This window comes from Mesocricetus auratus, unplaced genomic scaffold, assembly GCF_017639785.1.
Source record: "Mesocricetus auratus isolate SY011 unplaced genomic scaffold, BCM_Maur_2.0 Super-Scaffold_100057, whole genome shotgun sequence".
NCBI lineage: Eukaryota > Metazoa > Chordata > Mammalia > Rodentia > Cricetidae > Mesocricetus > Mesocricetus auratus.
The window spans coordinates 1666047-1733364 of NW_024429233.1; the positions used below are offsets into that span (position 1 = coordinate 1666047).

The 67318-nt window shown below is 40.4% G+C and overlaps 2 pseudogenes; one reads left to right on the forward strand and one right to left on the reverse strand.

Moving 5' to 3' along the window:
• Window positions 1–11561: 11561 nt before the first annotated feature.
• On the reverse strand, window positions 11562–23736 carry LOC121136286 (annotated as a pseudogene).
• An 851-nt stretch (window positions 23737–24587) lies between these two features.
• On the forward strand, window positions 24588–30669 carry LOC121136287 (annotated as a pseudogene).
• The last annotated feature ends 36649 nt before the right edge of the window (window positions 30670–67318 follow it).

Consider the following 67318-nt stretch of genomic DNA (forward strand, 5'->3'; position numbering starts at 1 on the left):
TAACTGATATATTAAAAATGATCAGAATATAATGTCCAAAGACATCTGTTCTACTATTGCAAAACATAAGTATCTGGAACCTTCCAGACATGGAATGGATGTTCTGATGCTTCCCTTCAAAGTAATGCTTGTTATGCTATTATGATACCCTGTATTTGCTGTGGAAGACTTTATGATTTTATTGAATAATTATATTCTATACAGAAAAAAATAATTTGCTTTTATAGTTTGTGCAATTAGTTTCTTTAACCTCTTCAATTCTGACCAAACAATTTTTGCTTTGTACAACCTTCTTTTCATAAGCAGTACGGATTCTAAAACATTTAATTTTTCTCCACATGGCATAGTCTGTATATACTTAACAATTCACATGTCTTATTCTCATACTAAATTGATTTTCCCAAGATTTATTATTTATTTATTTATTTATTTATTTATTTATTTATTTTGGTTTTACAAGACAGATTTTCTCTGTATAGTTTTGGAGGCTGTCGGTCCAGCCTGGCCTCGAACTCACAGAGATCGACCTGCCTCTGACTTTCGAATGCTGTGATTAAAGGTGTGTGCCACCACCGCCTGGCCCAAGATTTATTTTTAGTATAAAAACTTTTGTATTGGAAGGACAATCCAATATTCTGATATTTAAATCTTCTATTCTGATAAGTTTAGTTGAATTCAAACTAGGTAATTAAACTATGTTCTCAAAATGCATTTCATTATTGTTATAAATTTCAGCAAGATATTCCTCAGGATATTCTGGAAAATGGAGCAGGTGACTTCCACAGTATATGAAAATATGGAAGAACCAGATGGTAATGCACAGCCTTAACTTGTAAGATCACTGGGCAGAGGTTTGCTTAAAACATGACAACAGATACCTTATTCAAATAAAATCATCTACTGAATTTATACTAAAACAGAATAAAAATATGATGCTAGGCAAAAACAACTTTTATGAAAATCATGATAAAATGTCACAAAGAGTTCACTTTGATTTTATTTCCTTAAGTTTTTCATAAATTAATGCTTATCTAGTAAATTTACAACATTTTTACCTTCCAGCTATTTCTCCAAAAATTTCTATACCAGAATCCTTAGCAATTTTTGTGTGACTTCAATGCTATACTATCGGTAAAGACATTCCATATTGTGTGTTTGTGTGTGTGTGTGTGTGTGCGTGTGTGCGTGTGTGGGTGTGTGCGTGTCTGTGTATATTTGTTAAGGGTTGCTTATATGTCTATGTGTTTAGGACTGCCCCCTGCAATTATATAGCCTATTATAGCATTTATAGGGTTCATTGCTGGAAAGACATATAATTTGTCTTTAGAAACAACTGACGTCTACAGATATCCATCTAGGAGTTGAGCATTATGAGGTCTCCTTTATCCATAGTTGCATTTCATCTGCTGATTATATCATGCATGATTTTTTTCAGAAATAACATGTTTCAAATATCATGTTTTCCTCAGCCAAGTCATGCATAGAATCTGCTGTGTAGCTTTAAGAACCCTGGTACACTCATTTTAAAATCTATCAGCCCAACTTTTGCTTTTTTTTTTAATGAGCCTTAGCTTTAGTGTTGTGCACGAGTGCCATGGGCACATTATGGTCACTCTCTCCATCTTGAACACTTGTAGATATGTCCAGTAAGTCTATGTGCTGCATAAACAATCTTCTTTAAAGAAAAATGAAACATACTTGTTGTTGTAGATGTAGTCATGACTATAAGAATCCTATTTAGAATCCAGTAACTACATTGTATTAAGAAAGTACTTGTAGTAGATGAACCCTAGGGTCTGTAAGTTCTCTGTCCATGGGAATTTGACTAGGATTCCTGTACCAGAAAGGAAGTGTTCTTTGAGTGAACCTAAAGGCTAATGAGACAGCTGTTGGCTTCTCCAAAACAAAAATGCCACTCTCACACCATGAAGGGAAATCTTACCAGGGTCATCGGATCTTCTTGTGTATCACGTACTGCTGGAGGGATTAATGATGCTTATCTCCCTTCGTAATTATACAATGTGTTCTCGTAGTATGAGAGCAGATTGCCATGTCAGTTTTGGCTGAATTCCTCCAAATTATGGGTCACAAATATGTGTTGTAGCAATAGAGTTTTTAAGTAAAAATTTGGGTCATTTCAATGAAAGAGGTTCAAATATTTCCCATTTCTTGTTGAATGTCTTTCATTTATATTTCTGAATGTGTATAAGTATGTGTTTGTGTTTGTGTGTGTGTGTGTGTGTGTGTGTGTGTGTGTATCAGTGTGAGCACCTGATTAATGTTTTCTATTCTATGACATCTGAAAATGTAGATTATATGTATCTTGTACATTTGTGTGAGGTATATTCATTTCTGCTTGAACTAGTCAAATATTTGGTTACCTTGAATCTTATGACATGTAGTATCTATAAAAGTAATATAGTGGTATTTATAAACCTATGTCATTTTCTAAAGAAGTAAGTGTTCATTTTCTAAATATATTTAATTGAAATCTTTAATAATAGTAATTTTCTAAATTCTAATTATGAATGTATTTCAATTACTGGCACAGAATATTGTGTATCTAATTGCTATTTTTATTTTTAAATAAAATAAGAATTTGTCAGAAGAAGTACAATTAGAACCAATACCAGATTTAAAACTGGAAAATGAAAATGTCTCTGATAAGAATGTAGGATATGAAAACTTGGTTTGTATTTGCTTAAATTCCCATTTCTTACTTAATACTGTTTGGTTTAATGATCTTACCATAGGACATAGGCTACTATATGCAGTCAATAGATGAGGAATTTAACATTAAAATGAAACACTTTTACCTACATGTATTCTTAGAGTCCAGTCACACAGCTAAAACTTTTATTTTGGTGTTCAGTAAATAATTATGTGATTATGACTATGGTCTGTATTAAGTTCTTTGCATGGTTGGAGAGCCTCCTGAAATAGAAGATATACAATTGAGGATTTCAAAATGGATTCATTTCATAGAGTTGATTCATCCTACAGACACAAAATCTGTGATCTGATGATTATACTCACTTCTGCCAAGGAGCAATATTTTCCTCATGGTCATTTCAAAATCCTCATTTGAGGAGATAATATGGTCCTGTAATTACCTTAACTGCCAAAAATGAAAGACATTTTCCTTGTAGTAAGCAGGCTTAATTATGAAGGAACAACTCAAATATTTTCAAAATTCAATGGATAAAATCAACTATTTCCACATTTTTGTCCAAAGTTCTTAATTCCTTTTTAGGAATTGTGTCAATGTAGAGAATTCAAATAGATTTATAATACTTTGGATTTTCCTTTTCCACAGTCTGTTCAGAGACACACCACAAAGTTATTTGCTCCATGAAGTGTACGGGCTTTCTGAACACAATTTTAATGTTGGAAACCTACACAAATCTCCATAGTGAATATTTACACTATGTACAGAAATTAAGCAAGGAGTATTCCAGAAGGACACCTATGCTATAGTGACAGAACACGAAAGAAGCAAAAAAAAATCAAACATTTTAGTTTTAATTGATTTTTTAGAAAAGAAAATATATGGTAGTTGGGGGTGTTTATGGAAGATTGTCATTATTCCAGGGCAAGAGTGAGAAAGGTAATTTGTCCCCAGATATCTAAGTATGAAGGGTAACTTGATTTAAAAGATGAGTGTGTGTCCATTCACTGACTTTCAAATAGGATGGCATTACTAGGCAAATGGAACTGTGGACAGCATCTTCTCATGACTAGTAAAATTCATAAATGATCAGAAAGGGATAATTGGTCATTCTAGTAAAAATGTAGAAGAAATGGTTAAAATGTGTTTGGGGAAGATTTCTATTCCCTAAGTTTTAGTTGCATATTAAAACTATTAATATTGTAAAGTAACTATTTAAAGATTTTATAGCAAAAATCTTTGTCTTTATGGTTTTGTTCCAGTATTTACCTCTTCTTAAGGAATTTAAAAATGTGTCAGCTCTTTTCGTTCATTTTTACTGAAATTGAACACCTTCAGCCTTTTACCTTTCATAATCAAAATGATATGATACAAATACTTTTCATATGATACAAATTTCATAGAGTCTAATCAACATATAGCTATTACATAACACTTCTTAATTTTAATATTGTACAAGAGGAATGAGCCTACTAAAGAATTATAAACATTCTCATAATTAACATCCTTCAACTTTACTAAGAAGTACACATTAGTTTTATGTGTTGTAATATAAAATCATTACATATATTGAAATATGCATATCAGGTATCATTCTGTCTGTGGATAATGATGTTCTGTACTATATTTTGTGGGGATATTTAGGTTGGATGCACCAAAACCTGCCTGAAGATGCAAGTGCAGAGCTAAGCCACTAGATGTCCATACAGGACAGACAGTGGGGGCACACACCTTTAATCCTAGCACTTGAGAGACAGAGGCAAAGGAATTTCTATGAGTTAAAGGACATTTTGTGCTAGAAGATATTGAATCAGTCTAAAAGAGAGACATATGACACGGCTTTATTCCTAGAACTATGGATTTAGTGACAAGATATGACTGGCCAGAGAGTGAAACAGAAATCATGAAGAGACAAGAACTCAGAGGATTCAGACTGAGGTATGCTAAGTGACAGCATTCAGTCTGATGATTTGTAGAGACAGGATATTGACCTAGTCAGTCATAGGATTTCCTAGAGTTAAGAACTAGTAGCAAACAGCTCTGCTTCTCTGATATTCCAACATTTTCCCTTATATCTGACTCCAGGTTTTTATTATTAAAACCAGTTAGAATTCCCACTACAATGTTACTCATTCCTCATTAGATGTCATGAGAAATTACAGATAGACCTAAATCCAACTGTGTCTGTAAGATTCCCCATTCAAATTTCATACTGCCTATATTTTATGAACAATTTTCTTAAAATCAGATATCATATTAAATTCAGAGATAGAAAATGAGACCCTTATGACATACATTATTTATATTATTTGACAGAGTACCTTTTATCCTAATCCACAGCAGGAATCTTCCAGAAAGGCTCCGAATTCTTCCACCACAGAAAGTGATTCAGAATTAAACCAGATGAGTCAAGGTAAGTGTCACCATGAAGTCATTTTATGTAAGAGAAAAAGATGATATGTTATAATAGCCAAAGAAATCAGGGAATGAATTCATACTTACAGCAATGATAGTGGTAATAATACCCATATATTTATAAATGGAAGCAATGTGTAAAATTGAAGTAGTCACAGAATGATCTATGAGTTTTCTTCTATATAACACACATAGGGTATTAATGGGTCCACTTTTCCATTGTCTCAACTAGGCATAACTGAAGGGTTCACACAGTACAATATCATATTTGGAGACTTTCTGTATTTATTTTATACACATAATTATTTAGGAAGCTTCTACAGTAGTATGTTCCATATGCTTTTTCAAGTTGAAATTAGTAAATTGCCCTTCACATTTAATCCTCCTAGTGTCTATTTATTGGTGTGTATTCTATTTCCATTTACTGGAATGATCCTTTCCTTCAGTCCCTTCTTGAAGCAGAATCTCTCTTGTCTGATGTATTTTGGCATACTTGTTGAAGGCTTAAATGCTAACACTCACACATAAGGGAATATATCCCATGTTTGGGTTTGGATCTGGGTCTCCTCACTCTCAATGATTATTTTTACTTCATATATTAATACGTAATCTTCAAAATTTCTATTTTTGATAGAGGCAAAATGATGGAAATCCATCATATTTTCATTACATATTCGTTAGTTAAAGGACATCTAGGTTCTTTGCAGAATCTGACTTTCATAAAAAGATCAATAATGAACATTCATGAGCAGGTATTTATTTAGTAGCACATAGAGTCTTTTTGTAAATGATGAAGAGATGTATAGGTGGACATCAGGCTTCCATAGAAAAATCCCCAAGTGTTTTCCATAATGGATGTACATGTTTGCATTCTCACTTGTAATGAATAAGTATTTGTTTTTCACCACATCCACACATGAATGAATAGTCATTTGTTTAATTGATCTTAGCCCTTTAGAAAGGAGCAAAATGAAGTCTCCAAGTAGTTTTGGCTTCCATTCTCCTGATTCTTGTCCATATGTGCCTCATGTTTTAAAAATTCTCTTTGTATTGATCTGTACCATTCATATTGGGTTATTGGTTTTCTGGGAGTCCAATTTTTTCTTCTTTATATATTTCAGATACTAACTGCATGTTAGATGTTTACTAGCTAACACTATTTTCTCATTCTGTGGCCTGGTATCCTTTGCCATGAAGAATGTTTCAGTTTTGTGGTCTTACGTATTAAATGTGTGACTTAGTGCTGTGCTATAGGTGCACTCTTCAGAAAGTATTTCCCTGTACCAGTGGTTTCAAGCCTATTCATATATATACCTATGTGCATTCTGATTTGAGTCTTCAAACAAGGTCACCACCATGTTTGGGAGATATTTTCCTGTTTGTTTTTCTGGATTCCTTATCAAAAATTATGTGGCTATTAGGGTATGGATTTCTATCTGGACATTATCTTGTCTATATTGATGATAAACCACGATGTTTGTATTTCTCTAGCTCTGTAATAAAATGTGCCATCTGAGACACTGGTTTCTGAATCCTCTTTTAGTATTGACCATCATTGTATTCTGTGTTTGGTTTGTTGTGTGTTTATTTATACTTGTATTTCTGTGTGAAGCTGAAAGGCTTTTTGATGCTGTTGTGGTTGTGTTTACCATTTGTTTTATAAGTTATGTTGGAATTTGGATGTGGATTACATTGACTTTGTACATTGGTTTTGGTATGTTTCAGTATATTTCTGCCAGCTGCTGTCCTACTTCATAAAATAATAGGTGTTTATTTTCTGAGATGGGAAGGAGACCTCATGGCCATCCAAAGCCTTCATAGATACAGGTTTGGAGTTGACATTTTACTTAAGATTGATGATATATTCTTTCTTTTTCAGTTTGGGTCATAAAATGTCCATTCCCAGAGGTAAATAACTTTTAATATTAACATGGAATAATTACATGTTGCTTGAGGTCCAAATACTGAATAAATATCTCATTTTGAAATCTATTCAGCTGAGGGATAATTCCCATCCAATCTGCAAACCCGAGTCTGTAGCATAGCAATCTCAAGCAGGTAAATTTCGAAAGTTACATATATATTATCATATATTACATACACACAAACTTCTCAGTACCAATTGTGTCTGGATAGTATTGACAGTAGGCTTTGTAATAAGCAATAATATTGTACCAGTATCAAGCATGCTTCAAAACATTCACAGTGACAATAAAATATTTCGAAAGTTAAACTCATCGTTAATGTTTAATATTCATGTATGAACTTCTTAAATTTCCTTTCGGCAATCATTCTGCTTCTTAGTGTCTTATAGAAGTCATGAGACTTCCCCAATATCTGAATGTCATTTCTTAATATCTAGCTCTCTGAAAGCACACTTATGTTTAATGCCAGAAAGGACAAGGCAGAAACACACTGAGATGAGAAATTATTTTCTGGCTTGGACACACAATATTATACCACATCTTCAGAAAAGAAAATCATTTTTTGTCTTGTTGTTGTGCTCAAAGTACACTGCTTACATTTGTCTGCAGTGCACTGTAATTTATTTACAAGGAATAGGAATGTAATTTATAATAAAATCTATAGTCTATTTGAATGACATAGCACACTATCAAATATAGGTGCCCTCATTGAAAATCCCATAACACATACATATATTGCTCTGAAGAAGCTTTCAGCGTCATGTGGTCCTATTTATTAAATGTACACTTTAGTGCCTGAGTTGCATTTGTCCTCTTCAGAGACTTGTTTCCTGAACCAGTTCTATTCCACACTGTCTCTTCTTTTATGTTAAGGCTCTATGATCTTGTTTTGAGGTCCGTGATCCATTTGGAATTGAGTATTTTAAGGGTGAGAAATACTGAACTGTTTGTATTCTTCTTCACGCAGCAATCAAGTTTTGTCAGCACCATGTATGGAAGCAGCTTTTTTCTTCCAGTGTGTCCTATCCAGTAGAATCATAGGTATTAACTTTGAGACAAGAAAATGAGAACTCATTGCCATGCAAAGCCTTCCTAGACATAACTTTGGAGTTGTCATTATACATGAGATTGATTATTTATTCTTTCTCTTTCAGTTTGGGGTGTAAAATATCCACACCCATAGGTAATGCTTCTTAATATTTACATTGAAAAATTACATGATTGTTAAACCACACACATTGACTAAATATCAGATTTCAATGTCCCTACAGCTGAGGGATTATTCTCATCCAATCTGCAAACCCAATTCTGAACCACAGCAATCTCAAGCAGGTAAATTTCTTTAATTACCTTCTGCTGATCAATGAATGTCAATACATTTCAAATGAAAACACTTTTCCAGACACTGCTGGCTGACCAGCAACACACAGAAACCCCCACCTCGTGGCACCTGTGCCCCCGAACAAGTCTAATATATTGTGCCAATACCTAGAGATTGAAATGAAAGACACAATATATGGTCTTTTGTGCTAAGAGGTCTCTTCATCCTTGTAGAGAGGGAGCAGTCTTATATACAGACTTGCAGCACAGTGGAAATTCCACAGGTGGAAGAGATCATGTTTTCATAATGCTAGATGTTGATATCAGTGTGGCAAGTCCGGGGGAGTAAGTCAAGACTAGAAAACAGGATGCACTTGGATTGGAAAACAGGATGCACCTGTTGGCTGACCAGAGACTCACAGAGACCCCATGGGGAGCTGGGACCCAACAAGATACCCATTATTAACTTGATAATAGAGCTTGTCCCTAGTGAGGACCTCTCATTTGTGGCATACGTGCTTCAAAAAATTTCATGTTGGCAACATAAATAATTTAAAAATTGTTCTTGGCTTCGATTTTAATATCATGTGCAATAACTTTAACCTTTCCGTTGAGCAATCCCTCTGTTAAGTAGTGACTTAGAGAAGTCCATCCTGTGACTAAATGAGACTTCCTCAAAGTTGGAATTTGCTTTCTTGACCCTGTATGTGTTCCCTGGTATTCTTTTTCCACATTTTCATATGAAGCTAAATGACATTTTGATGCCTAATGGTTGTCTTTTCAATTTCTCTTACACCTATAGTAAAACTAGCTGACAGGTAAGATAGACATTAGTTTTATACTGAGATTCTATTCTGACCTGGACAATCAGCATTACATCATATTATCACAAGAGAAAATCAATTTTTGTTTTATATTTAACTTATAGTACACTGCCTCTCATCATCTTTAGCACACTGTACTTTTATTAGAAAGAATAGGAATAGCATTTTTAAATAATATCTATAATCTATTTCAATAATTTAGGACACACTACCATATGGCAGAGCAGTCCCTAAAAAATTGTTTTACAATTTTTCATTCCCTGTACACTATTGCCTGAAAATCTATTTGCAGCAGAACAGGCCTTATATCAGTGAAGAAACCATGTGTGGCATGTCTTCCTTTCAAACCTAAAGTAAAAACTTATCAGGAGCACACAAAATAGTGAAAGGAAAACAAAAATTTCCAAATGATATCTGCTGAACTAAGGATGACCCTAAATATAGTTCCTGCACGTCACTGAGAAAAATGGACACAGCTGTAACAAAGTGGGTTCCAGCTAAGGGGCAAAGAAGAGTTTAAGGATTATGTTGACCTAGGAGAGCTAAAAAGACACCAACACCAATCTTTCCTTGGAAGAAATAAGATGTTAATTACAGAAAGTCTCCATATACTAGAATGAGTCATAAAAGAACATTTTGTCAGTGTAGATCTTAAGTATGTTATCCTGTTTACACATAAATGTTTGGTAAACCAAGTGTAATTCTGATGAAGTGATTAGTATGTTATTTAAAGATACTCTTGCAAGGCAAGGAGGGTTCAGGATTGATGTGTCATCTTCCCACATTATCTTGTGGATGCAAGCCTACATATCATTTATAAATTTCCCAACACATCATATAAAGCATGTATGTGTCAAAATAAGCCCATAACTTGGCACAGACTTAGGACTTTTCCAAGGGGAAACCTTACATCTCCTTGGAGCAGATGTGAATTGTGGGCAGAAGCAGAAGTTTTAGGAGAGGAGAGAGGGGTAATGGGGGATGGAATGTAAATAATAAATTAATAAAAAATCCAGCCAATAGCTAGTATATATTAGTGTTGATATTCTACAACTATAAGTTATTGTGTTTAATTGAAATAATATGTAAAAATAAAATCCCCAATAAAAATTATTTCCAGTATTAGTGAGTAACATTTTGCCCAATAGAATTATATTTTCCTAATTGTTTGCATTTTTGCTTTTCATGGAAAACAAAGATTTTTCTGAAGAACTAGGGAAAGAAATGCCAGAATCAAACCTTCAAGAGGAGAAAACTTTCAATAAGATTGAAGAAAATCAAGAAGTTGTATGTAAAATTTAAATTTCTCATTTACTATTGTTTGCTTCAATAATATGGTTATACACCTATATGCTACAGTTTAAACCACCTCATACATTTTTGAACAATTGTTTATGCAAATACAATGAAAGTAAAACTGCATCAGAGAAGGTCTAAGATATACCACCACAACGACAACGACACTTATGGATGCAGAACATGTCAACTAGAAAATAGCCTGGTTTCCAACTGCAGTGAAAACTGTACACTTCGAAGGAAAGGAAGTCTTCGGTACATTTATTCTACTTGATTCATGGTATAAATTAGATCTATGCAGATAGAATTATGTAAGAGCTCATGGCAAAACTTCCTGGGTGTAAAAGCTGACATCTGAATTGTAATATTTTGAGGATGAGGTGAACTCTCTATTGAAACCTGACAATGTGTTTTACCTGGACTATACTTTATACTTAATCACAGCATGCTTGTGTAACTTCTTTACATACAAAGTAGGCTCTCAACATCCAGTTAAACATGATTTTAAGTGGAAGGTCACAGAGCCTGTCACACCTGGGCACATCTGCTGATGGACTCTTTATGCTGATAAAATACAGTTTATGTTTTCCATGCCTGCAGGAAAGTTGGCAATCAAATAATAAAACACTGGTATGCATTAAAATCTTCCATAAATAATTTTTAATAATTTATACAAAAATAGTTATGTATAATGTAAGATGTAACAAAACCAACTACAAAATGTGTCAAGCCGGCTGCAGATGGTGTGTGTGGTCCTCTCTAAGGTAACACCAAAAGCCTTGGCATTGCAAGGAACAGGGTGTCTCTAACAAAACTACCAAAAAACCCACTAAGCTCAGGCTTCTAAAATAATTTCTCCAAAGCTCATCTTCCTTTCCAACAGGCCACTTTAGAAATGGCACGGAAAGAGTGCACTTATGATGCAGAAAGAGCAGAGGAAAATATCTGAATCACTCATCCCCAAATGGGTACTTGAAAGGATTCACCCTTGGCAAGACTTGGGAATCAGAACTGTGTCCTGAGATCTCTTGTTCCAAATTTCAAAAGAAATATAAGCCCACTTGCTCTTGAAGTCTTTTCCTCTCCCAGGCTGTACCCCCAACCCTTCTGGAACTAACTTAGTTTTTGCAGGAGTTCCTCTTCCACTTGCCCAAATTGAACACTCACAGACCTTTCAGCTATGAACTGCTCACAGCCTTCCTTTGTGACTTGCTTGCAGTACCTCTGATCAATATTACAGTGACCTTATTGCAGTCTGATAGGACAATCTCTGTCAGAGACTCCAGTGGTAGTGACGATTGAACTAAGCAGGGTGATAGAGTGATCAGTGACATGGTTATATGAACTGAGGTGGAGCTTGGAGAGTGGGGGCATATGGTGGATAATGAGCTGCACGGAAGCGTCTGTGATGTCCACACCAGCTAGGTGCAGTACTACAATGTGCCAGTGCTTGCTCCAATTGTCCATCTGAACTTGCCTGTTGTCTATGGGTGGGCACAGTAGATCCGGCATCTGGGCATCATTTAGTCCTTCTACCCACTGAACATCCAGGGATCCGAGTAATGGACAACTGGAACCACAGAGAGCTGAGACAGCAATGCATGAGCAACCCGACAAAGTCTCAGAGCCCAGGAAACCGCTGGATGAGCAAATTCAGCTATTCCCTAGAGATATTGGTCCAGCTGACGTCAAGGGAGACAGGCTATCACTGGACGATGCCACTCAGCATCAGAGGATTGATGGACTTGCAGTGGTTCAGGTCAATGCGGGTCCACAACTGCTTAACGCAGCACCAGTGGTTCCAGGTTCTGCAGACCTGTATGCAGAACCACAGGACTTGGTGTACGAGGTAGCTGTAATCTGCCATCCACACCTCCTTGACCATAACAGGGGCTCCTCCATCATCAAGGGGTGGCGAGTCAGTTGGCGGCTGAGGGTGGCAGTGAGATCGCATGACTCTCCATCTGGATGCACATAGCTGGGGATGAAGAGGGAGGGGATTGGAAGAGAACCCGAGGTGGGCTGCACAGGCCAGGTCCTAGTGGGTGCTGAAACTCTCTAGAGATACCATTAAGCCTCCTGCTGAAGTGGTGGGAGGCGCTTGCAGTGGCTTAGGGGCCTCTTTGACTCCTCATTCTCACTCTCGGGCTTAAACTTGATGGGCCGATGGTTCTCATGTGCCAAGGTACTCTCTGTCTTTTGGATCTCGTAATTGAGATCCTTGCTTCTTTGCTCAGCTCCTTTTTGGGAAACTGCCGTTTCCAGAGCATCGTCACCTTATTTATCCTTCTGGGCCTTCAGCCCCTACAGTTCAGGGCCCAGCAGTAAGTGAGCTGGAACGCGACTGGTCACTCTCCCGGGTCTTAGGAGGTGCCTCAGGCTGGTCACCTTCTGGTTCCAGCTTGAAGAACCAAAGTGGTTTGTTGGCCAGTCCCAAGTGATCGTCAGCGTTCATCCAGGATCGCCTATTTTTCCTGAAAATCTTCTTTTCTTTGCCAGGTGTTAGCTGTTCCTGGAAGTAAGGCAGACTGGATCTCCTAAAGGGGCTGAGACTGCTGCCTAGAGGAGAGGCAGGAGTTAGAACGGGGACATTTTTGAAGATTCGAGGTTGGCTTGCATCCACTCAGCTCTTGGAGCTTCTCATATTTCTTCTTCCTCCTTGGATGCTCATCATCAGATATCTGCAGGCACCTTCTAGGGATGCTCATCTGACCTGCTTCGGGAGCCTCTTCACAATCACTCCTCCACTTGGCAAGCTCTTGTGCTTCCTTGTTATCCCAGTTCATTTTCTGCTCCTTGAGCAAGGAGCCAGGCAGGTTGGAGGCAAACTTTAAGTCAGGGCCTTGCTTTTGCTTTCTGGTCTTGCCAGCATGGTAACACTTCAGACACTCCCAGCAGTTGGGAAGTTCTTTGTTGACCACACCTTCTGGTTCCTTAATCTTAAGGCATCCAGGGTGGATAATCTCATTGCAGATGGAGCAATCCATGAGCATGAAGTTAAACTTGCCTTCCTCCTCTTCTGCTGTATCCTCCTTCCCTCCCTCGCCACACACAAGGCACATGGCGGTGTGGGGCAGCATTGGTGGGATTCACTGCAGGATGATGCCACTCTGCTTCATGTACCTGGGGCCTCCAAAGTTCTTTATATCCTTGCAAAATCCACACTCTAGGTAGTCCATCTGCAGGCAGGCCTTGTGCTTGTGGCATTGGATCCTGTGCCTGCGACCTCCTGCTGTGGTTCTATTTGCACCGAATATCACCACTGAGACTGGAACCAACTTGCCCTGTGGCCAACCCACCACCAGGTTGTGGATGGCCTCTGATTCACAGTCATCATCCTTGGCGCTGGAATGACATGTCCATGGCTCATGGTAGACCACGACTTGCTAAAACTGGCATGGCTGGAGAGCCACCATGGCTTGCAGAGCTAGGGTTAGGGTTAAGATTAGCCATTCTTCCATGTTGCCTTGTGGTTTACAAGATTTTTAGTTTCATGTGGTTCCTTTTATTATTCTTGGAAATTACTTGGTAGTGTTTGTACAACCAGTGTCCTGTTGAGAAAGTCTTTTGTTGTGCTAATGCATTGATCAATAATCTGTAAATTTCAGGCTTTTTGGTCAGATACCTGGTTCATTGGAAGTTTAGATTTGTGCAGAGTAAGATATAAGAATCAAATTTTATTCATCTACCTACAACTGTCCAATTTGACCAGGACCATTTGTTTTCCATAATATGAACTGTTGGCCTCTTTTCCAAAAAATCAAGGGAATGTAAGGCTATGGAATTATAGCTGTATCCAATATTATCTGACACTGATGAATAGGATTGTTTACACTTTATATGGTTATAACTGTGTTGTGTAACCTGAAATCTGGAATGGTGATGCTTCCAGCAGTTTTGGCTTTGTTCTATTGTTTTGCTTCATTTTTCATTTCATGGTTTGGTATTGTTTCAGCTATTATTGGTCATTGGTGTTTCCATCTGAAATGTATAAATCATTTTCCCATTTTTATATTAACTTTGTTGTTTTAAATTTCATTTCACATTTCAAGCATCCTTCTCCCTCCCATCTTTCTCCTGACATGCTTTGTGTCCTGCAGCCAAGCAGCTCCCCTTCCCATACCCTCCTCCCAAAGTGTAGGGAATCCCATATAATTGCAGCAATACCTGGACCATAAGTTGAGACGGGGCAAGCCCCTCTTCCTGCAGTAAATCTAAGCATACCATTTCACCATAGTGAATATGCTCCAACAATATATCTCATGCACCATGATCAGATTTGGATCCTTGTTCAGGGGCTCCTCAGATAGACCCAGCTACAAATTTGCCTCCCAAAACCAGAGGGCCATGGCCCCATGTTTCTCCCACTTGCAGATGGCAGAGGTGGCATGGCTTTCGGCCTATCATTTATCAGTCTCTTAGAGTTTCATTAAGTTGTCACTGTAGATTTTCCCGTCATGGTCTTGACCCACCTTGCTCATGTATTTCCTCCTCTCTCTCTTCCACTGAATTCTCAGAACTCTTGGTTGTGGATCTCAGAATCTGTTTCCATCCATTACTGGATGTAGTCTCTATAATCTCATTTGGGAAATTAGCCAGTCTGATTACAGGTGAAAGCCATTCCCTGCACCCTATCCACTATTATTAGGAGTTTTAGCTGGGTTCATCCTTATGGATTCCTGGGAGTATCCCTAGCAACACATTTCTCCCTAACTTCATAAAGGCTCCATTTATCAAAATATATCTTTCATTTTCCCTTAATCTGTTCCTCTCCCAACTTGTCCATCTGTTTTCCACATGTTGTCATCCCCCTCCCCCTCCCCTTTACCATTGCCTATCCCTAGGTTTACTTGGGAGAGCTAATCTAATTTCCTTTCCAAGGACACTCCATAAACCCCTCTTAGGACCCTCATTTTACCTAGCTGTGAATTTTAGTCTGGTTATTCTCCACTTTCTATCTGGTAATCACTTATGAGTTACTACATACTGTTTTTGTATTTCTCAGACTGGGTTTCTTCACTCAGGATGTTTTCCTCAAGTTCCATCCACTTGCCTGCAAATTTCATAGTGTAATTGTTTTTTTCACAGCTAAGCAATACCCCAATTTGAAAATGTATTCCATTTTCTTTGTTCATGATATGGTTGAGGGGCATCTGGGTTCTTTCCAGATTCTGGCTAGTAGAGATAAGCTGCTATGAACATTGTTGAGCAAGTGTCCTTGGGGTATGATTAAGCATCCTTTGGGTATATGCCCAAGAGTGGTATCACTTGGTCTTGAGGTATAGTGATTCCTAATTTTACGTGAAAATACCATACTGAATTTTTAAGTAGATGCTGAACTTTGCACTCCTATGTTCTCCTTACTCCACATCCTCTCCAATATAGGTTGTCCTCAATATGTTTGATCTTCACAATTTGCACAGGTGTGAGATGATATATCAGAGTAGTTTTAATTTGCATATCACTGCTGACAAAACATGTTGTGTGATGCTGTAAATGTCTTTTAGTCATTTTTCACAGTCTCCCATATTTCACTTAAAAGTCTTCCACTTTTGGTGAGATTTATTCCAGCTTATTATATTTGAGGCAACCTTGGATGGCATTGTTTTCTTGGCTATTTCAGTATATGTGGTATTTCTTTGTAGATAGGCTACTGATTTGGGGGCTCAAGTTAAAATCTGTTGCTTTGCCAGCAGTTTGTCAGCTATTAGAGTTTTCTGGTGGGGTATGTAAGGTAAAACTTTTAGGGAAGTGTATTACCTACAAATGAAGTATACTTTGACCACTTCTTCCATTCTGGAGTCACCTACATTTTCTCAGGAGGTTATTTATATTTACTTGCATAAAATCAGTCTTGCTTTGTGGTTGATGATGTGGTCAATATGGAAAGCATCCCATGAGATTCTGAGAAGGAATCACCATCTTTTCTGTTTGAATGAAGTGTTCTCAAGATATTGTTAGGTCAATTTGAAACATAAAGTATGTGAACTGCAGTAATTCTCAATGGAATGGAAAAAGAGACTCAGAATTAAATCCACACACCTATGGACATTGATCTTTGACAAAGAAGCCAAAATAATACAGTGAAAAAAAGAAAACACCAGGAACAAATGGTGTCACTATATCTTAATATTGGCATGTAGAAGAATGTGAAGAGATCTGTGTCTATCACCCAACAAAACACAAGTCCATGTGTACCAAGACTTTGAAGTAAAACTACATACACTGAACCTGATGGAAGAGAAAGTGGGAAATAGCCTTGAATGCATTGGCCCAAGAGGCAACTTGCTGTATAGAAGACTAATAGAAAGACACCAAGATTAATGATTAACAAATGAAAGCTTGAGCTATCAGAATTACACCGGACTTATCTATGGTAACTCTTAAAGCCAGAAGGTCCTGGATAGATATTCTACCAACATTAAGAGACCCTGGATGCCAGCCCAGACTACTATCCCCGGAAAAAACTATCAATCATTATCAATGAAGAAAACAAAATATTCCATGAGAAAGCTAGATTCAAGCAATATGTATCCACTAGCCCAGGCCAACAAAAAATTTTGGAAGGAAAACTCCAAGCAGAAAACATAGGCATTAGAGAATCCCTCTCTACCAATAGCCAAGAGAACAAAGGAGTGAAATTCCACACAAAATTCCACCAATAACAACCATTCCAAATCAAAGAAGAATGAGAAATCAATGGTCATTAACATCCTTCAACATTAATTGCCTTAACTCATACATAAAAAGACACAGGCTAGCATAATGGATTCGAAGACAGAACCCATCCTTCTGCTGCATACAAGAAACACACCTCAACTGCAAAGACAGACATTACCTGAGACTTAAAGGTTGGGAAAAATTTTTCAATCAAATGGACCCAAGAACAAGTAGGAGTAGCAATCCTAATATCTAATAAATTAGACTTTAAAATGAAATCAATCCAAAGAAATGAAGTAGGTCATTACATACCCATCACAGGCAAAATCCACCAAGATGAAGTGTCTATCCTGAGCATCTATGCCCCAAGTAGAAAAGCATCCACATTCGTAAAAGAAACATTACTAAATTAAATCACATATAAAGCCCCACACACTTATAGTGGGAGATTTCAACACACCACTCTGACCACTAGACAGGGATACCAGAAATGAAACTCAACAAAGAAGCTAAGGGTATAATAGAAGTAATGACCCAAATGTGATAAACACACATCTATAGTACATTTCATCCCCATAAAAAAGAATATACCTTCTTCACACCACCACATGGAACGTTCTCAAAAATTGACCACATACCTGGCAACATATCCAACCTCAGCAGCTTCAAAACAATTGGAATAACTCCATGCATCTTATCAGACCACCATACTTTAAAATTAGAATTCAACAACAACACAAATTGCAGAAAACCTACAAACTCTTGGAAATTGAATAATGCACAACTGCACCATTCCTGGGTCAAAAAAGAAATAAAAAAAGAAATTAAAGACTTCTTGGAATTCAATGAGAATGAAGACACAAAATACCAAAACCTATGGGACACTTTGGAAAAGCAGTGCTACAGGGGAAGTTCATAGCAATAAGTGCCCACATGAAGAAACTGAAGAATAGCTACACTAGAGAATTCACAGCACAGCTGGAAACTCTAGAACACAAAGAATCAAACTCCCCCAGGAGGAGTAGATGCCAGTAAATAATCAAATTGAGGGCTGAAATCAATAAGGTAGAAACTAGGAAAACAATAAAAAGAATCAATGCAACCAAGAATTGGTTCATTGAGAAAATGAACAAGATAAACAAACCTTTGTCCAAACTTAACAAACAGCAGAGTGTGAACATGAAAATTAACAAAATCATAAATGAAAAGGGGAACATAACCATGGACTCTGAGGAAATTCAGAGAATCATCAGGTCATACTTTGAAAACCTGTACTCCAGAAAATTCAAAAATTTAAAGGAAATGGACGACTTCCTTGATAGCTATCACTTGCCAAAATTAAATCTAGAACAGATAAGCAATTTAAATAGACCTATAACCCCTATGTAAATAGAAGCAGTCATCAAAAGTCTCCCAACTAAAAGAAGCCCAGGTCCAGATGGCCTCAGAGCAGAATTCTACCAGAAATTCAAAGATACCAATTCTTCTCAAAGTATTCCACACAGTAGAAACAGAAGGGTCTTTGCCAAACTCTTTCTACCAGGCTTCAATAACCTTGATCCCCAAGCCACACAAAGACACAATTAAGAAAGGGAACTTCAGACCAATATCCCTCATGATCATGATGCAAAAATAGTCAATGAAATGCTGGGAAATCAGGTCTAAGAAGATATCAAAACAATCATACACCACGATCAAGTAGGATTCTTCCCAGGGATGCAGGGCTGTTTCAACATACAAAAATCCATCAATGTAATCCACCATATAAATAAGCTGAAAAACAAAAATCACATGATCATCTCACTAGATGCTGAAAAAGCCTTTGAAAAATTCCAACTCCTTCCATGATAAAGGTCTTGCAGAGTTCTACGATAATAGAAACATACCTAAACTTATTGAAAGGTATATACAGCAAACCAAAAGCCAACATCAAACTAAATGGACAGAAACTCAATAAGATTCCACTTAATTCAGGAACAAGACAAGGCTGCCCACTCTCTCCATATCTTTTCAATATTGTACTTGAATTTCTAGACAGAACCATACAACAATGAAAGCAGTTCAAGGGGATACAAATTGGAAAGGAAGAGGTCAAACTTTCATTATTTGCAGATGATATGATAGTTTACATGAATGACTCAAACAACTCTACCAGGAAACACTTACAGTTGATTAACACCTTCAGCATAGTGGCAGGCTACAAGATCAACTCAAGAAAATGAGTAGTCCTACTATATATAGTTGATAAAAGGGCTGAGAAAGAAATCAGAGAAACATCACCCTTTTCGATTGCCACAAACAACATAAAATACCTTGGGGTAATCCTAACCATACAAGTGAAAGACCTATATCACAAGAACTTTGAGTCTTTAAGGAAAGAAATTAAAGAAGAACTCAATAAATGGAAAGATCTCCCATGCTCTTGGATAGGTAGGATCAATGTAGTAAAAATGTCAATCCTGCCAAAAGCAATCTACAGATTCAAAGCAATCCTCATTAAAATACCAGCACAATTCTTTACAGATCTTGAAAGAATAATAATCAATTTTGAAGGGGAAAACAAAAGACCAAGGATAGAGCAACAATATTAAATGGGACCTCCTGAAACTGAGAAGCTTCTGTAAGGCAAAGGACACAGTCAGCAAGACAAAAAGGCAGCCCACAGAATGGGAAATTATATTCACTAACCCCACATCTGACAGAGGGCTGATCTCCAAAACTTACAAAGAACTCAAGAAGCAAGTCTCCAAAATACAAAAGGATTCAAGTAAAAAGTGTGGTATTGAACTAAATAGAGAATTCTCAATAGAGGACACTAAAATGGCCCAGAGACACTTAAGAAAGTGCTCAACATCCTTAGCCATCAGGGAAATGTAAATCAAAGCAACTTTGAGATAACGTCCTTTGTGTTTAGACATGGGCTGGATCCATGAGAGCACTTGTGAAATTTTCTGTGTACCATGTGAGTGCATGAGCTTGCAGAGGCCAGAGGAGGTGAATAATGCCCTGGAGCTCCAGTTAGAAGAGGTTTCTGAAAACCATGCAAGTGTTATATGGGTGCTTTGTCATGAACCCTGATTTTTCTGAAAATTCATCAGTGATCTTAAAATGCTGTTTGACATCTCCAGTTCTGAAATGAAACTTAGAAAATAAAAGGAGACATATGCACTATAAGAAATGATGATGTTTCACAAGAGGTAGGACTGAATAACATTGTATGACAAAATTATTCGGATATTTAATTACTATTTAATAGAGTACAATGAAGTAAATAATCCTTGATGAGTAATAATTTAAAGAGCTACATTAGGCATGAGTCATTGAAAATTTTATCTAGTGTTTAATATGGTAGTATTTCACCCATACAATTAAGAGGATTAGGGAAAATATTTCAAATAATGTAACAGGATTGGACTGGAGTAATAGATAAGTGGGTGACACACCTGCCAGAGTAGCATGATATAAGTTTGATATCCAAGACAATGGGAAAAAGCCATGTGCAATTACACAATGAAGACATGGTGACAGCGGGAGTCCCATGGCTCCCTGGGAAACAGCCACATCTAATAAATGAGTTCCAGTCCACTGAGAGACTCTGCCTCATAGGGCCTGTGTGGTGTTCCAGCATGTGACAGCTGAACTTGTCCTCTGACCTCCACCTGCATGTGCACCTACACACACACACACACACACACACACACACACACACACACACTTACTCACACAGACAACAAAAGAAAGATATCCCACTATGGCAGGCATCTGCAACACGGTGAATTTCTGATACAAATCGATCAACTTGGGATAAATCTATGGCGATCTATAACCCTGGGCTTCTAACACTTTTGTTTGAAAAGGTTTCCATCGTGTGTGTGTGGGGGTGTAGTCACACACATATGGAGGATAATGGAGGATAGAAGACAGATAATGGGGTTGGTTTTTTCCTTCCACCGTGTGGGATTGAACTCGGATCCTCAGACTTGGTGACAAGGGCCTTTGTCTATGGGGCAGCACATTTCCCTGTTTTCCTGAAACTGGAAATTCAGTATGGGAAGAACATGCCAGTCTTTGCAGAGACATGTAATGTTGTGAAAATAAGTGAGCTGCTGATGTGGAATGCCCTTTGCAGGTTGTCATTGCTGTCTCACCTTCATTGCCTGTGGCCATCTCTATGAAGACGTTTTGTGCAACAAGTTCCTCTCTGCTTGACCTGGTCTCAAATTTCTTGGAAGTTACTGGAGTTAACATTCTGTGTGAAGCTTTGAAAGGCACAATTTGCCACCTGTAGGAGTTATGGTGGGGATGTCTTCTCATCTCTTGCGGGGAATGGAGTTTCTGATGTTGGCCTTCAGAAGAAAGTGGAAGGGCAGACTTGGGTGAATGTGAGTGTCTCCTCAGACTCTGTGGTGAAGCCTACCAGCCATGAAGGCTGTCTTAAGACATGGAGCTCCTGAAGATTAGGTCATGAAGGTGAATCCCCAGGAGTGGGATTACTGCACTGATGAAAGAAGCCCCAGAGGCTACAGGAGTGCCCTGGAGTGTAAAATTCATCCCTGCTTCACAAGCATTAATGCACACATGCATTAGACCTGCATAAATCATGTTTATATACCTCCATCAATCATGAATCTATGAATATGTGTTTATGTATCCATTTACATTATCTGCCTATCATATATCTGCCCACCTATTATTTGTTATCTATGAATTTGACATTTCCCCTTATTCCCATATAAAAACTAATTCTTTTTATTTACATATAATACATATCTTCCTATAATAATCTGCATATCAGCTATCCATTATCAATCTAAACATCATATGCTAATTATTATATGTCCCCTATATATCTAACATACCTGCCTGATGTCTATATTTATCAATTATGAATTCATTATCTTCACATTCTCTGTCTTCACCTATCTTATACCCATTATCTTCCTCCTATTCCCCCAACCTCTTAGCCATTATTATAAGTGTCAAAGGGAACCATGAGATTGAGGATTAAGGAGGGCTTGAGGATGTATTATCTTAAATACTGGCAGAAGTTTACCATCTGATGACAGCTGGAAGTCAGGGGTAAGGTAGCCCCACTTATTTTCAGAGCATCTAGAATTTCACCAGGGGAAATGGGAGTAGGAACAGCAGATACACCGTTCAAGGCAAAAAAGTTACAGTGAGGTAGCATGGAACAGAGTAACCCAGATGGAGACTCATCTTCAGTATTTCAGAACAGCTTGGGCATTTCTGATTCACACAAATAAATGAAAATATGCCAAGCTGTTGAGATGGAAACTTGTGGCCTATGGATGTAGCTCAGTTGGTAGAATGACTACTTATTATACAGGGTCCTGGGTATGATTCTACAGCAGCTCTTTTTAAAAAGGTGTGAGAGCTACAAACCTATGATCTTAGTGCTAGGAGGTAGAGGGTTCGAAGTTGAAGGTCATCCTCAGCTATGTAATGAGTCTGAAGCCAGAGTAGGATAAGACACTGTTTCAAAAAGAGAAGATAGTTAAGGAATGGCTGCAGAGAGGAAGAATGGGTCAGTACAGCGATAAGCCCTGTATGGTTAAACAATCACTGGACACTTCTTATATACAAGCAAAGCTAAATAGACATAGTAGGTTATATATTCAAATACATGTATCCAGTGCTCTTCACCAATGAGCCAAATCTCCAGCTCAGGAGTTAATAATTTTAATAATTTATGTATTCTTTGAAAATTTCATACACATATAAAACATGTTTTGATCGTATTCCACACCCCACTAAACTAACTTCACCCCCCGAGGGACCCTCCAATTCAATTAAACCCCCCTGAGTCTAAGTTCTTTTGACCATGTGCCTATGGGTATGGAGTCATCCACAGGGGCATGGGCAGCCTACCAACAACCAAACCTTAAAAGGCCTTGTCACTTAGCAGCCTTTAGATAGTAATAGTTCCACTGTTAGGGGTGGATCTCAGAGTCCCTTCCCAGTCCATGTTGGGATTTTGAATGCAGGTTTTGTGCTGGCAACCTCAGCATCAACTGTGAGTTGATGAATAAGATGGTCACTTCATCTCTAAAGGACAGCATTTTGTAGTGTTTCTTCCCAGCACATCCCCAGTACATAAGGTCTATCTGCCTCTTCTTTCATAATCCCAGAGCCTTGGATAGGGAAGGTTGATGAATGCACATCTATGGTTCAGCAATCAAGGTCACTTTCTCTAATCACGTTCTAACAGTTGTGAATCTGTACATTAACCACTACCCAGAGGGAGAAAAACAGCCTCTTTGACCAAGAGAGTGAGAAGCACCCATCTTGTAAATACTTAGAAGGAAATTTGACAATATGCCCATTAATGAGATCAACAGTAGGTTTCCCTCTGGGGCCTGTGATCTTCTCAGCCATGTGATTTTGACAGTGTTTACAGTAGCAGACCTTAACTCATCCCTTTGGAGCAGGCATAATAATTCAATTAATCAAAAAGCAATTGGCCACCGACAACTATCATGTCACTATTATACCCCTGGGCACAACTTGATCAGGCATTTTCATGCCTTCTGAGAGACACACTCACCTAACCAATAGCTACCTTTCTACCTGCCTCCCACATACATTACCCATAAATGGTCAGCCCCATCCTCGAGAACTTTGCCCATATGGGCAGGTTGATAAGATGAGTGTCTGTGAAACTGTTTGGAGGTACATCCTGTGAGAAAAAAATAAAGTTTCCTGCCTCTGCCCTATTGACTCAGGTCCCATAATGGGGCTATAGAGAGAAATGTCCAGGCTAGAATGAGATTAGAAGGGCTGGGGAGGGGCACAGAGTGGTAAATACTTGACTGAAAGGGAGGTTGTAGAGTTAGGGATTGAATGGGCAACAGATGCAAAAGAGCCTGGTAGATTATGTCTTAATTCTTTAGCTAAAGGTGAAATGACTTGTGCTCATACTGATCAAACAAGAAAGAAAAGAGACAAATGTGAGAAGAAATTGAGGAATCAAGCTGTACTCTTTCAGAGAGGCATATATTCCAAGTTTTATTTGTGAATTTAAGGGTGACTTAATGCCCAAAAATCTAAGGGAAATTTTTCATGAAGAGATAACAATGTTGAGTGTTGACTGCTTAAGATATTGTTTTTAAAATGGAGGGGTGGGCCCCTTACTCCCTAGGTTCATGGAACATTGAAGAAGAGGAGATAGAAAGATTTTAAAAGTTGTGAGTACTCCTACACAATAGCTTCTTCTACACTTGACAAGGAAGGTCTACTCATGAACTGACAGTAGCAGTGGCTGCCTGCAGAAGACCTGCACAACATCAAACCATTCAATATTCCAGCAGGAATAGAGAAGGAGCTCCTGACTCCTACCCTTAGCTGAGGAGCTAGGGGATATTTGGTGGATTCGAGTGGAAGGAGAGTCAGATTTCCATAGGTATGTGTGCCCTAGTAGATTACATATGCTCCAGAGCATGCACCATCATCCAAACATATATGGCCATCTCTAGTTGGACACAGGGAGCTATTGGGAAAGAAAAGGACATGAAAATTGGAAAGGAATATGGAGGGGTCGGAGAGGTAAATGGGGAAAGGATATGATCAAAATTTTATACATATGAAAATTCTAAAAGAAAACCAGTATTTTTGTTGACATAGGTATAGTGATAATAAGGTTTTGGGAATAGGTAGTAAGAAGAGCATTAGATTCACTCATGGGTGAGCGAAGGTGTAGCATAAAATTCAACTGTCTCATAGAAGGATCTATGGATGCCAAAGGTACACCCTTAACATACATAATTAGTAGACTGATGATGGTGACATTAATTATAGAAATTTGAGTAAATTCAACACAATACTAAGTTATAATGCAGAATTAGGAATAATAATTATTGTAGTTAAACATTTAAGCAATGAATACGTGAAATCAGTCATACTATAATGTTTTTAACTTTAATCTTAACATCTTAATAGATGATTTATAAGGATGTCTATATTACATATCTATATACATGAGAGGGGCCCTACTCTGCAGGAGACTATCAGGCCTTCTCCTCACACCCAGGGCATTTCTCTAATTCATTCCCAGGGAAGAGTGACGGTAGAGGTAGTCGCAGGGGTAAAGAGAGGCAAATGATTGGCAACCAAACTTGGGATGGTGACAGGACAGAGTGGGTGAAGTCACTGGATGCCGAGCCTGACAACTTGGTACTCACATGCTAGAAGGGGGATGATGGACTCCTGAACTCTCCTGTGATCTTGGTATGTGTACACTCCATGTGCCTGTATAAACACATACCAATTAGTCAGTACAATAAAAAAGAAAAGCATGCTTGTTTATTCAAGACTGGACTAATCTGCATTTTCTAAGAAATCACAGGTGCTACTGGCAGATGTGGAAAAGACAACTAAGCTGAATATTTTGCATTATCACTGGATCAAAGAGGAAAGGAAGAAGAGGGGGTTTGTCTGGTGTGGAACCACAAGAATTGATCTGGAAACAATGTTTTGTTTTTCTTCATCATAATCCTCTTATATACATTGTCCCATGGTGCACACTTGGTACTGGTAGCTCATTTCAGGGTTGTGCACAGTGTCCTGCCCCCATCCATCTTTATTCTTCTCACAACTCTGCAATATTTGATAACACACGTTTAATAAAATCTAAGCATGTTTGAAAACAAGAATGGTTCTTTGATGGCCATCTTAGAGTGTTAGAGTTTTAAACTGAACAGACCCTGATCCTCTTACAGTTCTCCAGGAATAAGATCCAAACTTTGTACTTTTTTACTTCAAAGACAAGCTGGAAAGATAACTAGGTAGTTAAAAATGCTCCCATATTCAGAAGGCTAGAGTTCAAACCACAGCACCTGTATTTTTGTGTCAAAACTGCCTGTAACTCCAGCTCTGTGGTATCTGATGTGCTCCCCAGGCTTCCACAGACACCTCCATGGAAGCACAAACAGATCCACATATACACCCAGAAATAATAAACTTCTAAACCTGAAGATTTTACACATTAACTGTTAGTCACTATCCATTTGCTGTAAATAACAATAAAGAAGTTTGTCCTTTAACACAATATTGTAAATTTTAATAATCTAAAGGAATAGCTCTTAACTTGTGGCAAGCAACCACAAAGGGGATCGCATATCATATACCCTAATTATCAGATATATACATTACAATTCATAACTGCAGGAAAATTAGTTATGAAGTAGCAATGAAATTTTATTGTTTCGGGTCATCAAACATGAACTGGTCTAAAGAGTTACAGCATTAAGGAAGACGAGAACCACTGTATAATTAGATTGTTTTCCTTTTAAGAAAATATGTACTTTATGGATATGTTTGTACCACTGTGTGTATGTGTACCATGTGTGTACAATAGCCGTTGGAGCTCAAGCGGGCATAAGATCCCAGGGAACCGAACTTTCATGTGATTAGGAGCTGCTATGAGGTTCCCTGCAAGGGCAATGAATAAATGTTGTTTATTTAAATTAGAAACAAGCTTGTTTGAATACTCTTAATCTGAGCTATTTCTCCAGTCCTTTTACTTTTTTCAAGAACTAGAAATAAAATTCTTCCTAGTTCAGTTGAGCTTTCCTAATAGAAATAACTGACTTTTCCCCAACCTAATAACTCATCTTCCACTTAGCTGATACAATTATTGTAGTGCACATTTCTTCTTTAACCTATAGGAATCCCTACTCTTTAATTTTCTTTCAAACTAACTGGGTGTACACATGAGTAATGTTGCCTGTGGAGGTCCCCAGAGGGCACTAGATGCCTCAGAGCTCGAGTTAAAGGTAGCTGTGAGGTCCTGGTGTGGGTTCAGGCTAACTTGTATCTTTTGTAAGAGCCACAATGTTATCTACTGCTGACCTGCTGCTACAGCCTCAACCTGTTTTGTGTTCTGACAATTTGTTTTTCTTCAACTATAGAGTAAAAGCTCAGACAATCATATACTTTTCTCTGCCAACTCCTTTCAACACCATTAAATTTATGATTGTAGTTGTGTAAAATGACAATAAATTGAAGTTTTATTATGAATAACTTGCTTGCAATTTAGTTTTGGAAACTAGGTATAGATACGTCTATTCCAGACTCTATCAAGTTTTTTAACATTCATTTATCTCCGAGTTTTATGATGTGGGGCAACTCAAAAGGACAGTGTTCTAAAATCATTGCATTGCTGTGATAAAACATTGATCAAAAGCAACATGGGGCCGGGCGGTGGTGGGGCACGCCTTTAATCCCAGCACTCTGGAGGCAGAGGCAGGCAGATGTCTGTGAGTTCGAGCCTGGCCTGGACCTACAGCCTCCAAAACAAAACAATACAGAGAAACCCTGACTCATAAAACCAAAAAAAAAAACATGGGGAGGGAGGGTTTATTGGACTTGGGGGTCACTCATCATGGCATGCTGAAGCAGGAACAGAAGTAGACACCTTGGAAGAAGATTCTTTCTGTATTGCTCCCTGTAGCTTTCTCCACATGGCTTGCTCATATTCCTTTTTTATACATGCCAGAGTAGCTTCCCCAAGATGGCCACACCTAGGGTGGGGAGGGACCTCCTACAGTCAATCTTATGGGGGCATTTTCTCAATTGAGATTTCCTGGTCCCAGATAACAAATTTGCTTCCAAATGACAAAATAACACACACACACACACACACACACACACACACACACACACACACACACAAACCAAGGAGAGATTTTTGAAGTATCAGTAGCTAACACTAAGAGTTCTTAAAATGTTTACAGTTTTCCAACCTGACAGTTGGGGAGTGGTGGTGCAAGCCTTTACTCCAAGCACTGAGGAAGGTAGATATCTGAGTTCTAGGCCAACCTGTCTACAGAGTGAGGTCCAGGACAGCCAGGACTACACTGAGAATCCCTCTCTGGGATGGAGGGGAATCAACAGATTTCCATCCAGGGAAGAAACCAGGATACAGCCTTGACATCTTCTCCTGATAGACTTTGTCAAAGGCTTCACTGAATTCACAGTGAATTGTCTCTTTCAGTCCCCACAAATGCCTGTCACACACAGAAGAAAAGCACCAGGAAAATGAGCAAAATACACACATGAGCAGCTAAGCCTGTCACACTCTCACCACATCAATCCAATTGCTGTTTTATCAAGACTACGATGAGTCATCCTAGATCTTTCTACTTCATAACAACTGTCAAAACTATATTATCACAATAGGGACAGGACTTGAGATGATTTCAGTTTAATGGCTGTGAGCTCCAGAAATGTCCTGTGGAAAATCCTAATCTTGAAGCTTTGAATGAAAAACTGAGAAAGTTCTCATAACCTCAGTCTCATCCCCATATTGAAACCACTGCAACCACGTGCATGAGAGAGAGTGGCAGGTTATAGAATTGGTAACAAAAATTTTTGTATTTAAACTATATTTTCAACATAAGTTTATTAAAGTTGAAGGATTTTTTACACAATGCTATAAACAGAAAAACATCTCTCCTAGAGAAACAGATGTATTCTAAGTGACTTTTCTCCTACAGGGAATTTTTTTGTAAGCCTTTCCCACTGAAATCCATTGATAGACCACCACCGCAAACACCTCCTAATATTACTGCTTTTTGCTCAATATGAACGATGAAGTTGCTCCACCCAGAAATAAAAATTTTAACATGGCACTAGCAGATGTATTCAGACATAACAACAAAAACTCACATAGTACTTAGATTGATTAGAACAGCTCCTATTTAAAACATAATTGAGAGGTTTCAAGCATACATAGGTAAAATGAACTTGGTTAATTGTATTTAAAACAAATCCAGTGTAACTATAATCAGACCAAGACAGACACCGAAATCATGTTCCCTTCACTCCATGGCAACTCTGTCCTAAGAAAATGCCATATTTAGAAAGAAGCCAAGAGGGCAGAAGGCGCCCTCCCTGCCGCTGGGCCCGGGCACCTTGTGCCAGGCCGGGGTCCTTCCCCCCTGGCCTTGAGCTCCAGCCACTTTGTTTGCCCCTGCCTCAGCGTTGAGGGGGGCGTGCCAGGAAGGCAGCAGCAGGAAGCCCGACTGATGCACCAGGGACCCGCAGGAACCCAGGAGTCCAGCCACCGCGAGGGCCTCTTGACAAGACCACAGAGGGAGCCTGAGTGCTGCCTCGGGCCCCGGGTGGCGGGCCCAGGGCACCCGTGAGCACAGACCTCCCTGTCGACGGGGGGCGATGTTCACCTGGCCCGCAGGCTCTTCGGGACGCCTGGGCATCCCGCCATTGGGACCAGGGCCCCCACAGTGGGCGACCCCCAAGGCTGTTCCATGGAACTCCTTGTCCTCCTCCCTGCCTGGCAGTGCCCGCATCACAGCGGGGGTCTCCCTGCTCGCCCATGCCCCGGAAGCCGCATCGGGGGACCCCAGAGTTCTCCCCACTGCGCCTGCGTGCCCTCCCCTTCTGTGCCCTTGCCAAACCCCGGCCATCCGCCCTGGGCCTGGGGCCTGGAGAGATGGCTCCGCGGACCCCGGTGGTGCTGGGGCCCCGGGGCTCGCCATTCACCAGCGGTAGGGCCGCGGACAGCATGAAGCTCTTTGGGGGACAGGGCGGGCGACCGAGTGACATGAGCTCCGCGGATGCAGACATCGTGGTGTGCCCAGGCGGTGGAGAGGGGGAAGAGGGCAGAGGCAGCTTCCCGAACTTCGGGGTTGGTTCCTGTGCACTCCTGGCCGCTACCCTGCTCCCAGTCGTCCTCGGGAATCTCCGACCAGCTCCTCCTGGTCGCCGCCCAGGCCAGCCCCGGGTCTGGAGTCACAGCCGGAGGCTGCTAGCAGTCCGCCTCATGAACCCAGCTCCTGGCTTCCGCCGCCACCTGCGGGCCTCTCCCCGGAACCTGAGTCTCCGGAGCAGCCTGCCCCAGGATCGGCTGCAGGAGGTGGAGACCTTGTCCTGGCCGCGCCGAGGCACCCGCGCCCAGCCCCTAGATGGCAGAGGCAGCACCAGAAGCGCCCGGTGATCTTCGCCAGGAACATTTCAATCGCCTGATCTGCAGCTCGTAACTTTGGTGTTACGGGAAGGGCTTTGCCCTGGACACTCCAAGTTTGCGCCTAGGGCCCAAGCTGCCGGCAGCCAAAGCCCAGGGAGCAGCCAAGAAATTCTGGCGGCCAGCGCCGCCCCCGGACACTGTGCAGCACAGCAGGCCAGCCCCGATGCTCCCCATCTCGAGCACCTTCAGCCTCCTGGACTGCTTTCCCTGTCCCCCAGCCCTGGTGGTGGAAGAGGACAGAGACTTAGGACCAGCTTACTGGCTTTGCCTCCAGGGAGATGCAAAGCCTCTGCCTGCCCATCCGCTGTGGAGGTGGCAGATGGGAGGACCTTCTGTCCCAGAGCCCCAGGGCCTCAAATCCTGGTGTGTCAACTTAGAAGAACTCTGAGCATTGGACCTCTTCTACCCGGGAGCAAATTGGGTCCCCGGGCAGAGTGAAGACTCCAGGAGGGTGTCTTGAGTCTCAGATTTGTCTGTAATTTTTATTTATTTATTTTTTTTCGTTTAATGGAGTATGTCTAGGGACCTCAAATGACAGTTATCTTCAAGCACTGAAAGGTCGGGTGATATTCTATTCTCATCATTGCGGAGGAATCAATGTCTGGCATCCGGAAAAGCCTTAACTGCAGAAGGTTGCATGGCCAGCTCCATCTCTGCCGTCAGCGGGTGGCCAGGGCCTTCACCCCAGGGGAGCAAAGTGGTTACTGCCAAGAAACCAAAAGAAAGGGACAGAGGGACTTTGGTGATGGACAAACCAGATGTTTCTATGTTTGAGGGCCAGTTTAGGGATGTGGGAGTTGTGTTGGGGTGGGAAATGATTGACAGATTCCTGGGAGCATCCCCCACCCCCATGGCTCAGACCTTTTACCCTTTACACCCCCCCCTTTTCTGTTCCTAGCCCTACCTCTCACCAAGTTCATGTGATTCTCACATGAGAGAGACCCCCCTGGACACATCACACTGACTTTAGCTTCTAGCTCATTATCATTTCAAGCCATGGACCTCAGTGGTCCTGCCAACACCTGCCTCACTTCTCATTGAGGACAACCCCTGGCTCAGTCCACCTATTATCAATGCCTTGTGGTAAACAGAGAGAAAGGTTGAAGGCAAAATGAAATGGCTAGGATTTCCAAGAACTTCTAGGCACCAAAAATCTAACTTCAAAGCCAACCAGCCAAATTACCATAGACCAGGTTTTATACTTCATTCACTTTCTCCCAAATAACTGCATTGCTTTCATTCCTCTGCCAGGTTCCCTTCATCTCACATTCAGAACCGGCACACACACCAAGTCTCAGGAACAGACCTTTGAGTTTTCATGGTCCCTCCTTCCATCCTTAATACTCCAATATCCACAGCTTCCAAATCTCTAAGCCTTCAATTAACATTTTCAAGGTGTGGTTTCATGGAACCCAGATAGGCCTCACACTCACCATGGATCTGAGGATAGCCCTTCTGGACCTGCAGAGTCTGTCTCCCAAGTGCTAGGATCAGAATATTGCCAGTTTGATAAGACTCTGAGAAAGGAATCCCAGATTTGATACATGCCAGGCAAGCACCAACTAAGGTATCCATGGCACAGGTAGTGGCTATACTACCACCAGAGGAAGGAAGAGACTGTATCTGTCATGAAGTCAGAAACAGGTAGAATGTCAGAACCATGAACTTGGGATTCCTTGGGAAGACTAAGTGAAAATACTTCACAGTTGCATCCAGTCCTGAAACAGTCTAACATCACCACCTCTAAAGGTGGGGTGCAACAGTCTCCAATTTACTGTGCAGCAGGTACCTCATCTCCTGTCAAGGCTTTGTAGTGCTCTTTCCTGAGGACCTACCTGTCCGGGAATATTATTTTAAGGTGTGTGTTTTGTTTATGCTGCATTTGCTTAAGTCTGTGAAGCTGTGTTACTGAGCCTGGCTAAAACACCAGGTGGTCTAATAAAGAGCAGAAAGGCCAATAGCGAGACAAGAACAAGGACAGGCAGGGCTGGCAGGCAGTCAGTATAAATAGACCAGAAAGGAGGAAGAGAGGAAACAAGATAATTTATACTTAAGAAAAGCTGAATAGCAGCAAGTGGAGCTCAAGCCAGGCATTCATAATTCACAATAAGCCTGTGTTTGTGGTCTGTTTGGGAGCTGGGTGGTGTGCCCCCAGAAAAGTGAAAGAGTAAAACATCGTACTACACCTACCTCTTGGCTAGGCCCTTTGCAGGGCTCTTTTTGCACCAACCAGACAGGAAAAGCAAGTCTGAGGATAACTGCCAGCTTTAGGTCAACTTATCAACAGTGACTGATACCCTCTCTGTGCTAACGGAGGGAGTAAAAAGACAGAATACACAATCTTTGAGGTACATCGAGGCAGGTATGGCTAAACAGTCCATCATTAATATCTGGACAATTTGGTTCTTTTAAGTACATATGTGGTCTCTCTTTTATAGGGAAATGAAATTAAAGGTTTAGTGGCCTTTTAAAAGCTTGATTTCAAAGATAGTCTCTCTCTCTTCTCTCTCTCTGTCTCTCTGTGTCTGTCTCTGTCTCTGTCTCTCTCTCTCTGTCTCTCTGTTTCTCTGTCTCTCTCTGTCTCTCTGTGTCTGTCTCTGTCTCTGTCTCTCTCTCTCTGTCTCTCTGTTTCTCTGTCTCTCTCTGTCTCTCTGTGTCTGTCTCTGTCTCTGTCTCTGTCTGTCTCTCTCTCTCTCTCTCTCTCTCTCTGTTTTTTTAAGACAGAGCTTCTCAGTATAGCCCTGGCTGTCCTTGAACTGAGACAGCCACCTGTCTCTGCCTCCCAGTCACAGGGATTAAATGCATGCTCCATACAGCCTGGCAGGACATGTGAAGCTTCTGCCCAACTGACAAAGCATGGTGACACACCCAGACAGAATCTGTAACATTCACTTACGACATGGAATGAGCATTGAACGGGACATCGAAGCAAGAGCAAGAGAGGATTCAGGTAGGCAGAGTCTGTCACTGTCATTCCCTACAGAATGGAAGATGACATGAAATCAAGGAGTCTAAGTCCCTCAGAGCTGACTCTGGTACCCTAGAAAAGGAGTCTGGCACATGAAGACATCAGTACAACGACCTTGATGGAGCCTAACATACTGACTGTAAAGATGAGGAGTAACCCATAGGAAAGGACAGCTAGACCAGTCTTAGAAGACTCTGAGTCATCTTTGCTGTCAAGTCTCCTGCCCCCAGCCCACCTTTGAAAGACTGTACCTGTCCATCGTGCACTTGGCTTTTTTATGAGAAAAGGCATGGAAAATCACAGCTGGGGGATGAAAGACAAAAATAGAAGATTACTTCCTGAGAGGAGTGAGTATAATACCCAAGGCTTTTCTAACTATGACAATAACTACACTTAAGCAGAGGAGGAATACTGGGTTAGTATGAAAAGGCAAAGGTTTCTTGGATGAGCCTTCTATTTTCCTCTGCAGTGCCAGGAGATTAAACTCAGTGGGGTTTAATGCAGGCCTGCCATGATCTTCACCATGGGTCCATGCCCCTGACCCTGCTGAATGCTGATTATTTACGTATTTATTTACAGATATGCTTTCACTTTGTATCCTAGGCTGGCTTACAGTTTGCTATATAGTCCATAGTGGTCTTAAACCCCATTACTCCTGTCTTAGCCTCCCAAGTGCTAGTTGCTGGGGTTATAGATGTATACCATCACAACTATCTTAGATACAGATTACTCTTCCCTGTGGCCAGATTTGTCCTGGAAATTCCCAGGATGAGGTTTAGAGAGAGTACCTCTCAAAGTTTAACATGTTTAAGAAACATCGGGATCTTATTAAGACATGGAGTTTTAGATCCTACACTAGACTACAAGTTAAAAAAATTCCTCACTGGAGCACATATAGACTTGTTCTGATTGGAAATACAAGTTATATCTATGCTTGGGCAGTTGCTCACTAAGTAGTTAAGATACTAAAAGTGAGGTGATGTTAATGTCTAGGATGTGGTTGGATAAAACTTGACATTTTACTGATTACAAGAAGTTTAAAACAGACTTTTCAGTTTAGAATCCATAAAATTAGAATGTATCTTGAGTCTGGGAAATAGGGAAAAAACCTAAGAGAGATATGCATGGTACCCCAGAGAAGAGGAATGAGGCAAGATCTTCTGAACAGATTGAGAACACAGCGAGGGGTGCAGGGGAGTGGGAGCTGGGAAGAAGAGAGGAGGAGAATTGGAAGAGAGAGTAGGTCAGGAGGAACAGGAAGGTTGAGTGGGGGGTAGAATAGGGGGAAGAGGGAATCACAGGTTAGAAGACACATCTGGCACCAGTGAGACCTCTAGTGATCTAAAGGGATGACACAAACTGGCAAGCTAAGCAATAGTGGAGAGACCTCCTTGAATGCCCATTCCTGATAATGAACTTGATGTCCATAACCATCTTGGAGCCTTCATGCAATGACGGATGGAAGCAGAAGCAAACATGCACAGTTAAACACTGAACTGAACCCATGGAACCCAGCGACAGAGAGAGAGGAGCGATAAGCAAATTGGCAAAGAATGGGATGGCAAAACCAGCAGAGACAGCTGATCTGAAGAAGGGAGAGCTCTTGGACCCCAGATCAACAGCTGGGAGGCCAGCATGGGACTGATCCAGACCCCCTGAGTGTGAGAGTCAGTGAGAAGGCCTGGGCAACCTATGGGGCCCTGGGCAGTGGATCAGTGTTTATCCTGGCATACAAATGGAGTTTGTGTGTGCATAGCTCAAAGAGGGATGCTCTCTTGGCCTGGAGTCTTTGGGGAGTGCCTGCACCCTGCCCTGAGTGAAATGACAGACTCTAGATATCTCCTATGTGGAAGGAAATAGTGATAGGGTGGGAGGTGAGGAGGGATGATGGGGGTTGGGGGAGGACAGGAGAGAGCAGGAACTCTGATTGACGTGTAAAGCAAGGTATTTAAAATAATAAAATAAAAAATAAAAATAAAATAAAATAAGGAAAAAAGAATGTATCCTGATCACATAAATTCAGCATTAATTAATTAATTATTCAATTCCAAATATATCCAACATGATGTCAAACTCTCTCTAAACCTCATGCTCCTGTTTCAGAATTTGTTTGGAGGAAACCATCATGTTGGCACTAGGGGACAGAGTACAGGAGTAAATGTTATAAGAAAGGGCAAATGACCAGAACATGTAGCTCATGTTGATCCCTTCACTTCAGATCGAAAGGCAGCCTAGTTTACACAGAAAGTTCTAGCTCAGTCAGGACTACATAGCTGACTTCATCCCAACAGCTACAATAAGAAACAACAAACAAAAACCCATGTCTGTTCTCTTGTGCTTCCCTGAGTACATGCCCGACCATGGAATTACCAGTTTTACATACAGAATCTATTTCTTCCTTGAAATGCAGATTGAGCAGATTGAGACTCTAGTTAGTTTCTTGAGAAAAATATGCTGGGCCTGCCACCCTGGAATAACATTGTTTTACCTACTCCAGAAGCCTAGTGTCAAGAGTTGGAAGTTTTCCTGGAGTAGTACACATGTGACAGCTCTGGTACACTAAGTGTTTGTCTAATAGTTGCTTTACAAAGATACATACATACATACACACACTCTCATAAGTGTGTGTATAATCAATTTCAATCCCATTAATCTTTCTAAGACATTTGGAATAAGTTATTTCCTTTTGTGCACATAATAATATTGATGCTGAGTCTTGATGCTTTGATCTGTGATAAAAGGACACAGCAGGGGTGTAAATCATCAGATCAGAGGCCTAATCTTTACAGTGGTCTCTTTCCCCTGTAATATCTCTCCAGTGCATGCTTCCCTTCCTGGCTCATCTCTTTGCTCAAATACCAATGGCTTAGCATTGTGATACTGTGTCTAGGAAGCTTTTTATATGAGGAAGAGTGAAAAGCCAGGAATATAGAGGGGAGCAACAGTTATCCAGGCAGGCAGTGGCCAGGACACGCTAACTGCCTTGGATGCACCTCTTCTCGTTCTCCTGAGCGGCACTAGCTCCCCTGGGGTAACACACACTCATCCTGACATCTATTCCAGCTTAGAGACTGAGTTGGCTGATTCACACTCAGGGCCTCGATTGCTGTTGTGTACTCTGAGTCAACTCCCTGGAAGTTGTCTTGGGACTGTGTTGTGACAGGTATCCTGATTCAGCTTCCAGTTCCTGACCCTCTACACTGTCATCCTTCCCAATTTCGTGTTTCCCATTCCACTTACCCTTCATTGTCGGCCTCTTCCTGAGCGCTCCCATGAAATCTACTTCAGGCCTCACTCACTACTTCCCTTTCTTTGTTCTATTCAGCAGCTTTCAGCCCCCAGGACACTTTCTTGTTGAAATTCCCATGGAAACTGTGGACAAGAAACGACGAAGACACAGTGAACTCACAGACCTGCTGCTGGAATGTCACTGGACCACGACCTGACATCAACGTTGGCGCCTTGCATGATGTCATCGATCTGTGCCTGTCCCTGGTGGGAAAAGCGCCTTGTGTTTAGCTCTGCTGCCCAGGGAAGGGTGAACAAAGTGGCCTCTTCTGTGTGGGGTGGATGTCCCCTCCTGCCTGTTACAGTCCCGTTACAGGTCAACATCCATGAATATAGGAGGGAGGCTGTCATGGAGAGGATGCCAGGGAGGCTGGAAACTAGGGGGTCCGAAATGGGTCTGAAATAGCGGAGATAATGGCTGCAGTGATGGTTTAGGAGCCCTTTAGGGGTTTTCTTTTTCTTAAGTTTTTCCGTGACAGGGTTTCAATTGCTTAACAGCCCTGCCGAACCAGGAACTCTCTCTGTAGACCCAGTGGCCTCAAACTCGGAGATCCTCCTGCCTCTGCCTCATGCTGGGATTGAAGGCTTCTGCCACAACCCCAGTCATTTATTTGTCATTTTTTAAGCAAGGGCCTCACATGGCACTAGCTGTCCTAGAATTTATCCACAATATTACTAGTCACATTGTGTAACGACAGGGATTCACTTCTGTTTCAGCTACTAAGTACTTTTATTACCTTGTTTCAGGCTCTCTCTCCTATGAGTAAAAAGGAAGTGTAGCTTTTGCTGACTTTGGCCTCAGAACACTTGCTTTTTAATTTTATTTTTCCCCTCTGAAGCAAAGTCACCCTGAGTAGCCCAGATACTTACTGTGTAGCCTAAGCTGAGCTCGAAAAAATGTGATATTCGTGTCTCATACTCTGGTGCATTAGAGTTTACAGGCCTCTGTTACTTGAGACTGGGAGCACTGGTTTCTGTCAGTATGATAAAAAGAGTGATTTTCATAGCTGTAGATCTGGATCCAAAGGCCCGGCCCAGACTGCTCTGGTTGTCTTGTTTCTGTGCAGACACTTCCCTTAATTTCTGATGATTGTTAGATCTAACTTGGATGTTAGGTGAGAGAAAGCTATGGTTTTTTTAGTAGTGAGCACTAAGCAACCTTTTAACGGGAAATAAATTCTCAAAGAAATTGAGCAAACAGCACTGGCACTGCATCCTTGTTTTAGAAACACAGGCTTTGTAGATCTTTGGGTGATAATTGTGTGCTTTTTAACTTAAGCAGTACAGGACATGATAAGGAACATGCAACTTAGAGTGTGAAGTCAGGTTGATAACACTAGGATGGTCACTAAAAGTGTTTCATTTGCAAAGGCCTGCAAATATTTTAGCATCTATCAGAGTGTGTTTGAGAAATTGTCCTTGGGTAATTACAACATGCGAACTCAATAATAACACACAGGATCTCTTGTTTGAGACAGCATCTCCCTATATATATGCCTGGCTGTCCAGGAACTGGCTATGTACAACAATTGGCAATAAACTCACTGAGATCTCCCTGTATCTATCTCAAGAGTGTTCAGATTAAAACACTGTAAAAGATTGCTCTACAAAATTGACTAGAGCAATACAGAGAAACCCTCTCTCAAAAGCAATAACAAAATGAATCTTTGAAATTTATATATTGTAAAATGATGAAATTAGGCTAATTAAGGCAATGAACTCATATAATTTTTTGGTAGTGAGATATTTAAACTTTTAGTGATTTTTTTCAAGTATATATTTCTAGAGACACTATGCCATACATTAGATTATGATATTTAAACATTTGATTTTCTTTAAAAAGCTAATTAATGTTGGGTGCTTAGGATCAACAAAGGACCTAACACATGCTCTGTACCAATAACCTATTTCTCCCTCACAGTTATGTACTTAGATAAGCGTAAGATAATAGTGGAGTAGGGGTGCATCTCAGTGAATAAACACTTGTACATCGAGGCCCTAAGTTTTGTTCACAGGGCTGTGGGGAGCAGGGCTTGGGAGTAGATAAAAGAAAATACGGAAGTCATTTTAAGGGTTGTAGATTCAAAAGCAGCATGGCTTCTGGGGTTAGAGTGACATAGGCAAATGCCAGCCTCTTTCAGGTAATTAGCAGTCTCCCTTTTTAAAAGAATTGTTTTTATTTTATAAATGGTTTTTCTTTCTGTTTTTCTGAGACAGGGTTTCTCTAACTGTACTAGCTGTCCTGGAATTTACTCTGTAGACAAGGCAGCACTCAATCGCACAGAGATCATCCTACCAGTGTCCCAAGTCCTGGGATTACATGTGTGTGCTACCATGCCTGGCTCTATTTTATACTGTTTTTAGTGCTTGTAAGAATGTGTGTGGGGCTGGTTCCTGAAGAGGCCAGAAGAGTGTGCCAGAATCTTTGGAACTGGATTTACACAGATGGTTGTAAAGCCTTTATGTGTTAAATGTGTATTGAACCCTGATCCTCAGTAAGCATAGCATGTGCTCTTAGCTGCTGAGCCATCTCTCTAGACCAGTTATTGGGAATCTCTTAATGAACCCTTTTTCAAATAACTAGGATAGCTCTGGGTATCTGTCAGTATCTCCTGTGATTCTCAGAATGCATTAGTGTGGCAGGTTCCCCAGAGAGACAATGCTTACTAAAACATTTGCTTGTATGAAGGAGGTAACCCACCTTATCATCTTCAGAAAGCAGTACATGAAAAGAGATACCTATTAGAATTTTTGTGATTATTATTTATGATAGCAAAATTCTCAGAAGAGTATTTGATATGAATGGACTGAAGAAATGAAGTATGTGCTGATTTATTTGGTAAGTATTTTACACATGGATGATAAAGTGCATAACTATAATCCCAGCACTCAGATAGCTGGGTCAGGAGGATAAAGAGTTTGAGGCTCTCATAGCATACACAGTGAGTCTTTGTCGGGGAAAGAAATTAAAGGCTTCAGAATTTCTGACTCCTAGGCATCTCTTAGGAGAATTGTCTCACAGATCAGTACCCAGAATCTAGGTTTTTAGAAAATGATTTCTAAAATTGTGTGTGTGTGTGAGTGTGTATGTGTGTGTCTATGTGTCTGTGTGTGCCAGTAGCTACAGAGGTCAGAAGAGCATTCTATTGGATCCTGAGTTACATGTAGTTTTGAGCCACCCAGTGTTAGTGCTGGAATCTGGAAAAGCAGCAAGTACAACTAACCCCTGAGATATCTCCCCAGCCCCGAGAATCTGTATTTTTAAAGAATGTTCTCAGTACAGGTATTCTTATATAACAGATATAGTAGGATCCCCTGACAGGTTTGATAGTCACAATGTTTAGGAAATTTTATAGAAAAGTGGTAAATAACACTATACACAGAAAAGAATAAACAAGTATATTAAAAATTATAAATGTGTTAGGAAATATTTTACTTATTTAAAAAATCCATTTTATGAAAACTGAATTTTTTCTTCTTCATAAGAATGAGCAGTGAACTTTGCATCATGAATCTGCATGCATTTTTCCATGCATGAATCTGTGAAATTTGAGGTTCAGAGGCATGGTAGTGACTCCTTCTACATTCAGCAGCTTACTATAGATAACTGGAATTATAAACATCTTGAGAGGCTGCTACTTCTCAAGGTCATACTGTGACAAATAGGTTCTGTGTTATGTTACTAGGTTCAGTGTAGATCAGGTCCTGCTACATGTTTGGATGTGATAAAGAGAGGACTTATTGCTCTTGGGTTTTTCTGTGTGTGTGCCCTCATAGTCATCCAGAGGCTTTCATCTTAACCAAGTTATTATTCTCTGTTTGTTCCAGGCTTGCAGCTGGAATCAAGGCCAGGAATTCAGAAGGATCTGTCCCCATAGACAGGTGTCATTCTTATCTGGGCATCCTGGGTGCAGGATTTGTGGAGTAATCCCGTGAAGCAGAAGGAGCGTCTGGCCAGAAGTATCAATCCTTTTCCAGCACTGAAAAACATTCAAGGAAGAAGGCAAGGCCTGGTAAGTGAGATGTTCCCTCCTATTAGTGCACCCCTGTACTTAGGTCCCTACAGCAGTGGGGAAAGCATTACTGTGACCTCCGCTTGAGTCCCAGATTTTCACAACAACAAAAAAAAGTGTCTGAGTTGAGCTCCAATTCTATCCACATTAACTTAAGTCTCCTTGAATAATAGGTGTGTACCAAACCACACCTTGACTCTCACATGTCCTCTTAATCAAAGTATACTTAGAAGCTGTGATGTCCAAGTGCTCAGGAAGAAACTGATTCCACTGGTATTCGTATAGCATTCTTTTAGTCCTATCACCCTTAAGGCAGAATCACAAGTAGTGGTAAAGGCAAGGCAGAGGCAGAGGCAGAGGCAGAGGCAGAGGCAGAGGCAGAGGCAGAGGCAGAGGCAGAGGCAGAGGCAGAGGCAGAGGCAGAGGAGGCAGAGGAGGCAGAGGAGGCAGAGGAGGCAGAGGCATATTAATGTGCGTTCTAGGCTAGCATGATGCAACACACTTAGTTACAAAGCATCAGTCAAAAAATAAAGGTAATAAATAAATGGCTTCTTCTTGCTCTGTTTGATCCTGTAAAATATCAGTGCCAAATGTATAGGAGGACAAAGTGTCAGAAACTCTGAAAATGTTAGGTCCCAGTGTATCACAGAGTTGAAGGTTCAGGGACAGGAAAGAATGGAGCAAAACATCAACCAGTCCAGAAATCCTGGCAGTAGTTAAAAATGTTCTCTCAGGGAAGTAAAGAGTTTATTACCAGCAAAGAAGGAGTTGCATCAGGGAATGACATAGAAAACTGCATGAAGTCTTTACTATTGATATCTCAGATAGGGGATTAAGATCTGGATTATTTACAATTACATAAAATATGAAATCATGTGAAAAAGATCAAGCCACTTTGTAAAGGAGCGATAAAGAGATCTTTATTGTCACCTACATTGCGTTCTGTCAGCTTCAGTGTATCTGCTGCTATGGTGATGTTTTGATCTATATGGAAGTAAGTTTTGTATGTGGTAAAAATTATCTATATATTTACATTCTTCTTCAGGCATACATGCAGGTTGACATGCACCATGTGCTAAAGATGATGTACTTTTGCCCATTTTGTGTATTTCTTACCTCTTTATAAGAAATCAGGTGTCTGCTTGTGTGTAATCTTCTTATTTATTTATTATTTTAATTTTAGATAGCTTGTTTTACATGTCAGTCCCAGTTCCCTCTCCCTCCCCTCCTTCTGCACCCCCTACCATTCCCCCCATCCTCCTACCCTATTGTCAATTCCTTCTGCATAGGGGATATCTAGAGTCTATCATTTCATTCAGGGTAGGGTCCAGGAATTTCCCTAAGAGTCCAGGCAGAGACAGCAACCCTCTTTGTGTTATGGACACACGATGTCTGTTATAATTGAGGGATAAACACTGATCCACTTCTCAGGACCCCATAGGTAGCCCAGGCCTCCTCATTGACTCTCACATTTAGGGGGTCTGGATCGGTCCCATGCTGGCCTCCCAGCTGTTGGTCTGGGGTCCAAGAGCTCTCCCCTGTTCGGATCAGCTATCTCTATTGGTTTTCCCAGCTCATTCTTTGCCAATTTGCTCTTTGCTCCTCTCTCTCTGTCGCCGGTATCCTTGGGTTCAATTCAGTGTTTAACTGTGGGTGTTTGCCTCTGCTTCCATCAGCCACTGGATGAAGGCTCCAGCCATTGTGACCTCTAGTGATCTAAACGGATGACACCAATTGGCAAGCTAAACCATAGTGTAGAGACCACCTCGAATGCCTATTCCTGATAGTGAACTTGATGTCTATAACCATCCTGGAGCGTGTAATCTTTACCTAGGTCTTCTGTTTGATCCCACTGATGAATGTGTCTCTGTGTAAGACATTGCCGTGTATTTTTGCACCTTGGTTGTACCACTTGAAATCTGCTGACGTCCGACATCTAGTAGAGGTTTAAATGTTATCACCATTAATATATCCTGTTTCTTTCTCTGGCTCTATATGCAACTGAGAATTTTGCTTTCAAATCCTCCTAACAAATTGCTTCTGCAATATAATGGGGATTGTCTTGAATGTGTTAGTTTTTGTAACTTTACTTTTTATTAATTAGGTTAATCTTACAGAACCTTGATTATGTGAGCTTTTTCCTTCTTTTGATATTCTACTCAGAGACCTGAAGTTTTTCATGCATGTCTCTCACACCACACAATAGGTGATGACATTTGTATCTACTGTGAATGTTGTATCTCAAATTTATACCTCAGCTTCTTCATTTCTATGTTTTTGGGATATGTATATTTTTAATTAATCATTGGCCAAGTTACTTTGCTGAAATTACTTATCAGGTGTATGTGTACGTAGTTGTATTTTTAGGGTCACTTATACATACTACATTATCATCTGCAAAACAGTGACACATTGACTTCTTCCTTTTCATTTTGTATCCCTGTGATCTACTTGAGTAGTATTATTGCTGTTGCTAACCTTTAATAATTACATGGGTTTGATATGGAGACAGTAGATAACCTTGTGTTCTTCCCAATTTGGTTACAATCGCCTAAAAGGTCTTCCTATTTTTTAAACAGTGGTTTTAGATTTGTTGTAAAGTGCTTTTGTTTCGGTGATGCATGCCCTCCTATTCTAAATCTCTCCTGGACTTTTATCATGTAGGGTTTTTGAGTTTTGAATGAGGCATTTCTGCGTAAGAAGTTTAACCAGTATTTATATTTTATTTCATTTGTATGATGGATTCAATTACTGAATAACATGTATTGGTGCATCACTGAATCATGACGCCAGGGCAATTATTTTGGATGATCTGTTGCATGTGTCCTTGGATTTGGTTTGCAAACATTGTACTTAGTAGTTTAAAATGTTGGCATGGAAAGGAAATATATATGTGATTCTCTGTTTTTGTTGAGTGTTTTGGTTGTTGGGGTTTATGACAAATATGGCCTGATGTAATGAATTAGTCAATGCCATTTGTTTCCATTTTGTGAGAGATTTTGAGCATCATAGCTGTAGCTCTTTCTTGCAAATCTAGCAGCTATATGTGGCAAAATATCTTTAATTTTTAACTAATATTTTGTTTGTTTGTGGGCATTTTAATGACACTAGGGCATCTAGGTTTACTTAATTCTTTTTCTGATTTAATTCCACTTTGGGAAATGGTGGAATCATTGAGAAAATGATCTTTTTCTTTCATGTTTTCATTTTTTGGAGGACAGCTTTTAACAAATGTCCTAATGATTTCCCGGGTACCAGTTGTCATGGGCCACTGTTCATTGTATATATTTCCTATTGTTTATTCTCTTGTTGTCATTCTTTTTCTGTCTGTAGCTTTTATGTTTTCTGTTAGGATGCTAGAATGGGGTGTCTCCATATTCCTTATGTAGAGACAGACTGCTCTGCATGTTCTCCTTACAATGTCTTTCATTGGGTGCCACAGGTTTTGGTATTTTTTGTTGGAATTTTCATCAATTCCAGGAAGATATAAAATTCTATCTCCCCTCTCTTTTTCTCTTTATTGCACTATTTCTTTGTCTTCATGTCTTGTTCCAGTTTTCATACAGTTGATAACTGTTCATTGACCATGTGTATATAAGCAGTGTGTTGTTTTTTGATCTCCAGGTTTGATCCACACTTATGGTACCATGCAGGGATTCATTTAATTTACTTTGTAAATGTGAGTACTTGCTAGTATATGAATATGTGGTCTGTTTTGGATAACATTCCATGAGGTTTGGGTGATATTTTGTGAAAATATGTTAAGTTCTTTTGGTTTATAGCAGCTGTTAGGAAAAGGTATTTCTTTGTTTAGTTTGGGTCTGTATGTAATATATATTGGTGGTATTTGGGGTATTGAAATTAAGCCTTGGGCAGCAGATCAGTACCCATCCCAAGTATACACACGGACTTTGACTGCCATCCAACAATGTGAGGTGCACTCTCACCCTGAACCCTTGGGAAAGGGTCTAGGCCCTGCCCTATATGAAATGGCAGACTATGGACAGTCCCATGGAGGGCCTCACCCTCCCTGGGAAATAAGGGGATAATGGGGGAGATTGGGGGGAGGGCACGGGAGGAGGGGAGGGAAAGGGAGAGGGGCCTGGAACTGACTTGTGAAGCAACCTTGTTTCTTATGTAAATTTAAACTGAAAAATAAATAAAAAAAACACAGTCCGAAAAAAAAAGAAATTGCCCACTGTCAGTGTGTGCATATCAGTATGTGACTTCAGCTGCATTATTTTTTTCCTTTATAAACTTGATGCCTTTTTTTGGTTATTGACATAAAGAATTGCCATATCCTCTTGGTACATGATTCTATTGCCTAGTGTCCTAATTTTCATTTTGTCACTTTGAGGAAATCCTAAGAATAAGACACATTTTATAAAGGAAATTTTTTCTTTGGAGCTAGTTTACACTTCCCAAGTAAGGCTCAATTACTCTCATGGCAAAAAGCATGGAGAAAGCAGGCAGATTCAAGGCTGGAGAAAATGCAGGGAGTTTTATATCTGAAACCAGAAGCAATAAACAGAGAATAGGCCTGAACTTCTCAGTCCTCTAAGCCCACTACCTAGTGAAGCACTTCCTCAAACCAAGGCTCAGCCATCCCAATAACCACAGCTTCCTGTAATGCCAACTATAGGGGCCATTTTGACTCTAACCATCCAATCCACTCACTGGCCTACACAGACTTGTACCCTTTACAAGATGAAAACTGCAATGAGAGCAGCCTCTAAAGACCCATGGTATTTAAAAGTCTCAATGACTCTGTGTAGTCTTGTCAACCTCTAGCTGAAACACTTGTGAAATCAAAGCAAAACAACAAAACACATAATCATGATATGATGGCACATAGTATACTTTACCCTTCCAAAGTGAACAAAGTTGATGTTGGGTATTGTATAAATTCATGGCCCAAAATCAACTGGGCGTACTCCAAAATCTGAACATCTAAGTGTATTATGAATATTCTTTTGAGATCCCCAACACCTTTGTGCTATTTTGACTCTACCACACTTCTTTTTTTTTCTTTGTTTTCTTCCACTCCTAGTGGGCAGATTTCTTAGGCGTCAGTACCATGACCCTGACATCTCAAACTTCTTGGTTTACTCAAGGCAATCCAGGTCTCACCTTGACAGCTTCACACAATGGACTCATGAGGGCTCAATGACCAGTTGCCCATGCATCATGACTATCATCCATAAACTTTTTAATTGCAGAAGGATGTTCCATACCCTCTTGCTTCCATCCATGAATCTAAAGCCATATGCCTGTGGCCTAGGATGTCAAGTTCTACTGCTTTCAGGGCCTGGCCCATAGCCTCTTGTTAAATTAAATCTTCATCAGCTTCCTGGTTTTGATGGTTCCCTTCATTACCAAATCTCGGCTCAATAGGTCATACTGTGCTCAATTTTATACATCTAAATGCCTCTGCCACTCTTTTCCTGGGATTATTGGTGTGTGCACTCATACAAGGCTCTGAGCTTTCCTTTAATTTCTTTGCATTTGAAACCTGTAGAAACAGGGTCTCCTTGTAGAAATCACACACAGCACTACTATTTTAAAATATAATGGTTGACTTATTTGGTTGACCCATTAATCCCACTTAAAACAATTGACTGCTTCTTTAATGCAAAGGTCCAGAGACCACATTCCTCCAAAGAAAAGCATGGCCTGGCCTATCCCAGAAGCAACACAGTGTCTGATAACAACTTCTGTCATTTTTAGTATTTTATTGCTGCCAAGAAACATTAATGACTGTGGTAATTGTTCTGAATGTAAGCATTCAGTTGAGGTTGGCATAGAAATTCAGATGTTTACTTCATTTCTGTCATGGTGGGAAGCATGAATGCATGCAGCCAGTTATGATGCTGGAGAAGCAGCTGAGAGATGTAAATCTGCAACCACATGCAGCAGGCAAGGACCGACCTGAGCTACTCAGATCTCATAGTCCTCCTTCTAGTGAAATTCATTCTCCAACACAGACATATCTACTTCAAGAAGGCCACAACACCTACTAGGGCCACAATTTCTGAACCTGTGGGAATCATTCATTTTTAATCAATGCATCACAATTTGTATGGAGAAACCTTGTTTCTAATTTAAATAAATAAATAAATAAATAAGAAAAAGTCATAGAAATCACCAAGTATTCCCATCTGTAGCCAACCAATCAAAACATTAACAAACTAGTTGCCCTGACTCTGAAAAATTCCCCTAATGGTTCCCTAAATATCAATTAATCAGGACCCTTGCCTCTTCTACTGATGTAATCCTGCGATTTTTGTCTTTAAAAATTTGAGCAGTAGTCTAGGAGGTCAATTCCTCTTGTGGTTGCTGTATCAACTAACAAACTCCCTGTCATGTTTGAATGAAACAATAAATCTTGCTTTTTCAGTTAAAAAAAAGAGCTGGGGAAGGTAAATGTATGACACAAGTGTGGTCATGTCTTCAAAATCAATTCTGGACACCATGACACTCCAGAGTCCCTGTTTCTCCCAGACCAAGGCTAGTGCTTCCCAAGGTGGAAGTATCAGAAGCTAGCTTCTGCCTCTGGCTTCCATCATCAGGGAAGTTCAGGGGCTGCTGCATGCCAGGGTATTCTAGAGGGAGGAGTGGTTCGTCTTGGATTTCTTTAATGCACTCATAGGTCTTCCTAGGCATGGATGGGTCAGCAGTCATCTCATCCATATTGTTATTCTCTGTTTGTCCCAGGAGCTGGAGTTCATGTCAGGAATCCCAAAGGACTTTGGATGGGGGCAGTTAATGAGCTGTCCCCAAAGAAAGATGGTGTCATTTTCTGTACATCCTGCATGCAAGCATTGCAGAGGTCTGGACTCTGCAGCAGACAGTGTCTGGCCTGAAGGTGTCAATCACAGGGCCATCTCCATGTCCACCACTGAAAAGAGTGAAGGAAGAAGTCAGCGCCTGGTGAGTGAGATGAGTGAGTTGCTCCCCTCCTTTCAGTGCATCTCAGCACTGAGACCTTACATCACTGGGGCGAGGCTTCCTGTTAGCTCTGCTTGAGTGAGAAGTGCATCAGCTCTGTGTGAAGACACATATACTGTCCAGTTGTTTCTGGTGAACGAGTGATGTCATGTCTTCTCAGATGTTTGTGTGTTCCTTTGTGTTTGTATGGTGTGTGCATGTATACTGACCACACCTCGGCCTGTGTTCTTTCCTCACCCACCCCCACATTTGTCCTTGGAACAGTGCCTCCCCTTTCTTTGGAAGTTTGCTCTTAGGGTGGTCCTCTGGTCTAAAGTATTGAAAATTACATGTGTCTTTCCTTTAATTTTTCACTTTCTGTCATTGCTACTATGTCCCCAGAAAGCTCAGTTTTTATAGGAGGTTAGGTATCACACCCAATTCCTCCTTCCTGACAGGCCACCAGCTCTAGAATACTGACTTCTCTCCAGCCACACATTTCAAAGGCTTCTTGTAAGTGACATGAAAATGAGTTTAAGGTGTTGGAGTCTTTGTCCTGAACGGTGACTTTCTCTCATTATTGAGACTGAACATGGGGATGGTGAGCCAGAGGCAAAGCTATCCTCTCAGGACTCACATTCTTCCTCTGTGTGGACATGCCTCCTGAAATATGGAGATGTGATCACATTCCTTACCCTCCTGACTGTAAAAACCTTGAATACTATTGTCTGCCATGGCTGGAGCAGACCTGGGATTAGAGATGGCCGAGGTAGAGAAAGGTGATTCTTTGAATCTCATTGGAAACCATCACTGTCTCTGGTTGCAGGGCAGAGGGCTGAGATCCAGAGTGGGACGCAGCGTCATTGTCCTGCAGGCACCACCTGATTTCCCCAGGTATCATGGGTCCCAGTCTGTTGGGGTCATAGTAGGCAACCTGGCTGCCTGCCTGGTGGGAAGGTGCCAGGCTGTACCCTTGATTCTGAATATGTGGCAGTGTTGCCTGGAGAAAGATAGCAGACGCAGACACTGTTGGGCAGGAAGAGACTAAAGTATTGAGATCTAAAATAGTATCACACTGGGCTGTCATGTACCAAGAGGTGAGTCTGGTGCTCTGGTCAATGATAGTTCCAGTGAAGTCCTTCCTGTCAGTGCTTCCTGTGAGATCCCACAGGAGAGCACCTGGATAGGAGTTTTCCAATGTAGAGATCTGGTTCTGGTCAGTCAGTGCAGTCAGCATGGGCGTGCCATCTCATTGGGAAATGGAGGCACAGGCCATGAGCTGCTGGCAACAAGCGCTAGTCTCTGATGGTAGGAGCTTGGGGTACTCACAGCTGGGGCAGAGACTCTGGAGAAGTTGCACACACTTCCTGCTGTGGGTGTGGAATTCCTCAGCGCAGGCACAGAGGGCATCAGAATACATTCTGTTCTAAATAAAGGTGCCCTTTGGAAATAATCTGTAGGAAGCAAGAGGACAGTGGGAAAATTATGAGATGGATAAGATGGCACTCATTAGATGAGATGCCTGTCATTCCTGTGTGGGCTTGGAATCCTAGATGTTCTGTTTTAACCCTTTCTCTGTTCTAGACACCACCGTTTCTTGCCCTGCTATGCCTGCTGTGACACTCCCTAGCATCTGTGTCTTGGGCACATGTTTTTCCAGATAGGAGAACCTTAGACAACTTCTCATACCTTGTCTGCCTTATCCCTGTTCTGTGCATATCTTACTGTGATTAGTGAGCTAGTGAGCAGTCTGGCCTTGAGTTCCACAGATCAGCCTTCCTCTGCCTCCAGAGTGCTGGAGTCATATGTACTTGCCATGCCTACCATGCTTGTCTCTACACTTGAGCTTCCTTCATGATATGATGCATCTATAAATTCATAGACAACTACTGTAGTCAGGTAATATTCCATTCCTCCTCTAGCAACTCCTGTTCCACTCTCAATCTTTATATCATCTGTGACCTTTTAATAAATTTACAGACATTAATCTCATATTAATATAAGACTTCACAAATTCAACCAGCTGAACATGTTTATTGTTGTTTTGAACTGTTTCGAGTTACCTCCTGAGATTGATAATGAAGTAAGGGGTTTCATCTCTAAATAAGATTTTCTCAGTTTTACTCTCTATTAAATTGGCTCTTTTATAGTTACTGGAGAACTGATAATTTCTGATTACTCTTCCAGTGAGGAATGTTGGTGGGAATTGCACCACACTTTCACATGTCACTTGTCATTGTGCAGGGAACACCTACCTTTGGAGTGTCCAACTCCAGCTGCTGATACCCTACATGAAATGTTACATGAGACTTGAGGAATGCTCCCAAAGATGGGGTGAAGGGAGTGTAAGGTCAGGGACCAGAGGAGAATAGTATTTCCTTTATGTGACTGGGAATCTATATCCAGAACAATCTTAACAGTCTGGCTGACTATACATGGTTTGCTAAACGGCAATGCCTTGTGCTTTTGATTTATGGTTATCTGCACATTTCTGTTTCAAATTTCCTTTGTGTATGTCAGGGTCATCCCTGAGGTTGTTAATTTTTGGATCTATATTTTGTAACCCTTCCTACTTTGTTTTCTCCATTCTTCCATTTCCCATGGGTCTCCCCTCCATGGAAGAGTCTCAATATTCCTTTGACTACAATACCTGTCCTCTGAGTATCCACAGGCAAGTTAGCCTCTCTCACTTTCCTTCATGTAAATCTGGAGAAGTCCAAGTAACTCAAAATATGGCAATCATTCCCCTTGCATATTTTTAATATCCATTTGGGGATTGTGGCCTTAGACTATTGTAGAACATGTTAGAGTGAACTGACCTTCATCCTGTCAAGTTCTACATGCTTAGATAACAGGTATGTGCCACCCTAACTGGTGTGAGCCTGACTTTTAGACAACCATGAATTTGGAACAAAAGCAAGTAACTATAGTGGAGGGAGACTCTCTGTTTCGTGATTTGGAGTGACAGATCTCTGCACACCGTTTTCTTGTTCTTGTATCTCTTGAGGCAAACACCATCAAGAATGGCCTGGTTTAACTCCCTGTCCACTGACCTCTAAAGTCTAGACAATGAAGACACCAGAGCATAGTGACATTGCTATCACTCTCAGGTGGACTGAAAACACTTGAGAGCAAACTATCCAAAGTCACATTCCTACTATCAACTAAAACTAAATGTGACATTCACCTTGAGATGTCTATGTCAGCATCTGTATTATACCCATTCATGAAAGATTCAAATAAAATAAGAGGAGGAGTGATTGAAAGATGTATTTTAAAGTTTTATTTCTTACCTGACATAATCAGGGGGAAGGTGTCATCAATCCACAGTACAATAGATCAAGAAAAATTGCTTGTCATTCTCTGATCAGCAGACCTCAGAGACAAGTGTGTCCACTCTGAGACAGGACTCATTGGTCAATGGTCACTTGTCACTGGTCACAGGTGACCTGTTAATATCTAAGTTTGTTTACAGGCATCACCATGGAAACACCAAGATTCTACCAGGTAGCATCCAATGGGAAGTTGCCATTCCAAGCTAAAAGGTGGGATTGGTTGGAGAAGATGCCTGGAGACTAACAGTAGCTATAGACTCTGAGGGGTGGACTAGTCAAAAAAGGCAATCATGGCATGGTATTCCATTGTTTCATTGAATGTTAGCCTGTTCTATCATGACCTTTTCTAAGGTCAGCTGATGAAGCTGTGCATATTGTGCCGATGATGTGCCCCACCAGCACACACTGTAGCTACTTCAGTAGTCTTTTTCAAGAAGAAAGAACCCCCAGATTAAGGGAACTCAGGTGAGAATCCTTCAGTTGGTCTGAGTCATGAGCTTTCAGCATGTGTCAATGACCCAAGGAAGAGATCCAAGGGCTCTTTGCTCACTGTGTTGATGGGCAGCACCAAATTCATTGAGTGCACTTGTGATATTGGACGCCAAGACGCTACTCGTTGGCTTTCTTCTTCCATAATTTTGCCTTTCTCTGTGCTGGCATCAGCTGGACTCACACATCTCTTGTCATAAAAGTCAAAATCCCACATGTTCTTATGTCAGAGCACCACAAAATTCAAAATACCCATACTATATACATGGAACTACTGTGTGGGCATAAATAGATCTTCAGTGTCTGTGAGATTCTATGAGCTCTGTTTTGTTGATTCAGGGAGCTTTGTTCTTTTCTTGTCCTCCAGATCAGGGGCTCTTAAAGCCTTTCTTTCTTCTCTTCCAGATTCCATAAATATTGAGGGGACCGATTTGATGATGCCTTCCAATGTTGAATTTCCCCCCTTAATGTCTAGCACTGGGTCTCTGTCGCTATTTCCATCTGCTACCAGATGATGCCCTTCTGTATACTGTATACATTCCTTGTCTCTCATTCTAGATTTGGGTTACCCTATACAAATTTGATTTTCTAGTTCATCCTATTTGCAAGTAATCTGATATTATTCTCTTTTAAACTCTGAGCCACATGTTGTTTTCTGTTCTCCAGTTGAGAGAACTCAAGATATTTTCTTGTTTCTGGCTATAATAAAAAAGCCACAAAGGAGTGGTAAGATGGAGGTTTCTTTAGATATATGTCTAAGAGTGGTATAGTTGGATCTTGAGGCAGATAATTTTCTCTTTTTTGTGGAACTGTCAAATTGATTTCTATAGTGACTATACAAGTTTGTATTCCCACCAGTGGTGTAGGAGTGTTCCCCTTGTTCAACATCCTTGCAAAATACACTGGCAAGTGTGTGATTGATCTTAGGCACTCTGTCCAGTGTTGGGTGGAATCTGGATTTTTTTTATTTCCATTTTCCTGATGGACAAAGATATTGAGTATTTCTTCATTACTTTCTCAGGCTTTTGAGAATCTGCCCTTAAGGGTTGTCTGTTGAGATCTTTAGTTCCTGAATTAAGCTGTATATTGGACCTTTTTAACTCTTTAGCTATTAATATTTTTAGAATATTATTAGCCCTGTATCAGATGTGGAGTCAATATAATTGTTCTCTTATTTTGTGCTGTCCCCTGAACAGATAAACCATGTCCTTTGTCTGACTGAAGTTGTTCAGGTTGCTGAGATACCATTAAGTAATTGCTACTCTGCATGACTGTGGATAGAGTGTTGCCTTCTGTGTCAGTGCATTCTGTACTGTACCCATCATTGTCTTCTATCAGCTTCAGTGTATCTGCCGCTATGGTGATGTCTGTGATCAACCTGGAAATAAGTCTTGTATGTGGTAAAAATTATGGATCTATTTACATTCCTTGTCTCACATACATGCAGGTTGACATGCACAATGTGTTGCATATGGTTACCTTTTGCCCATTTCGTGTATTTCTGACCTCTTTATAAGAAATCAGGTGTCTTCTAGCGTGTAATCTTTATCTAGGTCTTCTGTTTGATCCCATTGATGAATGTGTCTCTGTGTATGACATTGCCGTGTATTTTTGCACCTTGGGTGTACCACTTGAAATCTGCTGACATCAGACCTCTAATAGAGGTTTTAATGTTATCACCATTAATATATCCTGTGTCTTTCTGTGGCTCTATATGCAATTGAGAATTTTGCTTTCAAATCCTCCTAACAAATTGCTTCTTCATTATAGTGGGGATTGTCTTGAATGTGTTAGTTGTTTTAACTTTACTTTTTTCTTAATTAGGTTAATCTTACAGAACCTTAATCATGTGAGATATTTTCTTCTTTTGATATTCTACTCAGAGACCTGAAGTTTTTCATGCATGTCTCTCAGTTGCTTGATTAGAGTTACCCCACAATATTTGATGATATTTGTGTCTATTGTAAATGTTGTATCTCAAATATATACCTCAGTCTTTTTCATTTCTATACTATTGGGACATGTATATTTTTTCATTAATTACTGACCAAATTACTTTGCTAAAATTACTTATCAGGTGTATGTGTACCTAGTTGTTTTTTTAGGGTCACTTATACACACACCATTATCATCTGCGAACAGTGACACATTGACTTCTTCCTTTTCATTTTGTATCCCTTTGATCTACTTCAGTTCTTATTGCTGTTGCTAAGCTTTAATTAGTACATGGATTTGACATAGAGACAGTAGACAACCTTGTGTTCTTCCCGATATGGGTCAATCGCCTAGAACGTCTTCCTATCTCTTAAAAAGTGGTTTTAGATTTGTTGTAAATTGGTTGTGTTTTGTTGAAACATGCCCTCTTATTCTAAATCTCTCCTGGACTTTTATCATGTAGTGTTCTTGGGTTTTGAATGAGGCATTACTTCGTAAGAAAATTAACAAGTATTTGTTTTTTCATTTCATTTGTACGATGGATTCAATTACTGAATAACATGTATTGGTGCATCACTGAATCTCTGGTTTGACACCAGGTCGATGATTTTGGATGATCTGTTGCATGTGTCCTTTGATTTGGTTTGCAAACATTGGACTGAGTAGTTTAAAATTTGTCTCGGAAAGGAAATATATCTGTAATTTTGTTTTTTGATGAGTGTTTTGCTGGTGCTCATGATAAATGTGGTCTGATGTAATGAATTGGTCAATGACATTTGTTGCCATTTTGTGCAAGAATTTGTGCATTATAACTGTAGCTCTTTCTTGCAAATCTAGCAGCTATATATGACAAAAACATCTGGTCCTGATATTCTGATATTTTGTTTGTTCCTGGCATTTTAATGACAATAGGGGATCTAGGTTTATTTAATTCTTTTTCTGTTATGGTTCCACCTTGAGAAATGGTAATTCTTGAGAAAATGATCTTTTCTTTCATGTTTTCATTTTTTGAAGAACAGGTTTTTGTTTTGCTTTGTGTTGTTTTTTTGAGACAAGGCTTCTCTGTATTGTTTTGGAGGCTGTCCTGGAACTTGCTCTGTGGACCAGGCTGGCCTCGAACTCACAGAGATCCACCTGCCTCTGCCTCCTGAGTGCTGGGATTAAAGGCGTGCTCCACCAATGCCCAGCTGGAGGACAGGCTTTAACAAATGTCTAATCATACTTTGGATTTCCCAGGTACCAGTTATTATGTCCCACTGTTTATTGCATTCATTTCCTATTGTTTATTCTTTTGGTGTCATTTGTTTTCTGTATGTGGCTTTTATGTTTTCTGTTAGGGTGCTAGAATGGGGTGTCTCCATCATCTTTATGTAGAGATTGACTGCTCTGCATGTTCCCCTTACAATGTCTTTCATTGCATGCAACATGTTTTGGTATTTTGTGTTTGAATATTCATGAATTCCAGGCAAACTTTATATTCTATGTCCCCCTCTCTTTCTCTCTTTATTGAACTATTTCTTTGTTTTCATTTATTTTTCCAGTTTTCATACAGTTGAGAACTCTTTATTGTCCATGGATATGTAAGCAGTGTGTTGTTTTTGATCACCAGTTTCGATCCACGCTTATGTTAGGATGCAGGCAGTTGTTTCATTTTCCTTGTAAATGTTGGTACTTTCTCCTATATGATTATGTGGTTAATTTTGGATAATGTTCCATGAGGTTTGGGGGTTATTTCATGAAAATATGTTAGGTTCATTTGGTTTATAGTTGCTGTTAGGACAAGGTATTTCTCTATTTAATTTGTGTCTGTATGTAATGTATATTGGTGGTATTTGGGGTACTGAAATTGCCCACTGTCAGTGTGTGCATGTCAATATGTGATTTCAGCTGCATTATTTTTTCTATTATAAACTTGGTGCTTTTTTTTGGCTGTTGACGTAAAGAATTGCCATATCCTCTTGGTGCATGATAATATTGCCTAGTGTCCTGATTTTCATTTTGTCACTTTGAGGAAATGCTATGAATAAGACACATTTTATGAAAGAAATTTATACTTTGGGGCTAGTTTACACTTCCCAAGTAAGGCTCAGTTACTTTCATGGCAAAAAGCATGAAGAAAGCAGGCAGACTCGAGGCTGGAGAAGATGCTGGGAGTTTTATATCTGGAACCAGAACCAATAAGCAGAGAATTGGCCTGAACTTCTCAGTCCTCAAAGCATGTTTCCTAGTGAAGTACTTTGTCCAACAAAGGCTCACCCACCCTAATAACCATAGATCCTTGTAATGCCAACTATAGGGGCCATTTTGACTCGAACACCCAATGCCACTCCCTGGCCTACACAGTCTGGTACCCTTTACAACATGAAAAATGCAATGAGAGCAACCTCTAAAGATCCATGGTATCTGCACAGTTTAAAAGTCTCAATGATTCTGTATAATCATATCAAACTCTAGCTGAAACACTTGTGAAATCAAAACAATACAGCAAAACACATAATCATGATATGATGCACATGGTATACTTTAACCTTCCAAAGTGAACAAGGTTGATGTTGGATATTGGATAAATTCTTGGCCCAAAACCAACTGGGCACACTCCAAATTCTGAACCTCTAAATGTATTATCAATGTGCTCTTGTGATTCCCAACTCCTTTCTGCTGTGTTGACTCTTCCACACTTCATTTTTTTCTTGGTTTTCTTCCACTCCCGCTGGGCAGATTTCTTAGGCATCAGTACCATGACTCTGACATCTTGAACTTCTTGCTTTCTTCAAGGCAATAAAGGCCTCACCTTGACAGCTTCACACAATGGACTCATCGGGGATCAATTCCCAGTGGCCCATGCATTATGACTAGCATCCATAAGCTTTTTAATTGCAGAGGGATGTTCCATACCTTCTTGCTTCCATCCCTGAAGCTAAAGCCAGATGTCTGTGAGCCACGATATCAAGTTCTACTGCTTTTTGGGCCTGGCCCATGGCCTGTTGTTCAATAAATTCTTTGCCATCTCTGGTTTTGATGGTTCCCTTCATTACCAAATCTTGGCAGTCCAGGACCTTGCTCATACTGTGCTTAATTTTTGACATCCAAATGCCTCTGCCTCTCTTGTCCTGGGATTATTGGTGTGTGCACTCACGTCAAGCTCTGAGCTTTCCTTTAATTTCTTCGCATTTGAAACCTCTAGAGACAGGCCTCCTTATACAAATCACACACAGCAGCACTATCTTCCATTCTTAATAGGTTGGCCCATTAAACCCCACTTAAAACATTTAACAGCTTTTCTAATGCAAAGTTCCAGAGACCGCATTCCTCCAAAGAAAAGCAGTGTCTGGCCTATCCCAGGGAGAAGGCAGTTTCTGGTAATAACTTCTGTATTATTTAGTATTTAATTGCTGCCAAGAAACATAATGACCACGGAAATTGTTCTGAATGCAAGCATTCAGTTGAGGTTGACATAGAATATCAGACATTTCATCGATTATTATCATGGGTGGAAGCATGAATGCATGCAGCCTGTTAAGATGCTGAAGAAGGAGCTGAGAGATCTAAATCTGCAACCACAAGCAGCAGGAAAGGACTGACCTGAGCTACTCAGATCTCATAGCCCTCCTTCTAGTGAAATTCATCCTATCTACTCTAAGAAGGCCACAACGCCTACTAGGGCCACAACTTCTGAACCTATGGGAACCATTCATTTTTAATCAAAGCATGACAATTTGTATGTAGTATCCTTCCCTATCTCTTTTCATTGATTAATTTGAAGTCTATATTTTTAACATTTTTTAAAAATTTAAATAGCTTGTTTTACATGTCAATCCCAGTTCCCTCTCTCTCCCCTCCTCCCGCACCCCCCCACCATTCCCCCCATCCTCCCACCCTATTGTCAATTCCTTCTGCATAGGGGATATCTAGAGTCTATCATTTCATTCAGGGTACGGTCCAGGAACTTCCCTAAGAGTCCAGGCAGAGACAGCAACCCTCTTTGTGTTATGGACACACGATGTCTGTTATAATTGAGGGATAAACACTGTTCCACTGCTCAGGACCCCATAGGTAGCCCAGGCCTCCTCATTGACTCTCATATTCAGGGGGTCTGGATCGTTCCCATGCTGGCCACCCAGCTGTCGGTCTGGGATCCAAGAGCTATCCCCTGTTCAGATCAGCTGTCTCTGCTGGTTTTCCCAGCCCATTCTTTGCCAATTTGCTCTTTGCTCCTCTCTCTCTGTTGCTGGGTTCCTTGGGTTCAGTGCAGTATTTAACTGTGGGTGTTTGCCTCTGCTTCCATCAGTCACTGGATGAAGGATCCAGGATGGTTATAGACATCAAGATCACTATCAGGAATAGGCATTCAAGGTGGTCTCTACACTATTGCTTAGCTTGCCAGTTGGTGTCATCCATTTAGATCACTAGAGGTCACAATGGTGCCTGATCATGTCTTCTAACCTATGATTCCATCTTCCCCCATCCTACCCCCCCCAGTCGACCTTCCTGTTCCTCCACGTCCTACTCTCTCTTCCAATTCTCCCCCTCTCTATTTCCCAGGTCCCCCTTCCCCCCATCCCTCGCTGTGTTCCCCAGCTGTTCAAAGGATCTTGAGAAATGAGGCAAGAAGTCTATATTTTTTGTTAGATGTAAAAGTGTGTACAGCAGCTTGTTCCATATGCCTCCTTTCTTGGAATATCTTTTTCCAACACTTTTACCTAGGTTATGTCTATTCTTGGTGTGGAGATGTGTATCTTTCTTGCACCAGAAATATGGATCCTGTTTTTACATTCATTTTGTTATCCTGTGTCTTGTTATTGGTCAGTTTAGATAAATGTTATCGAGACCTATCTAAAACCAATGGTTTTGATTCTTTTATTTTTTATTGTTGATGTTGGTCCTCCTCATGCTGTAATTGATGTGTGTGTGTGTGTGTGTGTTTCTAGTGATCATGTGTGCATGTGTGTTTTCCTTCTTGTGGTTTTACTAGTGTGATTTTATTTTTCTCATGTGATTTCCTGGGTTTAGTTATCCTTCTTGGGTATGAATTTTATTTCTAGCTGCTTTTCCAATGTTTTGATTTATATAGTTTCAGTTTGATTTATTAATGTAGTATCTTAATTTCTCCGTGTCTGGGGATTAAATGTTGTGTATGGTGTGGTAGTATTGGTTAGTATGTGTCGTCTCTCAGAGTCTGTAGTAATCTGTCAGTGCCCTCGTGGCTCTTTGCATCTCCATTGAGAAGTCAGTTGTAATTCTAGTAGCATGGTCCTTTATGTTCTTGTAGCTTTTAATATTCTTGCCTTTTGTTATCAGTTCACTACTTAATATATTATGTGTCCATGGGATTTCTCTTCTGCTCCAGTCATTTTGGTGTTCTGTTTGTTTCTTGTACTTGACAGACATCTCCTTTATATTAGGAATGTGATCTTCTATGGTTTCATTGCCAATATATTCTGGGCTTTTTAACATGGGATTCTTCTTCCTTTAATTCAATTATTACTTTGTTTAATCCTTTAATATATTTAGGAATTTTTGAATGTTTTATGTTGGATAATATAGAATTGACATTTTCTTTGACCCATCTACATATTTTTCCTATCATATATTCAAAACCTGAGATTCTCACATCCATCTCTTGTATTTTTCAGGCAATGTTTCCTCTCTACATCCTGTCCTTATTTCTGCATTTTTCATTTCTAAAGCACTCTCACCTTGTATTTTATTTATGTATTCTATTTCCACATTCAGTGATATATTCTATTTGTATGTGCTTGTATTTTAGCATTTCCTCCCGAGCTTGGTTAAACAGTTTATATGTGGGCATTTATCAACTTCATGTGTTATTACTTAATGGTTTTATTTTTGTTTGCTTTGATTTATTTATTTTGCTGTTGCTTGGCATGCACAGCAGCTATGTAGGAATATTCAGCACCTTCAGTACAATAATATCTGGTATCTACAAGGGACATATCTCCCTCTGTGTTATTCACCATGTCGTTCTGCGGGATTCTCAGCATCTAGGTTTGGGATAAGTATAAGTTTGAGGTGCTATTTCAGCATTTGTTTGTGTTACATGAATGCTTTGTTTCTAGGACAGTTTTCATCTCTGGGGATTTCAGAGATTTTGGTTTTTGCCACTTGTCAGCTATGTGTCCTGCTACTGGTGCCTTCACAAGGAATGTCTGCATATTTTGGAGATAGGGCTGCTGGGATGATACTGGGTAGGAATCATTGGATGAAGTTATTCAGATTTCTATAAATTGAGCCAGATTGGAATGTGAGAGTGCAGCACTTTTCCTGCTACATATTTATTAATGACCCTGGGAGCGTCGGATCTCTAAAAGTAGTTGGTCTCCCTCCTGCCTACTTGTCGCCCAAGGGATATACCTGTGGGATCCACAGGTGATGTTAGCAGAGACATATATCAAGTCTGCCAACTGTATTCTCTTACAGAGCTAGGGATGAGTATGTGGGTTTGCATCTTGTCATGAGAGAGAGAAGGAAAGGCCTGGAGGGAGCCTAAATATCTTTCCATTAGGAGTACATTTGAGCATTTTCATAGCCAGATGAGCCCATTATCTTCCAAAGTTCAGGTTAATGGGTGAATGTTAATTCCTGTGAATTTTCTAATTTTTCTCAAAGCCCTTACAATTGTTTGTTTCTGTACTCTCTAATGCAATTTATTTCTTCCTGTTGCTTCATTGGACTGTTTTTCAATCCCTCAGAACACAGGGGATGTTATGAAATCATGACTTACTGGGTATGGTGGTATATTTTGTGTGTTCTGGGAAAGTTCTGCTTCTTTCTTTAACCAAGGGGTTATTCCTGGCGGACATACTCATGTAGGTTAGCCATAATCATATTTGTGTGTTTCAATAGGTTATAGTCTGCCTTCTTGGTACTTACAGTTTGAGTTGAGAATTCCACTATGCATGTATTGCCTTTGAATGCATGAAATTTTTAATGTGTTATTTTCTATGTGTGTATGAGTGTCTATGAGTGTTCCTTATTGCTATTTCATGGGTATGATAAAGCACTGAGAAAAAATAAATTGAAGCAAGATAGAGTGACTTCCATCATGTATTTTTATAACTCATTTTCTAGGCAAGCCAAATCAGGAGGAAAGGCAGGACCTGGTGGCTGGAGCTAAAAGAGAGACCACAGAGGATGGTTTCTCACTGGCATGATTCTTCTGACTTACTCAGCAAATGTTCTCATATATCACAACTCCAATTGCTTTGTATAATGTTTCCCAGCTTAGACTTGGCTGCTCTCTATCAGTGGTTACTCCAGATCATTTCCCAGAGTCATTCTCAGAGGCAACTTCAGGGTGTCAACTACTGAATTGAGATTGCCTCGTTTGTCAGCATTCTGGCTTGTGTTATATTATCAGAGGGACAAGTGTGCATTGGTAATTGAATTGCAGGTGTCATTATGGTCTCTTAGTTGTATTTCAGCTGTGTACAAAGTGGCATGACAATGTAAGCATTTCTCTGACCTATTGTTTATAATTTCCCTCTTTTAGGTTCCTGTTAATCCCAGGGTCTAATAAGATAATGGTGGATAATGTCATTGATGCAAGAGTACATCATAAGTGATTTCTGACGTTTACTTGCCAGAAATTGATTGGTCTGTGTTTGTGATATCATCAGGAGAGAATCTAGATTCAATGTGTTGTGAGGTTCGAATGAGGTGATTGCGTGTAGTTAGTCTGAGCAAAGGAACAAAGAAGGCTTACAAGAGACTACAGTCCAGGTAGCAGAAATAGTTCTAGTTATAAAGCATGGCTTTGCATATTTCCTAGATATCAAAATTATAAACTTAATGAGCAATTATTTTGCAGATCAGACACAGATATCTAGGCCCATAAGATTGAGATATAATCACAAGATGACAGTCACACATCCCATGTGACAGTACACTACAATGCATGCATTAGGGAGACATCACACTGCTTCAGCAAATGGGAGGAACTGTTTTCACAGTTCATGTTCGTGAAGGGCTTGAATGGACAGGAGTAAGCTCCATCAGTGTATCACACATCAGGTGGGTTGCATCTGAACACCAGTTAGTAGATTCTGTAACTCTGCCAGCCTCCAACAAGGCACCTGCTTCTACATGCATATCAGAGATGTGCATGATTTCAATGGAATGGTTGACCATGGCCATGTTTTTTCTTTGGGTCAGTGTGAAGGAAGTTTGTTAAGTTTAGCAGACTCCTGAGAGCTGTTATGATGCTCCATGTCCCTAGAACAGATCTGAATATTAGAGGTAAAAAACTTGTCATTTGATCTACAATACAAAGGCTTTCTTAGTTCATCAGATAGTGCTTCCTAGCAATACACTTGCCTGTTGAATCCTGTTCTTGTAAGGGATCAGTAGCTGCAAGTGATGGGAGGTTTTCAACCAGTAGTGGAATTGACTTACTCACATTTGCTACAAAATCTTACTAATGTGTGACTTTACAGGAAGCCTGTCTCCTGATAGAATTGGCAGTGGTAGGGCTTTACAGAGGTCTTGTCACCCTCTGTAGGGAATGGTTTCTTTTTCAGACATGGGATCATCATATCATCTCAGTGCCTGATTTGTGACAGTACCTCCAAGAAGACTAAAAATAAGTTAAAGTATCTGAAAGATGGTATCCTGAATGGGTGGAAAATGGCACTGTCAGAAGCCATATGTCTGCTCAATTCCAAGTGCCACAGTTGGGTGTAAGTGTCAAGAGATGTTGGCCTAGAAGATCTTCAAGACATCCCTAAATTTGAAGGCTTTTTGATCCTTGTGTTCATTATTAGCCACTATTAGTTGATTGTTCTTCTGATTGAGTTGCAAGATATCAGGGATTCGGAATTCCTCTGAGCTGGAATTGGAATGTCTGTCTTTGCTAGCAGGCTGGCTTCATAAACCAAACATGGTGCCCCATTAATTTGGGGGAGAATACTCAGAGACTGTACTATTAGGATTGGGCTGTCTCTCCTCCACTATGAAAAAGTCAAGCGATATGTTTATATATACATGTATATATGTATGTATATTGTTCCAGTGAAGGTAACTGTTGTTAATTATATTAGCAATAAGTTTCCAATTTTATTTGGCAACCCGTGAACAGAAGGGAATTCTTATCTTATAAACTGATCCACTACATCGACCATGGCTCAGGAGGTCAAAGGTTCTAGTGGGAAGACAATTGTTCTTTTGTGGTTGAATGGAAGGGATGATTCCCTACAGTTCCCTTCTAAACCTTTGTCCTTAAGCAGGAAATCAGTGTAGTAGCTGATGTAGATATAAAATCCCAGTCTGCCTACTTCCCTAACATCTTTTGCATTAATTTTAGTTGCTGATGAGAGAGTGGCAATTGCTTAGGCTTCTGAGACTCAGTGGCTGCTGTTGTGATGAGATATCTCCCTGATCCTCAGAACAAAGCAGTCCACCCAGGGTTCAGGGGTTTTCTTGCAAGTATGAGTACAATAGAATGTGAGAGCCAGAGTACTTGGGTAGAGTAGTGTAATATTGCTTTTTACACCATAACAAAACCAACACCTCACTGTGATACTTTAGGAGTGATGAACTCAAAGGGATGCAGCCCATAAGAATAACTGAACAGACTGATGTAGTCACAGCAAGGGGGAACCTAAGAGTCCTTTGTAGAAGGATCAAGAAAAGTCATGATAACTTAGTGTATCATCCTAGGAATTACATCTCTGTGATGCCCCAGGTCCTGTAGGTACATGGAATTTCTAGATGCTAAGGAATATAAGAAGTGGAGGGACTTCCTAGGATTGTTTTCATGGGACTCACTAATAAGTGGTTGGGTATAATGTGAAATGTTCTACCCTCTGTGTATTTCTGTATGGAGTTTCTTTAAATATCACAATCCCCATCTGTGACCAATCCCATACATATTGTCCAACTGGAATGTATGTGTTTTTACTTTGGACATCAGAGCAGATTGCCACATTTTCAGGAATATCTGTGTTAGGGCCTGAACATTGTGTCCAATTACAGAGCAATGTGTAAGGAACATGCTATAGGTACATACAATGGTACTCCTAACATCTAAGAGGATGAATGTGGTCACATTGAATGCAGGAGAATTCATATATCTTCAAATAATCATACTGTATCAAATATATCCAGTCCCAACCAAATATTGCCTTTTGTTATCTCTTTCTTCTGATCCTAGTTTACACATATCTGCATGTATACATTCATGAAAATAGAGGCAATGCTGTGAAGCAGAAGATCAATACCTAAGATTTATGGACAGAGGTAAGGAATGGTTAGATGGTGTTAACGGAGTTAGTGTTCTCTGTGTGCAAGATACAGTTTTTAAAATGCCTATGCAGTGAATAGTACAATTAGAATTATGATAAGGAGAAGTATTCAAGTGTGTCATTTTGTTAATTGCTGTAACATGAAAAGTAAATACCCAAAGTTTGTTTAATAAGGAATATTTTACAAGTCACATAGTTTGCAAACATACAGAGTAAAATAATAATATGCAAGTTAGAAAATTTCCATCCAAATGGCTGTGTATCACTCCTAAGTTATAAAGTGCAGCATAGCAGTGCCCAAATCTGTAGGTGCAACACACAGAGAGAAATAAAACCAGAGAACTCCATACACTATTGCTTTTCATCATTCTCTCGTACCCTAAGTTGTTCATGTGACGATAATTGAATGCATGTGGTTGGATCTTCTCTTGCTGGCCTTGTGAACAGTTTCTAAATTGGTGACTCTGGCAAGCAGATGGCCATAGTTAGACTAGATAGTATTGGGCCTACACTATAGTTGTGGTTTAGATATTGTGAAAAGAGATACACCATGAAAATCCAATGACAGGTTGACGGCAACGACTCAGTAAATTTCTGATGCTATATTTCTTATAAGTAGTAATGCAATGGTAACATTACCATATAAGCACAAATTTCCTTGGATAGGTCAGGGCTTGATGTCCTGTAACTGAAACAAGCCATATTTTTAGAATAATGAATCTGAGTTGTAGAGAAAGAAACTTGATTCCACCAGCTTTTTGGGAGCATTCCTTTTACCTTGCAAATCTTGAGGCAATAAGCAGGCAGAGGCTGGCCTAATCTTAGGTAGTTCAAGAACTCAGAGCTATAGAGATAGAGCCTGCATTACAACACTGAAAGTAAGCCAATAAATAAATGTATTCCATTACTTACATGTCAGCCTGTAAAAATTCAATGGCATATACCCCAGTAGCTAAAGTGTTACAAACTGTGAAACTCTTGGATCACTAGTATCCCAAAAATTTAAACGTTCAGGAGATACCAGTTTTCTTCCCACCCTTTTTCTACCTTGGGTGAGGGCCCTAAATGTGCTCCTGAATGCGCAATCTGAGAAAGGTTTGATGCTTTCCAAAGGTGTAATGTCTGAGCTCAGGTGGATTCCTCTTCCTCTTGGTCTTGGTGATAGTGGGCTTGTCTTCTGCCTTGACTCTGTTCCTAAACTGCTTCATTCCTGTTTCCTTTAGTTGTTTTCTCTATTCATCTTTGTCTTATATTGTCCTTGAGCCCAAGTTGCATTAATGGGCCTGCAGCATGGGACATTCTCCCGTCTACCATCTAAGTCTTTGACCACATTGTCAATATGTTCTCACTGGATCCATCACTGCCCACACCACAGCCTCTTCTCCCTCCACTAGGTACAGGGGCTGAATTCTGGAATGAGGAGCTCCATCAAGGAGACCAGAGCCTTTCCAGTCCTACTTCACCTCAGAGAAGGTGATGGCACTGGATCTTCACTGTGTCACATCCCTCCTGATGTCTGTGGAGGCTTTAGATTGGGTTTCTGTGGTATCTCAGAATTGGTTTAATTCAGAGAGGTAGTTGAAGAATTGAGGAAGGTGAATATCTGTCAACAGTGTAGCCATGACTATGGCTTTGATGTCAGAGCCCATGACATTCTGTAGCATTGACAACACATCCTCAGTGAGACTGCTACATTCCAAGGTGGAACTATGACAAACACTTCTGCCTTCTAACAGCTTCAGTGTAGTGCAGGGCCTGCTGAATATTGGGATGTACTAAAGGAAGGTGTTGTTGCTCTTGGATTTTTGCTTGCAACCTCACTAGCATTCAGAGGCAAAGACATCACCAGAACCATGTTGTTTTTCTGTTTGTTACAGGCTTGGAACTGGAGGCAAGGCCATGAACCTTAAAGGACTGGAGATGAGGTCAGTTCACGATCTGTCCCCATGGAAAGGTGTTGCCCTTATCTGGTCATCCTGGGGGCAGGTATTACCGACTTCTCCCCTGCAGCAGAAGGAATACCTGGCAGCCTGAAGTGTCAAGCCCAATGACGTCTCTTCTCCATTTGCAGCACTGAAAGAGACAAAGAAGAAGACAGGGCCTGGTAAGTGAGCTGCTCCCTCCTTTCAGTGTTCCTCTGCACTTAGGTCCCTATAGCATTGCGACAGTGCTTCCTATGATCTCTGCTTGAGCAGCAGACTTCCACAGCAAGAGAACCTGACTTGAGGTCCAGTTCTAAACACATGCACTTATGTCTGCATGGTTTCTGTACACCTCGTCAAAGAACTCAATATATTTATTAAAGAGGTACTTGCCCATCAGTGTTGATTGCAGCACTGCATGCAGAACAATGTGAACCAAGAATTGTCAAGAGTGAAGGAGACGTGATATACAGAGAATGTGAAGGTCTTGCATCCATAGTGAAACAAAGTTGTGTTGTTTATAGTATGCAGATCCACTTGGGGTTAGATGGGATGGCTCAGCAGATAAGGATATTTGATGTTCTTGCAGTCACCAGGCTGATATCACTGGACCTTTTGGTAGCTTTCGATCTCAGTGAATTCCAGACTCAAGAGAATTGGTGCCCTCTTCCATCCTACTTGGACACTACACATGTGTGTTACACACACACACACACACATATACACGCACACACACAGACATAAATTAAGATATTAAATGGATGCTTTCAAAAGTGGATACAACTTGAGGTAAACATAGTAATTAACTTAACCATTCTCAGAAAGAGTCAACCATGGGTATGTTCACATCAACCTAGAATCATGAAATTGCAGGAAGACCTCTGTCCTAGACTACTAATGAGTAAAGGGCTGGAGTGAAAGTTTCAAATTGGGTGCAAGTGTAGTATAAGCATGTGTCTGGTCACTATAGAGCATAAACTCTGGGGAATATACCATGTTTAGTAACTAGTGTAATGAAACTAAAATCAAGGAGAATAGTTTTATCACTGCTAAAGCTTTTGGCTAATTGGTTTGATATTAAATATTAAGTTGCAATGATTTAACACAAAGTGTGTATAGCCATAATGTCCAACAGTTTCCATATCCTTCCTCCTATGAAGGAAAACATGCAGTTTGTCCTGAGAGGTGCACTTGGCAGCATTCTGTCACTTCCATTGAGCCCAGCTCTTCATGGCCTCCCTCTCTGGCCTCTGCTCTGCTGTGATCGGCTGTGAGGTGACTGTGGAATGTCGACTTTCCTCCATGGAAATGGGTGGCAGCTGAAGTCTTGCAGCAGATACTAGGTTTGAAGTTTGACATTTGATGGGGGCTTGTTCCTGGCAGCACAGACAAGCTCCCTCTGGAGTTAAATATGAGATGATGCTCTGTGGGGCAGGCCCAGGGACAGCTGGCTTAGGCCTTGTGCAAGAAGGGAAGCTGTTGGTTATGTTATGTTGTGTGGCCCTGGTGGCAGTCAGCACAGCTGTCTTCTCAGCGGCCGTCAACGATATGCAAGCATGAGCTGGTTGTGATGAATTGAGTGTGGTAGACAGAGCTGAGTGGGAATATGGTCTCACAGTGTAAGCTGCAGTGGGCTTGCCTGAAGTCAGGGAGAGAAGCTCTCTGGAAAGTGTTCTGGCTTGAGGCCTGTCCAGGTTTGTGAAAGGCAGACATACAAACTTGAACTTTCCAGGTGGGTGCAGCTCACATAGGCACAGAGATGGACACTCCGTGGGACCACTGCTCTCTGGTCTCTGAGCATTGCCCAGGGATTTAGCAGACCCCGGGCTATCACATGGCGCATCCTGCAGTGATGTGGTGGCTGGGCCTGACATGAGATCTTGGTTGCTGCAGAATGTTACCAGAGACTGAGAGCAGGAGATGCCCATTTTCTTTCACTCTTCTTTCCCATGGGGTGAAAGACCTGCACATTCTCCAGCATGTGCATGACAAGGTGATTTCGAGGCTTTTTAAATCTGTCCTGGCTGAGCTCAGGTGGATTCCTCTTCATCTTGGTCTTGGGGATGCTGAG